General features: G+C 43.8%; 1 protein-coding gene across 1 annotated transcript; it reads right to left on the bottom strand.

The window, feature by feature from the left end:
- Window positions 1-14,794: 14,794 nt before the first annotated feature.
- On the bottom strand, window positions 14,795-66,343 carry LOC133425003 (TGF-beta receptor type-2-like). The gene is made up of 10 exons (XM_061715640.1): window positions 66,097-66,343; window positions 50,514-50,658; window positions 49,873-50,063; window positions 34,878-35,173; window positions 34,541-34,789; window positions 34,311-34,424; window positions 32,364-32,501; window positions 28,254-28,395; window positions 17,578-17,705; window positions 14,795-15,969 (listed from the first exon to the last, which is right to left on the bottom strand). The coding sequence occupies exons 1-10, from the start codon at window positions 66,194-66,196 to the stop codon at window positions 15,736-15,738; spliced, it is 1,737 nt and encodes a 578-aa protein (XP_061571624.1). The 5' UTR covers window positions 66,197-66,343; the 3' UTR covers window positions 14,795-15,735.
- Window positions 66,344-72,089: the final 5,746 nt, after the last annotated feature.

The raw sequence follows: 72,089 nt of genomic DNA, 5'->3' as shown, positions 1-72,089 counted from the left end.
CAATCGACCTAAATCTTGAGATCTGATTGCAGTCTGAGCTAAGCTATCGCTACCGCTACCTAAACCCAAAAACTAGAGAGCCAGCATGCAGGTGAACAAGCCAGTGTGTATGTCTATGTGTGTGTGTGTGTATGTATATGATCATGTGTGTGTGTGTGTGTGTGTGTATATGCGTGTGACTAAGTGACTATGTGTGTGTGTGTGTGTGTGTGTGTGTGTGTGTGTGTGTGTGTGTGTGTGTGTGTGTGTGTAATAAACCAAACAAAGTTCCACCTGAAGTGCATCTATAGTGGGGGAGGGGGGGAGCAACCCCGCCACCCGCGAGACAAGAGGCCGACACGGAAGAGCCCGGAACCCAGGCCACCGGCAACCCCACAGAGGGGAGAAGTAGGAGGGAGGCAACCCACCGCCTGCGAGGACCCCCCTCCCCCCCCCCCGGTGGCGGCCGAGGGGGCCCACGGGCGGGGCCCCCACGGCGCGGGAAGAAGCAGCCAGGGATCCCGCGGCGGCGGACCGCGACCCAGGCAATCCCCGGCCACCCGGTCCGGGCCGGACACGCGGCCAGGAGGCCCTCACCCTTCAGGCCAACGACCCCCACCCGGCAGGGGGCCAGCCTGCCCGGAGAGACAGAGCCGCCCCGGCCGCCGACGCGGGCAGGCGCACCCGGCCCCCATGAAGCGGCCCTCCAAGACCAGAGGGGCGCCCCGCCGCAGAGGCAGCGGGGGGGACCGGAGACGGGCCCGGAGAGAGGGAACCCCCCAACAAGGCGACACCCGTGCAGGCCCGACAACGGAGGGCCCCAGACCCAGGCATCCCATTCATTCATCCATTCACCTATCCGATATCTATACTAATAATAATATGATATACTATACATAATAATAATACTAATAATAATAATAATAATAATAATAATAACCATCTTTGTATAATATAATAATGATAAATTATTAAGTTTTGTCCTGCCAATGGAGGCCCGAATCCTCCATGGCAGGACCCTTCCATACCGCATTCTCACCGACACAGACACACAATCACGCACCGTTTCCCCCTCCCCGGAGGGGTCCAGCACCGCCAGAAGGCGCCCCAGGCTGCACGGCGAGCCCCGCCAGGCCCGGGTATCCCGACCCACCTATTCCAGGCCGGTGAGGGAACGCGGGTGATGTGGGACCCCCTCCCGCCCCTGGTGTTGAGTGCATGTGATTAATGCCATAAAAACAGGGAGGGGGGAGGGCCAAGTATCGATTTGACACCGACCCCCCCCTCCCGAACTACGTGTCCTTGTCACATGTATTTATTAAGTGTTGAATGTGCAGTGTCTATTTTGCTGTTAAAACCGTGAGGCGGGGAGTGCCGGGCCACGCGGGACAATGCCCCCCACGGCCCGGACCCCCCGCCCTTCGCCTATGTGCGTATGAATCGTGTAGGGGGGGAAGGAGGGGGAGCGGAGGCCGAAGCCAGGAAGCAAAGCCGGCCCTGATAAGACACCCGCGTCCCCCCACCGGCCATCCAGTAGACGGGGGCCGGTTATGATATACTTATAATTAATAACTGAAAGAGGAAAGAGACAATGGGGAGATTGGCACTGCTCAGTGGATCACGTTGGGGTACCCGGCAGTGTAGCTCTATAGCAGCATATCTACAACGAAGCTATGTTTGGGACAAACTATTTTAATCTTGTCCTGTAGCTGCAGCTATTATTACTGGCCATAACACACTACAGTTTACGCTAACTAGAGGTTTACTAACACTTACTAGAGGCTTTACTAAACAGAAACGTTTTAAATTTGGTTTTAAAGGTGGAGGTGGTGTCAGCCTCCTTAACCCAGATAACCCATCTAATCCCTTGCAAACAATTAGCGGACATCCAGTCCTTGATGTCCCTAAAACATGCCTGAAGTTTAACTAACGGTTCTGTTTCATCCGGCTTCATAGACAAATAGAGCTGCGTATCATCAGCATAGCAATGAAAGTGTATGCCGTGATTCTGGATCATACTTCCCAAGGGCTGCATGTATAAACTGAACAAGATTGGCCCTAGCACTGAACCCTGCGGAACACCATAACAGACCCTTGACTGTTCTGAAGAAACCTCATGTACATGAACAAACTGGAACCTGTCAGATAGATATGATTTAAACCAACATAGAGCTGTCCCTTTAATCCCAACAACATGCTCTAACCTGTGCAGTAAAATGCTGATCTACATTGTCAAAAGCAGCACTGAGGTCCAGTAGAACCAGTATGGACATTAATCCCTTATCTGAGGTCCAGTAGAACCAGTATGGACACTAATCCCTTATCTGAGGTCCAGTAGAACCAGTATGGACACTAATCCCTTATCTAAGGTCCAGTAGAACCAGTATGGACACTAATCCCTTATCTGAGGTCCAGTAGAACCAGTATGGACACTAATCCCTTATCTGAGGTCCAGTAGAACCAGTATGGACACTATTCCCTTATCTATCCATAAGAAGGTCATTCGTGACTCGAACCAGTGCTGTCTGTGTGCTATGCTGCATTCTGAACCCTGACTGAAAGACTTTGTAGATACAAATGGAAGGTTGGAAATTAGTCTATAATTAGCTAAAATGTCTGGGTCAACAGAAGGTTTTTTTAAGTAAAGGTTTAATTACTGCAACTTTAAAACCATGTGGTAAATATCATAAGTTTAGGGATAAGTTGATATAGTCCAGAATTGTCATACCAATATTATTTTTGAGTAGTGGAGTCGGGATGGGGTCTAACATACACATGGATGTTTTAGCTCTATTGACGAGTGAGGTCAGCTCAGGGAGGTCTACAGGATCGAAACAGTCTAGAGTCAAGTCAGAGCCTAGGGAAGTCGCTAAAGCTGAAGAAACGCCCACAACCGGCTGGTTGATTTCTTCTCTAATTCTCGTGATTTTACTGTTAAAGAAGCTCATAAAATCTTCACTACTGAGAGCTGCAGGAATGCACGGCTCAACAGAGTTGTGACTCTTTGTCAGCCTGGCTACAGTGCTGAACAGAAAACGTTGGTTACTTTTGTTATCCTCTATCAACGATGAATAATAAGCTGTTGTGGCTCTGCGAATGGCTTTTTTATATACTATTAGAATATCTTTCCATTCACGATAGAAGTCTACAGACTTACAAGAGTACCACTTCCTTTCCATTTTACGCATGTTTTGTTTCAACGTGCAAATATCTGAATTATACGAGGGAGTTAAGCTCCTATGGTTGGAAATCATCCTTCTCAAAGGAGCAACTGCATCTAAAGCTGAATGCAACAAATCAGCATTGTTACTAGCAAGGAAATCAACATCTGCAGAGGTAGAACCCAGGTCACTGGCCTCGACTACATCACTATTTTCCACTATCGTAAGGTGAGCGATAGCTTCATTGGACAAACATCTGCTAAAATAATACCTCCTATTTTGCGCTTGAACATCGACAATGTTAAATTCAAAGGTTAATAAATAGTGGTTGGATAAGAGGGAGTTTACAGGTGACACCAACGGATCATCAGTTTCAACACCGTAGCTGAGGACGAGGTCGAGGGTATGATTAAAACAGTGCGTCGGTTTGTCCACTTTTTGTGAGATGCCCAATGATTCTAGAAGAGAATTGAAAGCTAATTTAAGATTATTGCTTTCAACATCCATATGAATGATAAAGTCACCCACTATGATGAATTTATCTGTAGTGGTCAATAAACCAGATAGGAAATCTGAAAATTCAGATAGAAGCTCTAGATAAGCACCAGCAGGGGGCCGGTACACTACCACTAACAAAACTGGCTTCTATGATTTCCAGCTTGGGAATTTCAGACTAAGCGTGAGGCTTTTGAACGTATTATAATCGCATTTAGGTTTAGATTTTATTTGAAGACTGGAGTCTATAGCCGCTACTCTTCCACCTCGGCCTGTGCTTCGAGGAATATGATGATTTAGGTAGCCAGGAGATGATGGATTCAATGACCTTGAAAGATATTAAACAAGTGCTTAATCACGTGCATGTTGTCCAAGTTAATCACCACTCAGCGAAAGGTGCCGATGCAGAAATGTAAATCTTTCATTTATTGATTTATTTTGATGACGTACAGAATGGTTTTGATTGCTTCAGTGATGAAGCTTGCCAGCATGGAATAAGGCTCAATCCCTGCAAAGAGCTGATTGAAGAAAACAGAAGAAGAAATAGAACATCATCAAATGCAATTCGGGTTAAGTCAGACTTGCAGGGCTGGTAATAAAATATATGTATTAGTGTCCCACTTTGATTAAACAGACAAACTGAACTTTTAAAACTAACTTTTGCCCTGAGTTGCAGTAGCCTATAGTTCCCCTGGACTCTGTTAGGTTACGTGTATTCAAACGGACCAATCAGAGAAGGCCGCTTCAGTTACAGGCATTTAATACTACATAGTTCGGTCTAGTTAAAAACACATACGGACAGAGTTACAAAAACAGCATTTTACATTTTCCCCACGTGCAGATCACACTACTCAGCCTCCCTGCGAATATTCATGCCTGGGTGGGTGGTAGCGAAAAGAGCTCGATAGTTAGATGACCTTTGATTTAGTGTTAAAAACAAGCTCTCTACCTTCATGCGACTGAGGCTTGCTCAGAGGAAGAACATGAGTGGACTGGTTTACTCCAGTAATACGTATATGAGCAGCCAAGGTAAGTGAAGCATTGTGTAAAACATTAATAAAAACAACACACAGTGATAGTATTTGTCAGTTAAGGCAACACCCAGAAACGCCACCGGTTGCTCTGGGCCCGGGCTCATTTGAGATGGACTGATGTGTGTGCTGTGGTCTGATGAGTACAAATTTCAAACTGTTTTTGGAAATGGTGGTTGTCGTGTCCTCTGGGCTAAAGAGGAAATGGACCATTCAGACTGTTGGATGTTGAATGCCAGCATCTGGCAGCAGCAGCGGAAAGTAGATGCAGAGTGTAGAGACCCCGGACTGTTGAGTAACTGAAGCTGTACGAGTAAAAATGGGAAATAATGTGTTGCAACAAGTCTCTCAGTCTCTGTTCAGATTATGTGAGTTTCAGCTTGACTGTTTAGGTCCAATTATTACGGAATATATTTCACCAGCGGGCAGCGCGCACATTTAAAATCCTCGACAAGACGACGACTTCACACTACATTACCCACAATGCAGCACACACACTAGCATAGCAACGGGCACCAGCTCGCATGACAACGGTGGTCCGAGCCCGGTGCAGTCTTAAAAGGAACCCTGCATATTAAGACATGTAGGTCTTAAAAGATAAATGTTGGTATCAATTATAACAATGTGATATAAAAAACCTTGTTGATGTCTTCGTTTTTATAAAATTTGAAAATATAATTTAACATGTAGGTCGCCATTGTTTTTTACGTTCTGGGTAGTACGTCACACGGTGGCACCTGCTAACCCCCGTCCACTGTTCTGACACCCAGAAACAGATGAAAACACAGCTGAACATTAAGGTGACGGTGCACCTACAAAAAAGTAAAATAAAATTAAAAAAAAAGTGCAGCCCCATACAGCATGAACTATAAAAACACCATAAAACTCAGATAGACTAACAGACCACACGTTTCAACTAGCAGATAACCGATGCTACAATAAAAACCCCAGCCAGATCTGGCGTCATTAAATTAAATAAAGATGTTCTTGCCTATTTGAAGCAAAGTCTGCGCCTCCCGTTTCATCAAAGTCCCGGGCCAGTCCCCTCAGCGTCGGGTCTGTCATCACCCAGCACCGAGGCCGGTTTTAGTGGGGAGAGGGGGGGGCTATGCCCACTCAAACGTGCATATTGCCCACCGGCGTCTCCATCCCGGCGGCGGCAGCGAGAGCGGAGAGCGGAGAGCGGAGAGCGGGTGGCGGAGCGCTGCGGGCTGTAGAGCCCCGGCAACGCAGGCTACGGCGTAGCCTACGCAGGCTACGGCGTAGCCTACGCCGTCTACGCCGTAGGCTACGCCGTCTACGCCGTCTACGCCGTCTACGCAGGAGCCTAATGCACTGGTAAGATGCGCACAACATTGATCATTTTTGCAGATCTCCCGTGCATCACAGAACTTTGATCCAGTTTGCCTGAACCGAGACGTCTTATGGGCTCCCTCGTCAGCCTCCACGGCCGGGAGAGAGCTGCTCATCTATGTTTTAGATACCTGTCCCAGTTAAACTAATGGGGCTTATCTTCCCAGAGCCACCGTCGTACGTCATCGCCCCCAGAATACATTGCGCAGGTAAAACATGGCGCCTCCCGCAGGTCAAAATATGTAATAAACATTGTAGATTTTTAAAGCAATTAGATTATTTTATGTGTTTCTAACAACATATTTTAGTATAAGAGAACAATTGTGGCTAATTAGGGACTACATGTCTTAATATGCAGGGTTCCCTTTAACAATGAAAAGCGAAGAGACAGACGTTGTGGATGCAGCTTCAGCGAGCCCGTCAGATGATGCGCCCATTTATGATTATCTGCGAGAATTTTACAAATTTTCTCCAACAGAGTCTGACGGTAAAAATCTCAGCTTTCTATGCCAATTATGTCCACCTGCGCTGAAAAAACAAGTGTGAACTTCGACCTCGTCCAGTTCAAATTTGAGACGTCATGTGGAGTCAAAGCATCCGTGCAGTGTTAGGAAGTATCTCCAAGTCCTTGAACATCAAAAAAAGTCTTCAGGAAAGGCCAAGAAGACCCCCTGCCAACAGCCCCAAATGAACCAAGTCACACTGCTGCTCCTTCAGGGGGTTGATTTACCTGCAACAGGTAGATAAACTAATACTGGACTACATTATTGGAGATTTACAGCCTCTTAGTAAGGTTGAAAAGCCCTCGTTTATCAAACTAGTGACTGGTTTGCAACCAAGCAGACGTGTGCCGTCAAGAAGGAAGGTGCAGTGACTGTTAAAGAATATAATGAGGTTATCACTGACCTAAAAGCTGAACATGCTGATATTGACTGCGTATGCACAACAGCAGACTGTTGGTCAGCTGTCAACAAGGGATTTATGGGCATCACCATACATTGGCTTGATAAAAATGATGTATCACACAGGAGATCAGCTGCCCTTGCATGCCGTCGTGTCAGAGGAGCACACACACATGATGTGCTGGCAAAGGTGTTGGCAGATGTGTATAAGGAATTTAAATTTCAAAACAAGATTGTGTGCACAGTGACTGACAATGCCTCAAAATTTGTTAAGGCATTACAGGCAGTACATGCTCCTGCCCAAACTGAAACAGCTGTTCATCAAATACAACACAGCACTCCCTTCAAGCGCTCCAGTAGAGAGGCTCTTCAGTCCTGGAGGCCAGATATTTAGGCCCAGGCGAAACAGATTGGGAGATGCCATCTTTGAGAAGCAACTGCTTTTAAATGCAAACAAAAAAAAGTAGTCTAACTGGACTTTACTGGAAACAGTAGGCCTAGTCTGTGGACTTAAGAGTGGACTGCTTATCCAACATTGTGACTTTTGTCAGGACTTTTAATTGCATTCATTCATTTTAGAAAAATAAGAGGCTTTTTCTTCACATTTGTTTTTTTGGAAACTAATGTTAAGAGTGAGTGACACAGAGCACCACCTAGTTCTACAAGGGTGATTCATTTAATTAAGAGTTTTAAAAAGAAGCATCCTGGAGACCATAAATATATTTTCTGTTGTTCAAATGCAGTATGATACTAGTTTTTGTTAAAGTGTCTAAACAATATTTCAGGACTTTGGAGCATTTTCTTTTTCCTTGCTGGTGAACATAGAAAAATAAGAACACATGTATTTTATGTTTGTTTTGGGTTCACATACCCATTACAGATGAATACCTACTCTAGTTCTATAGGGGTTATTTTAGTTGCTAAAGAGTAAAAACAACATTCTGGTGACTCAAACTTTTTTTTTATGTCGTTGGAATGACACCAAAGCACATTTGTCAAGCTGTCTAAGCAATATATCAGCACTTTAGAGTATTTTTTCACCTTTTTTTAAACATTTAATGGAAGAGGTAATCCATCCATCCATCCATCCATCCATCCATCCATCCATCCATCCATCCATCCATCCATCCATCCATCCATCCATCCATTATCTATACCCACTTTATCCTCTGCAGGCAGGGTCACGGGGGTCTGCTGGAGCCTATCCCAGCTCATTTCAGGTGAGAGGCAGGTAAACCCTGGACAGGTCACCAGTGGTGAATCAGCCCTTCAGCTGCCACTGACATAATAAATAAAAAAATAATAGATTTTATTTATAGAGCATTCTTCATTCAGGGAATCTCTTACTGCGAGTGCTTACAAGATTAAAACGAGTTAAAACAAGTACAAGAAAAGGTCAGTATCAATAATAATTTAAAAACTCAGAGATGGAGAAGCGGCGAACAAACACGGCAGTGTCCTCTCCTCTCTACTCTCCTTAACAGTGAAATGCTTTCCTGAATAGGAAGGTTTTTTAGGCCTGTGTTGAAAGTGTCCAAGTTCTGTGGAGCCCTCAATTGGGCGGGGAGACTGTTCCACAGGTGCTGATGAGCAGAAGGTTCGGTCCCCCATGGTGCGGAGTCTTGTTTTTGGGACTCGGAAGAGCAGGCTGCCTGTAGATATGAGGGAACGGGTGGAGGTTTGTGGAGTGATGAGGTCTTGTAGGTATTATAGGTGGTGCGTGTCCATTGATGCATTTATGGGTGAGTAGCAGGATTTTGTAGTTGATCCGGAAAGAGACAGGGAGCCAGTGTAGTGTGTAAAGAATGGGGGTTATGTGTTTGTATTTACGGACACTCATCAGGACCCTGGCAGCGCTGTTCTGAATGTATTGCAACCTCTGGATGTTCTTGCCAGGGATCCCGAAAAAGAGTCCGTTGCAGTAGATAAAGGCATGTACCAGTTTCTCTGCATCTGGTAGGGTTAGAGTGGGGCGGAGTTTGGAGATGTTCCGGAGGTGGTAGAATGAAGTTATGCACAGTTGTTGTATGTGGTTGTTGAAAGTGAGGTGGGGGTCAAATCAAACCCCCAAATTTGTGACTGAGTTGCTGTCCAACTCAGTCCGGATGACCTGGCCGTCAAAGGTGAGTTGGGATATGGGGGAAGTCTGGATCTGATGTGGTGTGCCAAGAAGGAGAGCCTCAGTTTTGTTGCTGTTCAGCTGAAGGAGGTTGTTACTCATCCATGTCTTTATCTCCTTGAGACAGATGGTGAGAGATGACAGGGCTGCACAGGGCTGCACAGGGAGTGGCAGTTCTTATGTAGAGTTGCGTGTCATCGGCATAACAATGGAAGGATATCCCATGTCTGCTGATGACACGTCCGAGTGGGAGCATGTAGGTGATAAAAAGGATCGGGCCGAGGATCGACCCCTGTGGGACGCCACAGGTGACAGGGAGCAGCCTGGGCTTACAGCCTCCCAGTGACACATATTCAGTCCTGTCTGAGAGGTAGGAGTGCGAAATACGGGGGGGTTCGACCCCCCCCCGATTAACCCTTGAGCCCCCCTGAAGGACTCAAAAGCCAAATTTAGGGGGGGTCTCAATGTTGTCAAAAAAATAAATAAATTAGGCTATATAATATAATATAATATGATAATTTGATTGGCACTTATGGTCAATTAAATATGTTTAAGAGATCGCCATAGATTCAATATGTTTAAGAGATCGTGCAAGTCGCACGTTTCTTCACACTTCAGCTGAGTGCGAACGTGGCTTTTCCGCAGTTAATAACACGGACAGCCAGGTGTGCAACAGGTTGCGCAAAGAAAGCCTGGCTGAACTCTTGTTTGTGACCTCAACGGACCTCCTCTGGACAAATTCGACCCGGTTCCATTTGTCAGAAGCTGGATTAAATCAGGACATCGCCTCTCTTCTTCCTGGAAACCAGGACGGAAAGCACAAGAAGTCTATTTTAACTTAAGGTAAGAGGCCAGCCTGCTTAATATGGCCTGAACCCACCTGAGAGCTAATGTTTTTTTTTAATTATTATTATTATTATTATTTTGTGTTATGGCCTGTTATGAGTGTGATTTGTGAATGTGTAAGCTGCGTGAACCCACCTGTTGAGAGCCTATTTTATTTGTTTAATCGTTTCTTCAATGCACTGGTCGTGTGCCAGTATCTTATACCTGGCATTTATTCATTAAGTGCACCAGTGTGGTGCCAATTAATGTCTTTTATTTATTTTAATTATCAGATTTAATTTGTAAATAACATTCTGCATCGTAATGCACAATTTTGCCTCCTGTTAGTAAAACAACGTGCATCTAAAATGGTTAAAAGTGTGCGTGTATTTGTCAAAGGCTATTGTAGGCTGATTGTATTGGTTTATTGTATAGGGCCACACTGTTTATCCAACAAAAAACAAAAAAAAAAACACGAGTTAGGGACCCCCCCAAATATGGATGGGTATTTCGCACACTGACCGGAACCACTGCAGAGCACTGCCTGAAAGTCCAGTGGTGTTTTGAGGGCGCTCCAGGAGGATGGTGTGGTCCACAGTGTCGAATGCTGCTCTCAAGTCGAGGAGGATAAGTAATGATGGTGATCCTGTGTCAGCTGTCAAGAGTATGTCATTTGTCACTTTCAGCAAGGCTGTCTCTGTGCTGTGGGCTGAACGAAAGCCTGACTGAATTTTTTCAGATTATTGTGTTTGAGATGGTCCTGGAGCTGAGAGGCAACTACTTTTTCTAGTACCTTGGACAGAAAGGTGAGGTTTGAGATGGGCCCATGATTATGGGAATGTGCTTTATTAAACTTTCAAGGAAGGCATTATTCAGGGATAAGCAAACCACCAGCCGTGATGCCATTACCAAGAACCGCTATAGTTACGGGGGGGGGGGTTGCCCTGAAGACCGCAGTAAAAGAATGTCGTGATAGTTATAGTTATTTCAGTGATTACACCTTGAAGTGGAGACATAAAACATGAGTTTGGAGGTGCGTACATAAGTTTACAGAGTTCACACTGGGCGGAACATAAAGCTCCAACCTCATATCCACAGTCTCAGGCAGGTGTACAGCAGCTGGAAGTAATCGGTATAAATAATGATGGTGTGAGACCAGCTGATGCAGCCTGGTGTTTGCAGCGCGGCGAGCAGACGGAGGGAGGAGGGAGGCCTCTGGTATATACAAGAGTCCTGCCACAGCGTAAAAGAGTGGAAAAAAGGCCAGGAGTTAATTCTAGACGCAGGATGTTTGCTCCTGATGAGAGTCACTGATGCCAGGAATACATCAACAAAGACTGCCATGAGCTTTATGATGGAAAGACCAGGACCGGGCCAAGGAGGAGGGGAACGCGGGAGGAAGGAGAGAGTGGTAGCTACATCTGCAGCAGAAGTTAGACAAATTACATCTTTTGCTTATTTTTGAAGTGGAAAAACAAACACAACTCCTTTTTCCTTCCTTTTGAAACCGTGCTGCAGACAGACAAGGTCCACCTGGGGCTCTTTGGCCACGAGACAGAAAAGAAATCAGCGGGGTTTTGTAAACGGAAAAGCTTGCAAGTTGTTCAGCGCAGAGGAGGACGTATTCTGCTTGGTGAGAGGGGGGGCTGTCGGTGGCCAAGGAAAGATGGTTTGGACGGAGGGTGAAGGTGGCAGAGCAACGATGTCATCAAGGAGACATGTTACACCTTAATTTTTCTTGGGTATTAGGGACACGTCTGTCCAGTATACCACACAGACACTACGTAAATGATGTTTTCTCAACCATACATGTAAAGCCCAGTCCACAGCAGCCACCCTGTGGTCAGACCCTTCTGGGGGGGGGGGCTGAGGTGTGATCGGTCACTCCTGCCGGCCCAGGATGCAAGCTACAAACTAAAGGAGAGCGTGCTTTTGCACGTGCTGCTCCGAAGCTGTGGAACAACTTACCCGCCCACATCAGATGGCCTCAAGCCCGGGGCTCTCAACTCTGGAAACCCATCTCTTCTCACCAGCTTTTTAGTTAGTTACGTGTGTAAGTATGTGTTTCTTTACAGCACTTTTTTTAAATGTGCGTTATAAGTAAATTTGACAAAGAGATGGCACCACCAGGAGTCAGAACAGTGAAGCAGCATGTTAGGACGACAACCAACAAGGTAGCGCGTGTCTGGAGGGTCTGAAGAACAAGATAAATCCATTCAGGAGACTGCACGCTGATGATAACTATGGGTTAGGGTGAGGCGAGGCTTTTTAAGCAGGATGTATTTATTTTTAATAAATGTAGAAGCCTGGAAAATAAACAAACTGTTTCCCGCCAAACCATCCAACCTCAACTTCCAGTGTTTTAGGGTAACAAGATGAAAATAGTCTATGAGACTAAACAAAACTGGAGAAGCATATGGATGACAGATGCTACAGCAGCGGTGCGTCTTGGGAGAGGCTTTGAGAGCCGACCCGAGGCCTGGCTCCTCGGGCGACGACCAGCAACCGTCTCCATGGCACACATGGTGAAGGAGTCTCAAGGATGAGGGGGCGTACTGCACCGGGCCCTGATGTGGTTCACCGCATACAGGTGGGATTGTCGGTGTCATCTATGTGCATAGTTTCCCTCATCTAAAGTACTCCCGTTCAACCGCTCTGCCGTCGCTCTTTCAGTGGTGTACAGCAGAGGTTTTCAACTGGTTTTGTCCCAGGAACCACCAATATAACCAAGAAGCAACTCGGGGACCACTGCTTTTGGGGATGTTTGTTTTATTTTGCACCTTGCTTTTAAATAAGAGTATGGGCCTATATAGGCTATTTATTTGCATCAATGTATATTTTTATTTGCACCTTTTACTATAAAAAAAAACAAAACAAAAAACTGTCAATGAAAAATGACCAATAGGAAGCCAAGAGCGCTTATAATATTACAAAGTTCACTCTCACTCATTCGACATCATTTGGATGGATAAATAATTCACAAAAAATGAATAGTAAATGGAAAATAAATTGAGTCTAAAGAATAAATATATATTTTTTAAATTATTATTGTTTTCCATTTACAATTTCACGGACCACCTGCAATACCGCCACGGACCACCAGAGGGCCGCGAACCACAATCCCTGGTGTACAGTTTAATTTTCATCCGCTGTTTAAAAAGAGGCTCTCCTTTCACATACACATACACAGATGCAAGAGAAAATGGACAGACTCTCACAAACTGCAATAAAACTCGGTCTCAAACCCAATATAGCAAAAACACAGCCATGCCAAAACCACCAACCCTATCCTTATGAACGACACTGCTCTAGAGGAGGTACAATCTTTCACCTACCTAGGCAGCGTTGTGGACAACACCAGAGGGACAGATGCCGACATCAAAAGCAGAACCAACAAGGCTAGAGTGAAGATTTTGAGCTCAAATAACATCTCCTTAAACCCCAAAATGCGCATCTTCAACTCCAGTGTGAAACAGGTGTTGCTGTATGGAGCCGAGACCTGGAGGACAACAACACTGACAATGCACAAGTTGCAGACTTTTATAAACACCTGCCTCGGGAGAATCCTCCACATCTGGTGGAGGGACAAAGTAATCAATGTGGACCTGTGGAAAAGAACAAGCCTAGATCCCATTGCCTTACAAATATGGAAGAGAAAGTGGAATTGGATTGGCCACACTCTCAGAAAACCGGCGCCAAACACCACCAGACAAGCCTTGAAGTGGAACCCCCGAGGAAAGAGGAAACAAGGTCGCCCCAGGAACAGCTGGAGGAGAAGCACGAGGCAGAAATGGTAGAGAGTGCGCTCAACTGGGGAGATCTCCAAAGAACAGCTAAAAGCAGAGTGAAATGGAGGACATTTGTCATTTGTCTCTATGCCCCCTAGAGGAGCAAAGGGCTTAAGTCAAGTAAGTCAAGTTTAAAAAGAGAACTGAAGAGAGTCACAGATGTGTCAAGTGTGAGTGGAAATGGTTACAACACTGTTGACACCACAATCTAATCATGCAGCACTGACTGGCCAAGCACAGTACTGGCTGCAGCGTTGGCCCGGGTTCTCCAGGAGAACCTCTCCTGAGGTTTCGATCAGACAAGGATTCTGATCTACCTCCCTAACCAAAGCACCGATAGCCCTGATCTCCTCGGCCCCTTCTCTCTCAACTCCCGTCTCAATCGCCACCCCTAACCTGACCGAAGCCAGGTCTGGAGGTGGAAGAGGCGAGGACTGTTCCACCGGTGGATCGAGCGTGCTTGTCTCGTTCACTGCTATATCTGGGCTATTGTTTGCCATATCGATACACAGGAGCCTCCTCTTACAGTACTCCTCACCTGTTCGGCCGTCTTGCCGTTTCCCAACTTATCCGCTATAAGTCTGTTCGCGGCTTTTGACTCTCAATACTCCCTCATGAGTTAGGATTAGTGCCCGTACCTCGTGCACACTCCAGAGCTTGGTACGCTTGATTCCTCCTCTCGGAGGCCCCACCTTAGCCCGCCTCAGTTCGTTCCACTTCGCTACGTGGGCGTGTCGCTTGGGCTGGGAGACACCAACCTCCGATGTGTACCGGGCTTCACAGAGATCACAGGAGAACCCATGAGTGTCACTCATCTCATGCACCCCCCCCCCCCCCCGCACTTGGGGACACGGCACACGATGGAGTGGCTGTTAGTGTTGCTTCTCCCGCACTTACAACACACGTATACAACGGCAATTCCACCATGTCGGATTGCAAAATGCTTTCCGAGCATGCGGATACCAGCGACGTGCACCCACACAGCGGGCAGTCCTGGTCGAGGACGAGAACATTGGACGTTGGTGAGGGAGAGACGTTTTTGTGCCTCTCTGCTTCACTTCTCTGTATAACTCCTAATACGAGATGTTACGTGATTAAATCATTTAACACTCAGTGGGTGGAAGAACGACGTAGAACAGAATCAGTATACAGAAATATCTTTAATTTGTAAAACATTTACAATATCTTACATATGACACATAAAGTATTGTTAAGGCAGGGTAACATTTCTTTGGCACACTGCTTGTTGATACAGACCAAACAAACACTGTTAAGATATACATCTTTATGAAATCGTTTGCATTCAAAAACAAACAAAAAGCACTGTAGTAGGATTACGTTCCCTTTTTGGCTGATTTCACACATATATTTACACTTATTGTCTCTATATACATTGCTTGTTTATTCTGCAAACAAGATGAACATAAGTATAAACAGGATTAGCACCCATATTCCCATTCTGATACTCGCTCAGACACAGTGGCAGGCTGGTGCTCTGAGGAGCCGCTGGTGGGGATGGAGTCTGCAGCATCCGTAGTGTCCATGGGGCCTCTCTGCTGACACTTTGGCTCAAATATGAAAACATTAAGGCACTTCAGGCGAAAGCATGTTAGAATAAAAAAAAAGTGGAAATGATAAAAACATGTGTAATGTGTAAGTATGTCATGGTAAAGTGCACGTCAAACATCTTTGGTTTAGTAAGTATTGCCCTGGTTACGCCTCATACTGAGACCTGATGTCCAGAGAAAGGCTTGTGTGACTGTTATGCTCAACACATCTTTAGAAGCTTCCAGTTAACTTTGTTTGTTTGTCTGTTTTTTTTACCTCGATAGCTTTTCTGCTGATAATTTCTGCCGTTGCACTTTGGAAGCGTTGGAGACCAAAAAGCACCAATCCAGAGTTGATCTTTGCTGGGCTACGAGTAGACGGTGACTGACGCTCAGTCTGGCTCAAAGTCCTGCGAGAGCTCAGCTCCTCGACGTCCCGTCCTCAACCCCATCCGACCAGAACCAGCGGCGCAGCTGTGGAAGAGTATTCGTGGAGAGCTCGCACAGATAACGTGCTTCCTCTCCCAGAGCAGTCCTAAGCTATGATGTCCTGTATTTCACTGATTTTGACTTCCTCTTCCGGGATCTCCACTGATGTGGGGATCTTCATCTCCTCCAGTATTTTCTCTGCCGAGGAGCTGCGGCTGGACAGTTTGTCCAACTCGTCCTCCATTTCCGCGATGCGTTCTGCGACGCAGTGGGCGGTGAGGCGGGCCTCGGGGTCGTGGTCCCAGCACTCCTTGATCGTGGCGCAGATCACCGCGATGCCCTGCAGGAAGAGGAAGAGATACGAGATGACCACACGCTTGAATGCTGCTGCAGGCTAGGGAGGCCACGGCCGATACTGCTCTCATAAACTCGTACTTGTACTCGCAAAAACTCTCTGATACCACGCACCGATACCACTTCATTGTTTTTGTAGTTACTGATTAGTGACTCTAGGGGGAGATGTTGAGCTGCACTCAGCGTGGTGATGAGAAGAGAGTGATACATGAGTGAGACTGGCAGCGCCGTTTCAGGCAAAATAGCGACTTTTTAATTAATGCAGCGGGACGTCAGCAGTGTGGACATATTTCAAAATAAGGGACGGCGACAGAAGCCAGACAGACTGAAGCTACTGCTGCTAAGGTGTCAAGAGGAGGAAAGGAGAATACGTTGTTTAATACCAGCCCCGTCTCAGTGTTTGCAATGTTTTATAACTGGTACACCAACACTGTTGTCTTGTGAATTCAGTTTACAGATCATTGATATTACTGTGCAAGATAAGGTCATATTAACACATCAATGACTTGCAAAAAGCTGTTATTTCATAGCTGATAACCTATATTCAAAGTGAACTGATATTTTACTCAGGCTTTTTGAAATAGCCACATTATTAGATTGAGTTATTTTCATTCATACTGGATTTTCAGATTTTTTCCATTTTCTAAAGGTGGTTTTACAGATGAATCAATAAGTATACTCATACTCTATGTCAGTGTTATATAGTTTGAATATATTTAATATTTTGCCCATATCCAACTGTTTTGCACTGGTTTTATTGCCTCTTGCACGCTGCACATGCTGATAAATGTTGAACATGCTGAATCTACAGTTAGTGTCTCCAGTACTCGAGTTGTAAAACAAAATCAGGGGGGATGGTGGATTTTATCATATGGGGACAGATAATTTGTGCTGATTACAAATGATATAATACATTACAAATAATAGCAGTGACCAAAACAGCTGCAGAAATACTGCAGGAATGACATAGCAGCAGTTAAATGCAGCCTTGTGTAAGCTTTAAATATCCACTGGGCTTACATCAAATACATCAAAACACAACAATAAAAAAACACTTTTCTGAACTTATCAATATGACTCTGTCCTTCACAGGATAAGTAACATGGATCACTGCAAAAACTCACAATCTTAACAAGAATATTTGTCTTATTTCTAGTTAAAATGTCTCATTTTAGTAAAAAAATCTCATTACACTTAAAACAAGACTCATCACTGGAAAAATCAACAATCTTCACCTGTTTCAAGTAGATTTTCACTTGAAATAAGTAGAAAAATCTGCCAGTGGAACAAGATTTTTTTGCTTGTAATAAGAAGATAAATCTTGTCCCACTGGCAGATTTTCCTACTTATTTCAAGTGAAAATTTACTTGAAACAGGTGAAAATTGTCAAATAAGTTATTTTTCTGGTGATGGCTCTAAATGTTGAAATAGCATTAAAACCACATTCAGTGATGAAATGACAATGACATAAGGGATGGAAAGGGGGGGGGGGGGGGGGGGGTGGTGGCAGTTTTACAGGGGGGATGATTTGGACGGTTTTTATTTCAGGGGGGGATGCCATCCCCCCTCAACTCCAGTACTGAGTGTATCTGACCTGATGCTTGATCCAGCTGTCGGGGATCTCGGGTCGGCCTCGGTCTCTCAGCACATTGTCCTTCATGCTCTCCACACAGGGGTGCTCTCGCACCTTAGAACCGAACGCAGGCTCGTACTCTTTCACTTCTGAAACATACAAAACAAGACCCGCAAGATCAGACACAGGCCGTTCATCCTCTTCTGAGCTGCGAGTGAGGAAACATCAAACCAAATGCATTTGAAACAATTTCAAGCAAACAGTTTTTGATAAAAAAAATAATGAAAACAGAGGAGTGCAACAGGTGGCCTGTTGAGTTAACGTGATTAGAAAGTGTAAAAGGATACTGGTATGAGGTTATTTCCCTGCAAAAGCCACTGAGCTGTTATTTCCACTCAAGCTTTATACACACAAACAATGCTGACAGCAGGAAATGAAATCTTTATTCTAGCATAGAAAGGAAAATGTCAGATCTGGCACTTGAGTCATATTTGCTTCTAAAAACAACACATCTGCTTCTGCTGCCAAGTAATTAATTGCGACCTAAGACCAAACAACACCAAAATCAGTATTTGTCCCCTTTTTTTCAGTTTCATAATTATTGTTTCTATGGGTAAAAATGCTTGGAGTTGAAACCATAAAAAAAAAAAAAAATGAAAAAGTTCCGGGATTGTGTCCAAACCTCATAAAAATGATCTCACAACAGCTGCAGCCCGTCTTCAGCCCTGGAGAGAGGGCTCTCCGGCCTGCACAGTTGCTGTGAAATGGGACACTAGCTGCTGCAAAGTTATCCTTGTTTACACACCAGAGTCGAATAATAATGTGTCAACATCAAAAGTATCAAGAACTACGGCTCCAAATCAAACCGACCAGGGACGCAAGGCTTTCAGTTTAACACTTTAATGCCGTATGGAATAATACAAAAAAAAATGGAAGTGTTTGTTATATAATCAAATTTCAAAACTTTTTCAATTTTGTCTTTAACTATTTCATCCATGGAGCTTTGTCTTCAACTATGGAAGAGTATTAGGGCCAGGCAGGAGAAAAATAAAAATAATATTTTAGAGGAGGAAGATTTTTTTTTCATTATGCACTTCGAGAAAAAAGTCGAAATGTGGAGAAAAAAGTCGAAATGTGGAGAAAAAAGTCAAAATGTCGAGATTAACGTTGAAGTACAATTTCGAGAAAAAAGTCGAAATGTTGAGAAAAATGTCAAAATTCCGTGAATAAAGTTGAAATGTTGAGAAAAAAGGCAAAATTTCGACTTTATTCTTGAAATTGTATTTCAACATTAATCTCGACCTTTCAACTACTTTCTCGACTTTTTTCTCGAAGTGCACAATAAAAAAAAATTCCCCTCTCAAATATTTTTGAGAGGGGAATTTTGCATTTTTGCATTGCCCTAAAACTCTTCCATATTTCAACAGATCATTGTATCTTTCAGGGGTGAAATGTTAACATAACATTTTTCACCTTTTTAACTGAAAGGTTCTACTGGGGAACTTGAGAAAATTGTCTCGGGCAGTACGGGGTCAGACCCAGCCTACATCATTCTATTTTTAATCAAATATGGATATATTCGGTTAGCTGGTCAGCTCTTCCAAGGACAACTTCTGTCCTAAACTGGACCCTCTCTTTAACTCAAAACTGCATTTGAACGTTGTCTTTGCTGCACTTATCTGAACGCTGACTTTGTGATCCACCATGTTGCCTTCTCTGATAAATGTAATGTCATGTAATTCAGCACTATTGTTGATAATATAACATTTTTCTTTTACTGTGTTCTTATTAATTATGGAGGACTAAATGAGGTGTCAATGGAGATGCAATAACGATCCGGAACTGTGATCTCTGTGACTGAACGTTTGCTGATACGTAAGTCCCGTGGCTATCAACAGCCTAATGTGTAACATTGAATGGAGGTGGGTTTATGAGTCACGATTGCTTTGATTATCTATATGTACAGTATATTGAAGTTCCCTAAAATGATTAAGTAATTAAAGTGTGGAGAGTTTAGATAAGGATTCAGAGGAAGGGGGACTTGTCAGTGGATGGAGGATGACGATTTAGAGAACAGAAGCTGAGGGAAATAATCTTATAAGGACCCGTTTCAAAAATTGAGACTTGGTCTTATCTGAAATGTCCCTTTTTGTCTGTCTAACAAATTCAAATGACACAAAATTAGATTATTTCCTATCAGACCTGGGTCACCTTAAAATGTGGTCCTAAATTTCATCCGTCATTGACGTCACTTTTATGTGATCAATGTCAGTTATGTGTTGGTGGGATGTTTCTTTTTGGGAAAAAATCTGCTTCATTGAAGCTGGTCATGTCTGGGTCCAGCACGCTTGGCTCCGATCCCTCACCCATACAGTCATCCATCAACACATGTTAAAAAAATTTGCTCAGTCTTTTTCTTATTATGCTTATGAAGTCGTGAACTTCCGCTGCACAAAAACTTCAAAAAGAAACCATACAGGCTCCCTGCTGCATGCATCTTAACATCCGCACACCGGACATTCCGCGTTTGACGTCATTTTGTTTTACTTCACATCCAGGTCACTTCAAAACAGAATCCTGGTGATACTGAAGTCTAATACACGACGCATAACAACCACCGGAACTACATCTAGGCAAAACATCAGAATGGATCTTTAAGGCTTGCAGTGTGAGCATAGCCTGAGAAACAGTCGGGAGAGAGGTTGTTGTGGTGGGGCTTTACATGGTAAATGTCATGCGGGGTGGAATGGATGCATGATGAACAGCATATTGGACAAATATCTTAGTTTCATGGATTAAAAGTTGGCATTTTGCATTGGAGATGGTGAAGGCTCCAGAAGATTTCCTCGCCTTAATTAGTAAAATGCAAAACCCAAACCCTCGTCTTCAACCAACTCATGAAGATAACGTTGGTTTAATGATCTTACTAGCTAATTTCCCATTCTGATCAAAACTGGATGGAATTTTACTGAATTTTAATTGGACTTAAAATGTGACGGTTGAAATTTCCCAAGCTGGGGGTGATGGTGACACAACTGTTTGAAATGGCCTCCAATTCTCTTCAAACACGGACGGGATTTTATGATGAAATGCATGAAAACGTGTTTTTTCAACGTGAATCTCTCTCTTATGCGTCTGTGTCTCAGCTGCCAGGTACTCAAATAGAGGAGAGAGAACGTTTGGGAGAACCCCTGGTCAGGAAGTCAGAGGCCTGGGATCGGGGCTATGAGCAAAAAAGCTGACTGTACAGGCCCACACTTCCTGTTTTGACATGTGGAACTTCCCTCGTTTCCAGTATTTTAAAAGAGGCCTGGCCCGGTCCGGCCCCATTCCCCAGGAGGTTATTTATGCCAGAGCTGGTATTGTCCTCAGGTCTCTGCTGTTTAGATCTCCTACTGCGGAGCTGGTAAAAATACCACACATTTTCCTGGACTGCATACAGGCTAAGCACAGACCAGAAGAGAGCAAACTGGCTGAAAACAGAAATAAAAAGAGGTGGAGTGCACTTTGAACATTAAGACGTTGTACAGTAGAAAAAAAAAAGGTCTGATTTCATGCTACATTACTGATTTGGCTCGTATACACTTGTCCACATATTTCTATGAGAGAGACTTGAAGGCTATCAGTGCAGTCTGTAGTACGAGGTGCGGTCTGCTTTCCTTCTCAGGACATTTCAGAGCTATGAGAAGAATTTCATCCGTGGTTTGAGACCAGATTTCACAAGAGACTGCAACCAGACCCTCGGTCTCACTTTCCCCTTGCTGTCTGGGACCTGCAGTTAAAAAACTAGTAGAGTCTGTCTGAGGGGCGGAAAGCGGTTTACGACAGTTTCCTTTTCAGATTATCTGTCTGAAACCTTTGTGGCCTGGAGGTTAGCAGAAACCCAAGCAACTGGCTACACTGTCTGGGATTTGCTATCTTCAGACAAACACGGATTCATGTTTCCCATTTAGAAGAAGGCAGATCCCGCACTTGTGCAAAGCAAACTACATCCCAACAAATGGACCAGCGTAAACGCTAATGAACCACACTTTCACTTAAACTAAATTTCCTTCCAAAGAAAGCATCCACCCATATCTAAAGGAAGCTGTGGTTTAGATTCCTGTGGTGGTTTTGTGGTTGAGACATTAAGGCTGCGAGAAGCTCAAATGTCAGTACAGCTAATCGCGTTCTGAAAGATGGTTGAGGCCTCTGAATAGGCAGGTGAATTTAGTACCATCTGTATGCAGATGAGGTGTGTTTGCTTTTCCAATAAAAGAAATGAATTAATTGATTAAAATAAAAAAGAAAGTTTTGTGAAAAGCAATCAACTATAGTATCTGGACTGTTGAATGTTGCCAGTATTGCGGGGTGCATACTTTACAATTATTTAATGGGTAATTTAACATCTGACACATGAGCCACTTGGTTATCAGAGAATAACATAATGGTACATTTGTAAAAGTTGAGGGTATCAAAGGAATACACTATAATTCTTAGCATAATATAAGCCATTTGATCCATGCATACTGGTTGATATAAAGAAATATGAAAAAAGAGAACTATGTTGGGAAGTTCGACTATTCAAAAATCTTATTGGCACGACATTACTGGACCAGATCAACTTTCCCCTAAACTTAGGATGTGTACCACAGGTTTTCGAAGTTGCAGTAATTAAACCTTTAATTAAAAAACCTTCTCTTGACCCAGACATCTTAGTTAATTATAGACCAATTTCTAACATTCCATTTGTATCTAAAATTCTGGAAAAGGTAGTTGCAAGCCAGTTATGTGACTATTTGTATAAAAATGATCTGTTTGAAGTTTTCCAGTCAGGGTTCAGAATGCATCATAGCACAGAGACAGCACTGGTTCGAGTCACGAACGACCTTCTTATGGCCTCAGATAAGGGATTAGTGTCCATACTGGTTCTACTGGACCTCAGATAAGGGATTAGTGTCCATACTGGTTCTACTGGACCTCAGTGCTGCTTTTGACACTATAGATCATGGCATTTTACTGCACAGGTTAGAGCATGTTGTTGGGATTAAAGGGACAGCTCTACGTTGGTTTAAATCATATCTATCTGACAGGTTCCAGTTTGTTCATGTACATGAGTTTTCTTCAGAACAGTCAAGGGTCTGTTATGGTGTTCCGCAGGGTTCAGTGCTAGGGCCAATCTTGTTCAGTTTATACATGCAGCCGTTGGGAAGTATAATCCAGAATCACGGCATACACTTTCATTGTTATGCTGATGATACGCAGCTCTATTTGTCTATGAAGCCAGGACCGTTAGCTATCTGTGTAAAATGGATTGACATGGCTTGAGATAGCTTTGAAGGGCTTGAAATTGCTTGGGAGGGCTTAGGAGGGCTTGATATGGCTTGAGATGGCTTGGGCTGGCCCGAGAGGGCTTGAGATGGCTTGGGCTGGCCCGAGAGGGCTTGATATGGCTTGGGCTGGCCTGAGAGGGCTTGATATGGCTTGGGAGGGCTTGGGCTGGCCCGAGAGGGCTTGATATGGCTTGGGCTGGCCTGAGAGGGCTTGAAATGGCTTGGGAGGGCTTAAGATGTCTTGAAATGGCTCATGATGGCTTGAGAGGGCTTGAGATATCTTGAAATGGCTTGAGGTGTCTTGAAATGGCTCATGATGGCTTGAGATGGCTTGGGAACACTTGGGATGGCTTGAGATTGCTTGGGTGGGCTTGAGATGGCTTGAAATGGCTTGGGAGGGCTTGACAGGGTTTGAGATGGCTTGGGAGGGCTTGAAGTGGCTTGAGAGGGCTTGAGATACCTTAAAATGTCACTGTACAACTGAACTGAACTGAACGCCTTTCAAGCTTTTTATCAGTGAAGCGAAGGAGGAGGCTTATGAAAGTAAAACACGTAGATATGCAGAATTAGGGGCAGAACCTGAGCAGCGAGGAGGGAAAGTTAGGGTTCATCTAGTAGAAGTGGGCCGTGGGGGTTTCATAGCTAGATCAGCAGTCACATTACTGTGGGCGGACAGGGAGAACGGTGAGGAAGACAGTGAAAGAAATGTCAGATGAGTCAGTAGATGTAGTCAGGGAATTTGCATTAGGTGATATGATGTCAGCTGGGGGCCAAAATAGAAATGGGAGTTGGTAATATTTCTTTTGTTCATTAAGATTAGGGAGTGAAGAGATCAACCAGTCAGACCTCCTGGAGGTAATCCTCAGAAGGGAGGACTAGGGCGTATGGCCCTGCCTCCTCTTCCCTGCTTCCCTGCACTCTCTGGTGCCAATGCTATTTTGGTTTTGGTGGCCATTTTGCAGGTTAGGTAATGGAGGTTGTTGTGTTGGTGAGGAGCATGGGGCTAACTAAACAAAACACTGGCAAAATGAGGTTCCCACCTGAAGACCCCAAAGAAATGTCACAGGTTTATAGTACAGTTGTGGAAAGGCTTTTACCCTGTGCTAAAATCATACTCTGTGATCAAAAGTAGCATTACACGCCCTGCTATGTAAAGATGTACAGTAACAGTTATTCTACTGCCAACATTTTGCTCGTCCCCATCTTGATCGTTTAATGGAGAAGGTTAGTAAGTGACGACTCCGCATGTCCTGCTCTACGACGATCAGCCTCTTTAGCAACCACTGCATGGTCCCCTGCTGGCCAAATGATGGCATGTAAGTTGAAGGAAGCAGGTTATTATCGTCAAGCCCTCACTAGCTGTTACCAAGAGCGGTCATCCTCCCTGGACCACAAGTCTTTTGCTTGGCCTAGTGAGCGCTCTTTGCCACACTCCATTTACCCTGCATACCCTTCGCTCAGACAGAACATGCAGGCCCTGCCGCACCCTGCAGGCTAAATCAGGATATGTAAATAAAATGCTTGGAGACACATGGAGAACGCACTATAACTGACGACAACAACAATGCCAGTTCAGGGTAGTATTTCGGCTCACTATTTTGTCTCCTGTTGTTGCGGTGCAGACAGAGGAAACCCACACACACATAAACACAATTCCAGATTAAGATATAGAGGCAGGGTTAGATGAGGGCATTTGTCTAGTACCTCCAATCTCTCTTCCTCTGTCTCCCTCTGCATAAAATACACACACAAACGCACACGCTGGAATGTGACCGTCTCATTCTAAATGTGTCAGACTGTCTCGAAAAAGCTGTTACGGAAAGGAAGGTGGACAGCAAAGAGTCGCTCTCCGCTTTCTGCAGAGTAGAGTAAAAACAGACGAAACAAATGCATGAGTGCATGAAATTCTGTCTGTCAAATGCAGTTTCAGATTCAGGCAGCAAGACTTGTTAAAAAGTATCCAGACAAGACTGAATTCAATACAGTCCTGGTACAATTTCAAGTGAACATCCCAGAACGTCATACGTTTCTGTCACATGATTGCACTTGCAGCTCAACACTGCAAAATAAAGACAGAATACAGTCTTGTATGGAAAAAAGTCATCATGTTTACGGTTCTCAAATGCACCTCTAACTCCATCCATGGGAGGAAAGTACCTTGGAATGGGGATGAGTGCTGCTCTGCTTGTTGCAGATTATGTAGTTTCCGTCATCATGAGAATCAGCCCCTCCAAACCTCCAAGAGGCTATATTCTCTCTGGCAAGTGCGTATCACAGGCTTCAGCTGTAGGACTCCAACAATCTAGGAGGTTTTGGTCAGCCTTTGAGTGAGCAGCTCTCACACATGAAAGTACCCACGAGTATTCTTGGTGCTTGCTCCTTCTTGCCAAGATTATCCAGTTAACGGTGTTTGTCCAACTAAAGCCAACAGGGTGGATCTTAAACAAACCCACAGAGATTATGGGCCAGTTTCCCCACTGGATAGTTGATATGAAGCTTTTGCATGCCAATGACGATTAAGGGCCAGTCCCAATCCCCCCCTAGTCCTACTTTTCAGTCCTACCCCTAAATTCTGCGCGTTCCCGTGAGGGTAGTGGTGTCCCAATTCCTCTTTGCATGTAGGGGTAGTGGACATATCGAGGGCTAGGGGATATGAATCTAGCCCTTCACAGCGAGGGATTTCAGATGCTGACTTCACGACCGAGGGCCAGAAAAATGCTTTACGTCATCATTTGCAGACTGAATCAAACAAAAAAACATGGCAGACATTTCACATTTTTTGTCAATAAAATCAATATTTTGAGTTTGTTTCTGCATAAAAATGCGTTTTGATTACATTTCTAGCGAGAAATATATATTTTACTTTCATAATATTCACTCAGTGAATTTACGTAATCACTGGCTTGCTCGTTGTTGCGTTCTATCTTCAGATCTCGCCAGAATAAAGCTTGATTTACGGTTCTGCGTTACACCAACGCAGCGCCTACGGCGTAGGTTAAGCAGCGATTTAACGCGGAACCATAAATCGCCGGCGGCTCTTCTCATCCCCGAAAACATTGGAGCAAATTTCTTAACAGGCGTTATTTGGATAAACTGAGCCCAGGTTGGGGATCTTAACGGTTACTTTTACGCCTGAAAAAATATTAAAACTTAAAAAGTGGCATATTAACATCGCTAGAGCGGAAATTAAAACAGCTTTTATCTCTGGGCTTCCTGATATGGTGTGACGTTTGTGCAAACGTAACTACGCAGTCACTTACGTACCCGAACGTAAACCACGCAGTGACGTAGCAAGTGGTGTCCCAATCCCTAGGGAAGATTACAAGGGACCTATGCCTGTGGCCTCATTTTTAGGGTGAAGTGGTAGTGAGTGAGGGCTAGTGGTAGTGAGTGAGGGCTAGTGGTAGAAAGTAGGGTGAACATTTGGATTGGCCCAAAGTTTAAACCACAGGCGCTAATGACAATCCTTTGGGTGGCAGTGGCTCAGGCGATAGAGCGAGTCGTCCAATGATCGAAGGATTGGCGGTTTGAACCCGGCTGCTCCAAGTCATCTGTCGTTGTGTCCTTGGGCACGACACATCCCCCTCCTTGCCCCCAATGAGAGTATCTCTGGTGTGTGAATGTTTTGGTGGTGGGCGCAGAGGCCATTGGTATGGATTGGCCACCATGTTTCTGCAGCTGTGGCTACATATTATGAAGTGAATGAATAATATGACCGTTGTGAAGGGTCTTTGGGTACCTAGAAAAGCGCTCTTTAAAACCTGTGTATTATTATGACTCTCTTATCTGACATAATGATGTAACACTTTAACAGTTTAACACCAAGTAACATAGCAACAGTGGGTCTAATCGGCCGCCGGGAAAGGCTAAGTATCCCCATAATCTATCCGTAAATAACCATGATGAGCAGTGTAAAAGGATAGCTAGGTCTTCCTCATGGCTCTCACATGCTGACAATGTACATGGAAGAGGACACATCCTTTAATATGAGAACAAAAAGTCCTCTTGGTATCCTTGTGTTTGAGTTTCATCATGTACAAACACTCTTCGCACACACGTATACATAGTCCAGCTGAAAAAGGGTACAGTTAGCACTACAGCGCTCTCTTGCTGATTTTCTGCCCAAAGAAGGGCAAGACCACAGTTCAGATTGTCTCCCTCACACATCAGACATTCCTCAGATTCCTGCAGCAGACCTGAAGCTGAGGTTGAGGTGCAGTCTGACAGACATGACCATCAGCCTGCTGACACTCAAAGGCTTCCTCGCTCAACACCGGCAAACAGTGTTCGACTAGGCTGCAAAGACGCACCGTTGCTGTGTCTCTGAGACCATAAAACTGCTTGTATCTGTTTTTTTTATAGTAGCAGTTTTATGATCAAGTGTTTGTTGTTGCTGGTAGACAATAGAGACTATAGAGATGGCTAATTTCTCCTCTCAAACCTTTTCTACTGTATATCCTGATTTTCTTTATCAAACAGAAGCTCAACATTTTTGAGATCAAATGTCTGCATATCCTTTGTTGTCCCTTGTGGATATTAGTACAGCATTCAGTCCACAGGTACACAGGCATGTTTTAATTTATAAAACACAACACCACAACTTCTTTCAGCACAAAAAAACTTGAAACTATACAGGACTGTCTCAGAAAATTAGAATATTGTGATTTTCTGTAATGCAATTACAAAAACAAAAATGTCATACATTCTGGATTCATTACAAATCAACTGAAATATTGCAAGCCTTTTATTATTTTAATATTGCTGATCATGGCTTACAGCTTAAGAAAACTCAAATATCCTATCTCAAAAAATTCAAATATTCTGGGAATCTTAATCTTAAACTGTAAACCATGATCAGCAATATTAAAATAATAAAAGGCTTGCAATATTTCAGTTAATTTGTAATGAATCCAGAATGTATGACATGTTGTAATGTTTTTTTAATTGCATTACAGAAAATAAAGAACTTTATCACAATATTCTAATTTTCTGAGACAGTCCTGTATCTGCGTTTGATAAAAGAGCCCTCCATGTGAAAGAATATTTTGTTTTGCCCCTCTGTGACCGCGAGGGCTCCAGGTTGACAGTTACACTTACTTTTTCTTTGCAGCGGGGGTCATGCAAACCATGTCCCGGCAGTGTATTTTCTTTAATACAAGAACGAACAAACGCCATCATTGTGTAATAAAAACACGATGACATCATTAGCAGCCAACTTGCTCTCCCGCTGACCATGTTATGATAACCTGAACCTCGCAGCGCGTGCTGCTGCTGCGATATCTCAGTGGTCCACACTTATCTGCTCATGGGTTTCATGACATCATACTTGACTGAAATAAGTTATGCGCTTGTTTGCGGTGTGGGTGTACGTGTGCGCGCTCAGACCTCCGATGGCTTCACATCTCGATGTCATCTCCCACAGGACCAGGGCCAGGGAGTAAATGTCGGTCTGCTTGAAGGACTCCACGTTCTCCAGATTCAGTCGTGCCTCCAGCACCTCGGGGGCCATGTAGCGTGCAGTACCCACCTGCAGAACGGAGGCACAGCCCAGCGTTAACACAGATAATATAAACTAATAAGAGCAGAACTCGTACACGTCTCGCGTGTTACACAATAAGGGGTAGATTTATTGCGGCTCTGCACCTGGCGCAAAGTTTTTGCGTTGAAAAAAGGGAAATGACTGTTTGCATTCGTTATCCAAGCACAATAAATCAGCTCTTAGACGCAGGGGAGACGAGGTGATCTTTGTGTCTGGCTGTGATATGCGTACTTACAGATGAGGATCATTAAAACAAACGTGTGTCGGCTGATTTAGCACGCTTTGCACCGACAACTCGCGGCTGACGGTGTCATCATTTACATCTCAGACTGTGTAAAGCATGTGTACATTTAATTACATTAGAGTTTACTTTTATGTTTCTTTAAAGGGACACCCCACAAATGTGAAACACTTTTTATAAACACTGCTCCCGAGTGCAGAAGACCACACAGTGAGGATATTACGGAAGAGTATTAGGGCCAGACAGGAGAAAAATAAAAATATTTTAGAGGAGCAAGATTTTTTATGCACTTCGAGAAAAAAGTTGAAATGTCGAGAAAAAAATCGAAATGTCGAGATTAATGTTGAAGTACAATTTTGAGAAAAAAGTCGAAATGTTGAGAAAAAAGTCAAAATTTCGTGAATAAAGTTGAAATGTTGAGAAAAAAGGCGAAATTTCGACTTTATTCACCTAATTTCAACTTGTTTCTTGAAACTGTATTTCAACAATAATCTCGACATTTCAACTTTTTTCTCGACATTTTGACTTTTTTCTCAAAGTGCACATTAAAAAAAAATCGTCTCCTCTCAAATATTTTTTCTCCTGCATGGCCCTGATACTCTTCCGTAGGATATAGCCATGCACAGGCAGGTTTATGACATTACAGGTGTTGAAAGATTTCCCAGGGTTCCCAGGGATGGAAAGCAGACTTCAGTTATTATTCAACACAGCAGCTTTAATAAAACTAATCATCCTTACTCTCCAATCCTGAAACAAAAAATAACATATCTGACTAGCTTTGACTTTAACACACAAAAATATATTTTCTTATTATTATTATTTTAAATCTTTGCCAAAGCGCACAACTGAAGTATTTCAAGTAAACAGGTTTATGCTTTTATGGCCTCTTGAAACAAAACAAAACAGCTTTGCTTGTGTCATCGGGGAGTTATGAGCGCCTGATCATCGAGAGATAAACTTGTTTGTGACTTTTCTCTAATTTGCTCCACTCTGGGAGCACGACTTTGATCGGTATCGAGCTGATTGCACCCTTGTTTGTAGGACTGTTACATTTTGCAACTGGACACTCTCATGGACGTCATTTCTGATTTGTGACTGACCGTAAACTAACGCGTAAATCATCGTTTCCACTTGACCTTCCTGCACCGTCTGGAGCCTGACTGACAATCAGCTGCTGGACTCTGCAAACGTGACTCATCTCCCTCCACCGACCGGCAGACGGAGTACTGGACAAGATGTTGGAGGAAGAGACACTTGCATGATCGTTTAAGGCTTTCTATAATCGTAACTATTTGTCTGTAACCAAATGAAGGCAGATGCAGGTTTCCGTGCTGTTGTCACGTTACGGATTTAGACAAGCACAAGTCAATGTTGTTCTTTTACAGCTCTGCCTCTGAAGTCACGCAGGAGGTCGCAGGTATCAGGCGGGTCCAGGGTCGAACACTGGCGTCCATCCTGGCAGCTGCTTATCATCGGCACCGTGCAGGAAACTTGTGATCAAACGATCCCCAAACAACTGACTTTAGTTTTTCTAAATTTAGATTTTTTCTTTGTTCAAATTGTATCAAATCTGGGTTGTGTAAATCCTGTATTGACATTTCTTTAACACACCAATTTGAACTGATCTGTTGTTTCATGCTCCACGCGCTCATTTATTTATTTATTTAGAGCTAAGAGAAAATTAACCCCACGCACAAGTTATAATTATAGCTGGAAATTTCCCATTTCTAATTATGTGTGGAACATTTTAGTGACAAAAATCCATATTTGGACATGTGAATGAGTGCGTTTACATGCGAAGTTTAATTCCTCTTTAATTCAGAATTAAAATTAAATCCGATTAAAAATGAGTAAAAATTACCATGTAAACACCTAATTCCGAATGAAAATGGCCATTCCGAATTAAACTTAATTCCGAAGTAAGTGGTTGGTTTATTCCGATTGGTTTATTCCGATTTTAAATCCTAATAGAATAATTCCGCGATCATTCCTCTTTAAATTAATTCTGGTCTTTCTTTCTGCTCGTTCCCTCGCCCGTCTGTCTCCATGACAATTATATTCCACGCTGGGCTGGTTTTCCAAACAAAGTTTCAAGATGCAGCACGCAGTAAACGCTGGTCAAGAGCAGAGACCATTTATTTAATAAATAGCTTGGAGGACCTGGAAATAATTAAATTAACAGATGGCAGGAAACATAAAAATCGTGAGTTTTCAAAGCTGTAGTGGCTAAGTTAGTTTTTCTTCCGGTAGACGTAACTTCTGGTCCGCCCCCCTATCCAATCAGAACCTTCTCAACCCCCCAGACCTTAAGAGGAATTGGGTAAAGCCGATCAAACGTGTTTTCCATGTAAACCTCAATTCAGAATTACTATTTCCATGTAAACTCGAAGCAAAATAGTTTAATTCGGAATTATTTAATTCGGAATAATTAATTCCGAATTAAAAAACATCATGTAACCATGGTCAATGGATCGAACGGCGACAGCTACAGCAGACAAATCCTCATTCTGGTGGAAGAGACAGAAGAACAGCAGGTGAACGTGCCGCGAGCTTGACAGTTACAACAAAGCTGTTACCGCTCCCTTTATTCCCAGACTGTCTCTGTCAGATTCCTCCTGTCAACAAAGACTTATCCCATCAAAACAAGCCCCAAGAGAAGGACTTAGTGAAAAGAAAACTACACAAGCACACCTCCACAAAACCAAGCCCAAGCTGCTGCGCTGCAGAGCTTCGACAGCAGTTGCAATACCTGCGGAGGATGAGTAGCATCTGACTACTTCTAGTTGTTCTGAAGGATATTTGCTCAGACACAAAGTTCTGAACATAACCATGCTCAAAGCATATTTACAGACTGCACTGGACTAGATACGGTATATGAAACCGGACTGCTATCAATGTTTCAGTTTTAACATCAGTTACAGAGACTATCCTTGTTATGTTCAGCTCTTTAAGTGTTGTGCATGAAAAAAGGAAATGTTCAGTGCTTGCAAGCATGTATTTGGGTGAAATATCAAACCGAGCTCCGTATTTTTCTTCACCCGTGTCGCATTTGCTGTAGTACAGAATTGGCTGGTGCAAAACCGTAACGTAAGTTTCAAGAGACTTCGTAGAAGAGGGGGTTGGAGTGGAGTAGCTGACTACACCCACTCAAAAAGGCTTCAAAGGACACAGCTCCAGAGACTGTTTCTCTGTGTTATGCCACAAACATTTCACTAGATAGTACAATCCCTAAGATAATCGGAACTTGGCATCGAGTGGGTAGGGGTAAAAGCTTCACTGAGGTCATCAGGTGGGCAACCTCCTTCTTACAGTAGGTGTTTCGTTGATAGGCCCACGACAGGTGTGCCCCTCTCGGCTTTCACCCCTAAATGTTCATCTAGGAGCCCAGTTGGGGTCCTTCCTCCTGATCCATATCCATCTGCTGCTTCGTTCGGCAGCCTCTGGCAGCGCCTTGACGGCTTTGCTTGGAATGCATGTCCTCGCACTCCCATCCCCTTCAGAAGCTTGGTTATGGACGTAGCAACAAAACCGGTCAATAATGCATCAGGACATTGTTTGAACTTGTACTAAAAGGGTATACTGCATCTCCTTTAAGTAGAGCACTTCGTGTAGCACATGTGAATCTAGAAATCACATGACCTCAGACAGTAACAAGGAATTGTGGACTTTCCCGCAGTAAAACAACAATCCATGAGACAGGAGGACGACATCGTACCTGTCCACTGTTGGCCAGGTCGTCCACTGACAGGCTGCTGTCCAGGCAGAGGGCCAGTCCGAAGTCACACACGCAGCAGGTCAGGTCGTTCTTCACCAGGATGTTGGAACTCTTCAGGTCTCGGTGAACTATGGGCAGCTGTGGACATGACAAAAGGTTTAAGGAAAAATGCATCAAAAACCATTGAAACAGACAAACGTGGTCAGACACAAATGTTCATAAAGATCATTTCCTGTATTTACTCTGGAGCCTGAAAGGTCAAGTTCATCCTGGTGGTCACCAGTCCATCACAGCACGCCACAAAGACAACCCATCATGCACACTAAGGGATGGTTTGTCAGGCCGTTCAACCAGAGCCGTTAGGAGACTGTCGTCTGTCTGATGCAGGCAATTGATGATGAGAAACAGCTGCATATCCACATGTCCTCCGCTTGTTTTTACGACTTGTTACATGGGATTGTCCCGCTGATTCAGCACAAAACCACACACGGGAGTCCGAGACCGCAGCAGAGCGGCTGGCTGTCACCCTGCGTTACTTGACGTCAGGGACAAGCTATCGAGCTCAGTTACGAGCTTGGAGCATGCAACATCCATGTCGTCAGGAGAGTAACTTACGAAATATCTGAAGCAAAGGAATGATGACTGTGTATCCAGCTCAGACGTTCAATTCTCGGTGGACAAAACAGCCCACCAGTGTTTGCCCTGCATCTTCCGACGAGCACGGACATAACGAGCAGGACTCTGTATCTGCACCCAGGACTGTACCAAATTCATACGCATGTTTGTCACTGTGCAGTGTCACATCATAAATGTGTGGATAACAGCTGTTCAGCCGACTCTCTTCAAAACAGTCTGCAAGTTTCCGACCTCCGCGTCCAGTCACTCGTGGTCAGCTGGTGCTCTGACCTGCACCAGCGTCACTGACCTGGACCAGCGGTCGCATCATGGCCGACACGAACAGCAAGTATATTCTTCCCTTCAGGCCTTTTATGGTCACCTGTCAACCCAACTGACCTTATTTGAATGCAAATGTTTCATCTGTAAAAGATGTCTACGAATATCAGCTCTCTCTGGATTAACGTCGACGTTCAAACTACATAAACTCTGTGGATATGATTCCTGGTACCACGAGTTATCCCAGCATGGCCTTAAATGCTCCACAGGGCCTTGTGTGATACCACAATCTCTTTTTAAATATTCAAGTGCCCCGTAAACATCTTTTGGACTAGAAATCAATGCTTTCATACACTGCACAAGATGGTTAGGTCTCATACTCATTTACATCTGTCTGTCAAGATTGGTATATGCTGCGTATTTAATGATGAGACTCCCTGAACCCCAGGCTGCGATGGATGGAGAACAGCATCATCAACATACAGTGATAATTCTACTCTAGTAGCTGAAATATGTGCTTGAAATACTTTTAAAAAAGTGAAGAAGGAGAATGTGGTCCGGCTCATGGTTTGGGTGACCAAATGCCAATGAGATTCATTTATGACCCTAATCCTTCACCTGCGACGGATCAAAATCAAGCCGTGAATAACAGGGAGGTCAAGATGTGGAGGAGCGTCTTCGACAGTCTGAAAAGCCTGACCTTCTTTGGTCTGCTAGTAGTTCTTGCAAATCTTTGAAATTGAGCACTGGGCTCAATTTCAAAGTTAGATCTCAGTGAAGCCTTGTATGGGGGTTTTCTTGTTCCACCATCCTTGTGAAATGCTGGCGTGTCTTCACCCTCCACAGGTGTTTGATCTTGATTTCCCTCAAGAGGAGTAGTCTACAGAGGCAAGTCCTCTTTAGACCTTTACACCACAACAATCATTTGACCGGACCTTTGCTGATTGTAGTCTTCGGTTCTTGTATTGAAGCATTTATTTTTTCCGTGTCTTGATGATGTTAAGCTTTGGCAAGGTGATGAGGTGTAACATGCATGTGTTCGCGTAGCCTCACCTTAGGGCGCCCGCAGGCTAGGCGATCACTGTGGAGGTGGGCGACACCGCGGGCCAGGGAGCTGCTCAACACGTGCAGCTCCTCCCAGCTAATCACATGATGCGTCAGGTGCTCCTGTGGGACAGGAGGTTGTTGAGCTTGATTAACATTTCTACAAGTACTTAACATACATCATTCAAAGAACACCCATCATGGTTGCAGACTGGGGAACCAGACACCGGGGGTCTCACCTGCAGGTTTCCTCTGGGGTGGAAGGCAGTTATGAGCCAATACTGTCTCTCCACCTTTCGCTCCTCGGCTGTCAGGAAGTGGAGGACGTGCTCGTGCCTGAGGTCTGTGTTGGAGAAGACGTCCTTCTCGTTCTTCCAGGACGCGTACTCTTCGTAGGGGAAGATCTTCACAGCCACTGTTTCAAACTGGTCAGAGGTGGTCTGCTTGAGTTTAGCTTTGTATACCTGAGCAAAGCGACCCTTCCCCACCTGGGATGTGATGGAAAGGCTTCGTTAGGACTGGACTTGAGAGCAGAGAATCTCAAAGGAACTGTGGAGTACTACCATTCATGCTTACCAGCTGATCCAGCTCAATGGGCAGAGGCTCAGTGTTGTGGTTCAGGTTGTTAGCGTGAGTCGAGCTGCTGTCTGAGCCGTCATCATCCACCATTATGGTGCAGACATCGCTGCAGTCCAGCCCGCTTGCTCTTGGCTTGCGTTTCTTCATGCTGCTCTCCCACTGATGGAGCTGGCGTTGTCGATGAACTCGGTACCAGTAGAACATGCCAACAACCACAACCACCATTACCAGCAGTGGCAGCAGGCTCACCAGGATTACAGACATTAAAGGATCATCAGGAGCTGGATCCACGACTGGAAAGAAAGAGATGAAACACATCACAAGTGGAAGATGGAGCATGTGTTAGACTAACTGCCACAGTCTGGCAAGGTCTAAAGAAACTGGATCAGCACATAGAGTATAGAGGTCTGCAACCCGGCCTGGGCCCGACAGAACCCACAGCCCCACCTTGGGTTTATTTATTCAGTCAGACAACTCTCGCAGTAAGTTTGAAACACTTTATTGTAAAAGATATTTGGCTTTGGCATTAAACTCAGTTCATGCAAAGTTTATCAGGCGTACACATAAATACAGGGGTGTAGGACTAACCCCCCCCCCCCTTCTGAATTGGAGCCCACAGGTGAAAGCTGGGATTGACAGCAAGCTTGGTAGGTGAGACATCCAAAGGCATCTAAGAATGCATACTTCAAGTTCCTTAAATAGGTCAAGGAACAAATTGAGTAATTGGAACAAACCATTCAGAGGGGTGGGTGAGCAGGTGCATGCGCTGCAGAGATTTCTTGCCTGAAATAACTCCCAGGGTCGTATCATTTTAGTTATGTGATCTTATTTTCTTTTTACACTGGTGTTGAAGCATTGATCAAGCATGCTGGCAAAGAACTTGCACGCTCAGTTTTCTGCATTCCTGCGACCCTGAACCCACCGACCCTGAACCCACAAACCCTGGACTCCACTGATCCTGGACTCCACCAACCCTGGACTCCACTGACCCTGAATCCCCCAACCCTGGACTCCACTGAAAAGATGCTCTCCATCCATAGCTACTTGCTTCACCATAACTATTCATTTATTAGGATTCTGATTGGCTTTGCTAAGTTTTAGAACTTGTCAGCAAGGGGGTTTGAATCAGTCTCGAGTTCAAATTGGGATGCAAAACATGCCCAAATCATCATGCTCCCACCACCATGCTTGACTGTTTGTGCCTACATACTTCCAAGCAGCCCAACTTTTGCAATCTTTTTCTAGATGCCTTAAACTTTACCGTACTGACTGAGGCCTAAGGTGTCTGAGAGCAGCTACTGGGTTTTGTGCAGTTTATCTGGCATTGCACACACTGATATGGGGGAAGTCTGAAAACTACCAAAAAAAAATTGGTAGTTATCTTAATGTTTTGTAAATGGTCTCTCGGTGTAGAGTTCAAGTTGTTTGGTAAATACCGGTCCGATCTATCTCTGATTAATGCATGGCAACAATAGCTTGTCTAAATGTCTTTCTTCCTTGTCAATGTGTTAGCACACATCTGAATGGTCCAAATCAGTAAATTGTGCTCCTGCCTTTACCTTGGATTTTTTTAATGAAATAAATTATCTTGATATAATCTAATAACTGTGACCTTATGGAGCAGGTTTTTCTTTTGATATGGGCAGATAAAACCTGGGAGGGTATACTTTGTTGTGCTTCCGTCACACACCTGAGTCAGAATGGTATCTCGAGTATCCTGGATCGACCTGCTGGTGGGGGGCTGATGAGACGGGGACTAGCTGAACCGGGCCGTCAGCTGTTTGCAGTGAATACTTCTCAAAATGAGTCACGATTGCTTGCGGTCGTGACTTTAACTTCTTCTCTATCTGTTTTTTTGTCTTCTTTTTTGTCATCAGCAGCGTTCAACACCTACGAGATACTTCCTTCCTACACCTACAACACCTATATGGAGCGTTTCTACATCTTATCTGAAAAAGCAGTGGGTGGATATATGTGTTATCTCACATTTTAGTAGCGCATGAAGATTATTAAAAAAAGGATAGCTTCATTGGTTTCTGTCTTACGTTAAACAACTGACGGCAGATGGGCAGCATCTGCAGTTTGACAGAGAAAATAACACGGTCCAAGCTGATGATGTTTAACCAGTAAAGTTTGGTCTAAATCTTTCATTTAAACATCTTTTGTTGCTCATTTTGTTGCAAAAACCTTTTAGCAGCAGCCTTTAGTACACCTTCACACCATTTCTGAAAAGTCATTAAAAAAAGAGGGTTTTCATGTGCAGGAAGGTTTTTGGAGGATACACAGCCTTCTTTGTGTGTTAACAGAAGCACACTACAGTTTCCTCCCCTCGTGGCGTAGTAGTCCAACACACGCAAGGCCACGGGGAAGTCAGTCTTTAAAACTGTGCAATGAAAACATTGTGCTACTTTGTAATCAAGTAAATGATGTAAACAAAATGATAAATGCCTGAAAAGATTCCTGCCCCCTGGATCTGCATCTCAGCAAGGAGCTGCCTCTCAAACTCTGTCCATATGCCTGCAGTGGACATTACCACGAAAGAGTGTGTTTGCAGACTTCTGAACTACATCATTAACTTCATCCTCCGGCTCTGAGCACCGGGCCGGACAGAACGCCGGCCAACCCTCAGAGCTGCCGCGGCCAGGAGAAAACAGTCGAACCACTGTCTGCCTCGGCCCGGCCCGGTCCAGCTCGGTCTGCGCTGGCCGGGTGCCGCTTCAGACGCCGTCCAACTCACTCGCTCAGAGGACCGTCACCTTCTTGAATGAAAGGGCTACATTGGCAAGCTGAAGGTAAAATGAGAATTTATCTGAGGCCCCGTTTCCACGTAGCAAAAACGGTGGTGTTATCATGCGTTTTGGCCGTTCGTTTACACGAAAACGAAGCTCAAAATCACCAAAAATGACCATTTCTGAAAACTCCGGCCAAGGTGGAGATTTGCAAAAACTCCATCTTCACGTTTGCTTGTAAACAGAGAGAAACGGACATTTAAGCTTCAGAACGTCACATTATGAGACAGAAACGTCACCAGCGTCATGTGTGCACCCTGTGTTTACAATTTGTTTGGCCACCGTCAATATTTTCTTGTATTTTACCTGTTTTATATTCTAAAGTCACACTTAAAAGTAACTCCACTTCTCTATCACTCCAAACCAAAGTCTCTCGTTCATCTTGGAAGTAACTGGAAGTTACTCGTGTCATTTGTTGATGTTTTTTTCCAGGATTCTGATTCGCTAGCATGACTTTATCTTCTCGTTACACTGCCCCCTGCAGGTTTGGCTGCTCACAGCACCTTAACAGCTATTTATGCAGGTTCCTGGAAATGATGGTATTTTTCAAAACGTAGAGGGGGAAATATCCGTTTTTGTAAATACCCGGCTACGTGGAAACGTGGATTTGAGGACTGCACATTTGAAATATTTCAATCCAGTTTTTACTTGTATATCCCCAATTCACGACATCGTCGTCTCGAGATGCTTGATACAGAAAACAAACAAAGCTACAAAACTATCCTGTAGTTTCACCATCCTCACTGGCCAATTGGAAATAGGGTGTTATGTTGGCAAAGGAGTAATGATCTGTCATTTTTATATATTAATATATTAGACATCGTTGAAACCACGAAGGCTTCAGCAGTAATCAATACCAGGCCAATTGTCCCAGACTGAATGAAGTGTCACACAGGGTTGGAGTTTCTCCTGAATCTGGAATCCATTTCCCCTATCAGACCTAGGACTGGACGTGACTGGGGCCAAAGCAGCTGGAGCTACTGCTGCATGGCTTCATCACGTCGCTTCATACGAGTCAGTGTCAGGAGGAGGCCGCTGAAGAGTCTGGCAGTCCCACAGGCGTCTGTTTAAACACCAGTATTTTTAGTCATGCCAGCTAAACGCAGAGTAAACCTGAACCATTTGATATATTTTTGTTGCATCTCACCACTCTCAAAGCTCTGCAGAAAGGCAGAGCACCTGCAGGCCGCTAAGCAATTACGTTCAATTTTACAACGGTGCCTTGAAAGAGCCAAGACTAAACTACTATGTGAAATAAACAGAGAGTACTAAGTGTATTTGTCATGCTACCACTTGTTTTAACCTGGGTTTTAGTGTGCGGGAAGACAGCGGCAGGCAGCGTGTTTGAAGTACTGTGCCAATAAAGCTGTCATGCAGGCTCATTAGTTGTATGATTCATGCATTAAACTGTCTGATCAGCACACCTCACACTCACTTTCACTTCAGATAAATGTGGGATACGTTCATTTTGCGGTTGAGGGGTTGTCTGTGTGTAAGAAAATCGGAGATTTCCTTCTGCAAAGCCGCAGATACAGCGGATCAAAAGTACTGAGCTGATTTAAAACAACTTGAGAGGTCCAACAGTAAGTGCAAAATGACACTGCCAGACATGCAGACACTTCCAGTCAAGCTCCGTATGTTTGTACATGCGTTTTATGTTTTAAATTGCTTGGAGTTTTGGTTGGTTTAACCCTTGCAGGGCACTGAGGCTCGGGTCAAAGCGGCCCAAGCCGGAGCGAAGGCCCCTCGGTTGCTCAGAGGGGTTGCGAGGGTTAAACTTTATTTCCCCGCTGTCCTGCTTGCCATGATGAGAATGCAAGTGTGTAAGTGTGAGTCGGGTTTAAGCGTGTGTAGGGCGCAGCGCGGAAATGTGTGTATTTGAGGTATAAACACAGCCAAGGCCGAGTAGTAGTGGGACTCGCGCTGCCTTTTCCAACCAGGATGCCAGAGTGCTCTCATGCTCTTTCTGAGAGGTTTGACGCAAAACTCAGCAAATGGAAGGGTCCTCTCTCCCTCCGCCCTGCAGGAACTTTCATCTGTGTGCTGCCAGACTGTGAAATGTGGGATTTTGAACCCAGCCTTCTCTGACTCACTCCCGATCCTCCAACCAGTTGTTAATTACTTGGATTCTCAAAGCATTTTGTAGAGTTACAAGTTGGATGTTTTAAAGGAACTATTTTGCTCAGAAAATGACAGAGCCAGACATGATTTCATGTTAGAAACAAGTGATGGCAGCCATTACAAACACACTTCCAACAGGCCTCCGCTGTGCAAGAATGTCTCGTGTGCAGACTTCGTGTTTACCCTGTCAATCCTTTCCAAACAATTTAATTGCGTTTGAAAAACTGAAAGTTTTCAGTCATAGTCACGTCTTAGCCTTTTCTAAAAATGAATGTAATCGATTACTGTTCCTTAATGTCTCCTTTCAAGTTTAAATGACAACTGAACCACCTGTCCCTTTTACTGGTATCAGCAAACCGATAAGGAGAGTTTAACAAGTGAGGGATGGTGTAATGTTTAGCAAACGATAGCTTTATGAGGCTGTCCAGAAATAGCAGCTGTGTGCCGATAAGACCTGTGACTGGATATCAAGTACTTTAAATTCCTGTAAAGTCAATAACGAAGTGCATGAATACAATAGTCAAAATCTTTGTACACCCAAACAGGTCCAGACCTCCTATGTGGAGTTCATGTTTTTCCAGTGTGGGTTTTCTCCAGGTTCTCCACCACCCTCCTCCGCCGTCCCCCAAAAGCAGACATGGTTGGTGATTGTGCATTGACCACAGGTGCAAATGTGAGCAAAAACAACGTTGTTTTCTTCTCATTTGTGTCCGTTTGGTTCTCTGATCACCTCCTGCACAATCCAGGGTTTCCCCAGCGTTCACAAAAACAACCACAAGTGTGTCTAACTGACTATGTTTCCATGCAGTCAATAACCCTTTTCTAACCCGAATATTAGCAATAACCCGGTTGCCATGTAAACACTAATAACCCCTTTGAATAACCGGAATTTGCTCATATTCCGGTTTTTAAAAACCCTAAAATGACCCCTGGTTTACTCCTTGATGGTCCCCATCAAAAGGAACAGGAATTTGTTTTCTGACCATGTTCTTTTCACAAGGAATCTTGGTCTTTTGAGTCCAGGAAGTTCTTATAAACATGGCGAAACGCAAGACCAGGAGGAGACTAATCATTTCATAAATGTAATGTGAGATATGAACATTTTGGCATTTGTAGATGGTAGAAAGTACCGGGATAGAAGATTTACAAAAAGGTGAGCGAAAAGTTGCGCGAAGCAGGATTTGTACGAACGCCAGACCAGATCAAGCTCCGCTGGAAGACGCTGAAAAATGCGTATTACTGGGCCAAATAACAAAACGGTACCAGCGGGTCCGACCCATCTACCTTCCCCCAATTCGACATAATGGATGAGATTTTGGTGCAAAGACCCATTAATACTGCCGGTCATTATCCGCCGTGCTGCTGTTATTTTTGTTGTTGTGGATTTGGATACAGGAAGAAGAAACGGAAATGACGGGAATTGTGTCATGACGTTCTCCGTGTGTCGCTGGTTTGATCCAGATATCCCAAATGATTAATTACCATGTAAACAGGGAGAACCCTGTTTGCTCACGCATGGAAACAGATTATTCAGAATGTTTCAGTAACCGGAATATTGACCTTAAACGTAGTCAATGTTGTCAAATGTGCTGTAATACTGACGTAGATTTCCACAAGTAAAACTCTCAAAGCTATTGTCTCAAAGCTAACTGTTTGAAGGTGCCAGTGAATGAGTTAATGAGAAGTAGTGAGGGGATCGCTGGTGTATGAATGTTCCGGTGGTGGTCGGAGCGTTGGGTTGGCCGCTACATAAGGTAAAGGGAAAACAATATGTAAGGGGTGATATGTTTGGTTTATTTGGATCCTTGTTTGAATTTTGTTCACCCTCGCAAGGCGCTATGGGATAGCAAGCCCTCTGAGGGGCCCGAGGGCCTTTGCTCTGGCTTGGGTCCGGCTTGACCCGAGCCGTAGTGCCTTGCAAGGGTTAATCATGGTTCGGTATTGTGTTTTTTCTTGTTTGTCATCCGTCTGTTTCAGTAGTAATGCTTTTGCACCCGTGTTCTGCTAGCTCCTGTGAAGAAAATGTAGCCTACATGTTGGAAAATAACAAAAGTAACCCATGTTTTCTATTCGGCACTGTAGCCAGGCTGACAATGAGTCACAACTCTGTTGAGCCGTGCATTCCTGCAGCTCTCAGTATTGAAAACTTTAGGAGCTTCTTTCACAGTAAAATCATGAGAATTAGAGAAGAAATCAACCAGGCCCACCTGTAAGCGGCTGTGGGCGTTATTACTTGCACAGCTTAGCTCCACGATATTTGCTAGACCTGATAGTGCCTTATGTTCCTGGCAGAGCTCTCTTTTCCTGCTCTGTCCAGCTGGTCTCCAGCAGGAGGTCCCCCCTTAGAGTTTTTCTTGCCACTGTTCAGCTTAAGGTTTTTCTCCCACTAGGGGAGTTTTTACCTGCCATTGTTTATGTTATGTTTATGTAATAATTGCTCGTGGTTTATGTTCTGGGTCTGGCTATATAAATAAAATTGAATTGAAAGGCCATGTCCACCACTGAAGCCCAATAAAACAGATTTTCATGTTCACGTAATTTCAACATTTAAATGTATATTTTTGTACAGACTGCTAAGTGTGGTGTTGTATTGATACCATAGTTGTTGCTTCATGAAACATTTAAAATGTGTTGCTATCGTTTAAATATATGGAGCTAAATAAAGTTGTTTACAAACTTTGTCAGTGGACTTTGTACCCCACTAAAAGTATATAAATAACCCGGCGAGTGTCAGATGTTGGTGTAGTGTGGAGGAATCAAACCGCAGACAGGCCGGTAACACCTACCAAAAGTGCATATCATCCTCACTATTTACATGTTATGGTAACAACATACGGCTCATGTATCTCCAGCTCCCCGTGTCCTTCGTGCATCATCTCTCCCTGACTGTTTCTGTCTCTCCGTGTCATCCCTCTTGTCATTTATATCTTCTCTGGCCTGTCCACCGGTCCGTCTTCTTCCTCAGCAACGCTTCTCCTTTCTGTGCGTCTAAAAGAAGGTCTGCTTGAGTCATTTCTCTATAAAGCAGTCTGCTGCGTGACCGAATGACTGATGTGCTCAACGTGCAGCCAAGATTCCACAGTTGACTATAAAAATATGAATAAAAAAAAAAAAAAGAGAATCCAATCTTGGAACGTCCACAAAGCCACTTTTATATGTGCTCTTCTTCTCTTCCACTTTGTGGGCCAAATAAAGAAGTCATTGTTATTTTTTCCCAGTCCTTATTTTTTTTTCTTCCCTATCTTAAAAAAAGGAACACCCCCACCGGCATCAGAAATTCCAATTCGATGCCACGAACAAGATTGCATTCATCCCGAGCGCTGCCAAGCTGACCCCTGAACCGACCTGGAAGAGATCAGGTGACATGGGAGCAAAAAAACACGGAACGTACAAGAGAAAAAAGAAATCACAAATAAATCTATTCTACCTTCATCTCTCTGCTCGGATCGTGTACTTCCAGCGCGTAAAACTGACATTCACAAGCGCACAGCTGTAAGCATGAGACTAAAATAAATAGCATGTTAATATGACAAGGCTGTATTTACTATCAGTGCCTCCCGTCCCACTCAAGCTGGTTCACAAGCTCCAAAACACATGTGTAACTGATGCTGTCTGAAAGGCGGCATTAGAGCGCCCTGAATCATTTTTACAGCGTCTTAATCAGAAGCATCTGCTGTGTCAGAGATGTCCGGGTCTTTCGGGACAGTCGGGAATCATCTCTGACCAGTTTTTACGCTCTTGGCCCCCGGAACTGGGAGCGCAGAGGAAGTCAAACTGGGGATTTGAAAGAGTGGTTATGATGGCTTTTAGAGGGTTTTGGGTGGAAACAAGACTTCCAATAAGGTCGGAGAATCTATATAGTATTGGTCTAACAGTAAATATGCTTGTTCATCTGTCACGACCCTGAAAAGAAAACACGTGTGTGTTGAGCCACAGATCAACACTGGTCTCCACTATCTCCAAATATTGAGGCTGTAACACACAAGACTCGAAGACTAAAGGCCGTCTTGAGAAGAGACGGGACTTCAAACCAAATGTTTTCGTCTATAATAAGGGAGAGTATTCTATTCACATTAAAAGTCAAAGGCAAAGTTCCGTTTTCTTTTGGTAAAATATATGGATTTCTTTTGATAAGGTAGAGAAAAACCCTCTTCCTCTCATGAGTTAGAACCAGGTCTTCCAAAATGTTAAGTGAAAATTAATTAGTACCATGAATCTTATTGCGACTAAAAGAGAGCTTTTCCTCTGTAGTTATGTTTATATAACTTATAGACAAGTATATCTCCCAATGTAACAGCCATAAAACAAAGGAAACCTAATTAAAGCCAACATGTTTGCTCCCGTTCAGTCTGCAGAGAAAACTAAAGCCTTTAATAGTCATAAAATATGTTGTAAATTCAGAAAAAGAGAGCATGAAGCATGTTTTAAGGAAATAAAATATGTTTTCAGAAAAATGACGTCAATTCAGAAAAACATAGTAAAAACAAATAAAATTAAAACTTATTTTCTTACAACTGAATTTAATGAGCTTCCAGACTAGGAGTCATTGTTATTTTATAAGGCTGGAGGTTTCAGACACTCAATTCGAAGTCAAAGTACATTTTGCATAAATTAAATGATTCCAGAACAAGACGTCATATGAATCTGGATCAGCAGCGTCATCCAAGGAAATGGACCTCCGTCTGAAGTAATGAAACGTCAAAGTCACGAAGCAGCAGAGACACGACGAAGCACCGCCATTCTCTTTCCTTTGTTCTCTCCTGTCAGCGGACGCGTTGCTAAATAGCACGTACAGTCGCTGCTCCGGGCTTTGGAAAGGTGTGATGCCATTCGCAGCTCCAAGGTTTGTATCCAGCGCTGAGGGTTTTACCAGTGTCGTGCATGAACGAGTTCAAATGAACACGTTCATTTCTGTGAGAACGTTGAACTGAACGCTCGCAACATATTTGCAAATAAAGAACTTGAACGTGAACTTGTTAATTCTGCAGATCAAGAACTGGAATCTGAACTGTTCAGATTATGTGAGTTTCAGCTTCACTGTTTAGGTCCAATTATTACGAATACATTTCAGCACATTTAAAATACTCGACTAGACCAGTGGTTCCCAACCTTTTCCAACTCAGGGCCCACTTTTACGTCTCAAAAATGTTCGCGGCCGACTTCCGAACTTTTTAATTCCCCCTGTTGCTAGCCAGCCATCCATCTTTGTACTCCAGTTTCAGGTATCAGCATCAAATGTCAATAAGTCAAGTGTAATGCAGTCCCGCTGCAAAGTGGTCCGACCGATAACAACAAAAGTTCCTATCGCTCATTTGCTTGTCACATGTCTAATACTTGAAGGAAAACAAAACAAAATAATGAAAATAATATTTAAACATTTTCAATATCATTTTAAACATAACTGAGTTTTAACATTTAAAGCATTATTCTGTATATTTTTATATAATTATACCCCCCCCCCCCAAAAAAAATATCATACTTTTTTGGAAATGATTTGGCGGCCCACTTGCAATACCTCCGCGGCCCACCAGGGGGCCGCGGCCCACAGGCTGGGAATCCCTGGACTAGACCACGACTTCACACTACATTACCCACAATGCAGTGCACACTAGCGTAGCAACGGGCACCAGCTCCATGGCAACGGTGGTCTGAGTCCGGTGCATCTTTACATGACCAGAGAAGAGAGAGACGTTGCAGACGCAGCGTCAGTGAGACATAGATGATGATCCTTATCATTATCTGCAGGAATTTTACACATCGTCATTCGTACTTCTCACCTAAAAATGTTGAAATAAACTGAGTTCAAATGAAAATGGTGAACTATGAACGTGAACTGTTCATTTTTAAACTATGTGAACTGAACTTTGAACTAGTTCATGAGAAGTATGAACTTGCGCAACACTGGGATTTACAATATCCATCCTTTACACATCCCAGTACTTCAGCACACACTTGACAATCCACGAGCGACTCTCAAGCAAAGAAGCACATGTGCATTAAAACCCTTCTGCAATCACGTCACAAGAATGTAACTCTGGGGAAAAACAATGTGAGGCATTTGTGGAGGCATGGCCCGTGGCAGTGGTCCAACAACCAAACAAGCACTTCCTGCCACATTTGTCCTCAATTGGAGGAAGGAACCACAACCCTTGGCCTGAGGCGTCTCAGCGAGAGCATGTGTCTTACAGCGAGAGATCAAGCTGGGAGACACAAAGATAGAAATTGAATTACAAAAACTACTGTACTCTTCTCCGACAGAACTACTGAACCTAATGAATCCAGTATGAGCGGGCTTACTTCCCACAGTCTCGTCATCCCAAACAGCCAACGATGTTACAGACTAAAGTGCACACTCACTCGCTGGACAGAAGCCCGACTTGTTTACTGAAGGCGTGTAGTAAATGAGAAAACAAAAGCAGATCAAACTCATGGCCATGTCGCCGTGGCTACATGGAGCGTGCAGCATCAACAGATTCTGTGTTGGGCTCATCACAGAAAGAAGCATCACAGACTACGTTTACTTCCAGTCAAAATTGGGGTTAAGGTCAATATTCCGGTTACTGAAACATTGGGAATAATCTGTTTCCATGCGTGAGCAAACAGGGTTATCCCTGTTTACATGGTAATTAATCATTCAGGATATCTGGATTAAACCAGCGACACACGGAGAACATCATGACGCAATTCCCATCATTTCTGCTTCTTCTTCTTGTATCCAAATCCAAAACAACAACAACAGCAGCACGGCGGATAATCAACAGCCCAGTAGAAGTCATTTTGTTTCTTGGCCCTGTAGTTCTCCTTTTTCAGCGTCTTCCAGCGGAGCTTGATCTGGTCTGGTTCGTACAAATCCTGCTTCGCGCAACTTTTTGCTCACCTTTAGTAAATCTCTCTATCCTGGTACTTTCTACCATCTACAAATGCAGAAATGTTCATATCTTTCATTAAATTTATGAAGTGATTAGTCTCCTCCTGGTCTTGTGTTTCTCCGTGTTTATAAGAACTTCCTGGACTCAAAAGACCAAGATTCCTTGTGAAAAGAACATGGTCAGAAAACAAATTCCTGTTCCTTTTGATGGGGAAATCCCGTTAGGCGTTTACATGACCCAATATTCAGGTTAGAAAAGGAGTAACCCAGAACCGGAATATGAGCAAATTCCGGTTATTCAAAGGGGTTATTGGTGTTTACATGGCAGTGTAACGGGGTTATTGCTAATATTCCGGTTAGAAAAGGGTTATTGACTGCATGTAAACGTAGTCACAGTTAAAGGTGGTGTGGGCATAATAACAGCTGAGGGGAGAGTAAACCCGAAGAACAGTTTTATACGTCTTCTCATTTCAGCATCATTCAGGTCCAACTACTCAACACTGATGAGTGTCTATGAACATTTTGCCTCCATGACATTAAAATAGAGACGACTTAAGTCTTGACGGGAGACTTTACAGCGCTGCAATAATGAGAGTAGTGAGAGTATTTCTGTATCGGAGCACCGTTGCTCTCAAAGCTGCCCCCTGCAGCCAGACCTACCGGCACATGTGATGAACCTTTAACTCCATCCATCTATGTCCATCCTCAAAAACTGCGTGACCTTTAGAGGTTATTAGTGAGTGATGCTGATTCTTGTAAGTTGCTGGTCATCAAGGAGATTGAATAACTCAAAGAGAACATATCTGAGTCAGTATGGCACCCAGCTCCTTTGGGTTATTTGTGTTGTGGAAATTGAAAGGACCAATGAACTAAACTAAACTAAACAATGTTTACGTCCTGCATTGGTGAAGGAATATATGGAAAAGGTGATGGAGGTGTGTGTAGCTGTGTCCAGTAATGTGGACTGCACTGCTCAGAAAGGTTGGTAAACTAAACCTTGGTATAGTTCAAACAAGGCTAAATGTAGGGAACCGTGTTTACTGCAGCCCTGGTGAAACAGCCACTGTTTCAATAACAGCATCATAGGAGGAACATAAAAGGGTACCTCGGCGTTACCGCAGAGCAGTTTTCTTTGAGGCCTGTTCACCATGTGCTGAAGATGTTTCTGATTTGAGTTAAACACAGACAGGAAACCACATGTTTGAGCTCGGCAGGGCGGCCAGCCTGCACACCTAGTTACTCTTCTCAGCGCTGCTAGAGGCTACGCATTTCAATGGAGGATTCCCCGATCGTTGTTTACATGTGAAGCAAAGGCTGCCTTTTCCACTTCCTGTTTACGATGACGTGCGTTAATTGTTGTTCAACAACACAGCAGTAACCACAATGAGACTCAGACAAAAATCCCAATATATTTCTGAGAACCTTTAGATGTTGTGATAAAAAAAAGTTTCCATGTCAGTGGCTGTAGCAAAGGCCCAGAGGAGGAGGAAGAGGTGGAGGAAGGGAGGGAGGGGTGGAGGAAAAGGGTGGGGGTGGGGGTGGAATGATGGGGGAATGATGACTTACCAATACAGATTACACACGTCACTGAACACAACTTAGAAAGAGAAACAAATAAGTACCAGTACAGTCATTTGGTTACTCATTGACAAGTGAAATATGACGAGCAGATGTGTCTGATAACATCTTGATTCCACAGTTCAGTTGTTTACAGCTGTGTAAACACTGTCAAACAAATCTCACTTTCTAACGTGCTTCCATGAACGTCTTGAGCTAATGTATGGTACTGTATGGTACTGTATGGTATGGTATAGTGTGGTATGGTATGGTATGGTATGTTACTGTATGGTACTGTATGGTACTGTATGGTATGGTAGTGTGGTACTGTATGGTACTGTATGGTATGGTACTGTACTGTATGGTATGGTATGGTACTGTATGGTATGGTATGGTATGGTACTGTACTGTATGGTATGGTATGGTATGGTACTGTATGGTATGGTATGGTACTGTATGGTATGGTATGGTATGGTACTGTATGGTATGGTATGGTAGTGTGGTACTGTATGGTATGGTATGGTACTGTATGGTATGGTATGGTACTGTATGGTATGGTATGGTAGTGTGGTACTGTATGGTATGGTATGGTATGGTACTGTATGGTATGGTATGGTATGGTATGGTACTGTATGGTATGGTATGGTAGTGTGGTACTGTATGGTATGGTATGGTACTGTATGGTATGGTATGGTATGGTACTGTATGGTATGGTATGGTAGTGTGGTACTGTATGGTATGGTATGGTATGGTATGGTACTGTATGGTATGGTATGGTATGGTATGGTACTGTATGGTATGGTATGGTATGGTATGGTACTGTATGGTATGGTATGGTATGGTACTGTATGGTATGGTATGATATGGTAGTGTGGTACTGTATGGTATGGTATGGTACTGTATGGTATGGTATGGTACTGTATGGTATGGTAGTGTGGTACTGTATGGTATGGTATGGTACTGTATGGTACTGTATGGTATGGTATGGTACTGTATGGTATGGTATGGTACTGTATGGTACTGTATGGTATGGTATGGTACTGTATGGTACTGTATGGTATGGTACTGTATGGTACTGTATGGTATGGTATGGTATGGTATGGTACTGTATGGTACTATATGGTATGGTACTATATGGTACTGTATGGTATGGTATGGTACTGTATGGTATGGTATGGTACTGTACTGTATGGTAGTGTGGTACTCCAGGTCTGGAATGGAAGCAAGCCGAGACCACCTCTCCTAGGAGATCTTGGCTCGCTTGTTTTGTGCCACATCCGAGCGCGATTGCTGTGTTCACTTATACCAAACCAACCGATCTTTAGGGGGAAACGCTCCCTGTTTCGGAACAACAGCTCCAAACGGGGCAGGTGTGAAAGCACCCTTAGAGTCGAGGGGTGAAAGGTGACCGGGCCGCTTTTCTTTAATAAGTTGTGGGTTTATACTCGGAAGTGTAATGATTCATCAAAATGTTTTCAGAGTAAATGTTCTCCTTGTTTTCCAGAAGTCAGCTTTCTGCGAGTGGAAACCAAAAACCAGCAAAGCTGCCATGTGAAAACAAAAAAGCCTAAATACGGAAACTTGAGGACGCAGGAATCGTTTTCACAGGGTTCATCAGACCACATGCAACTGGATCATGCTGGTGTTGTGTACTCACTGGGGGAGAATACCAGCTCGTCGTTGCACTCTTCCTTTGAACAGGAGCAGAAATGTGCAAAGCCCCTCGTCGAGTTCTTCTCCTTCATCACGCAGGTGGAGCTGTTGGAGTCATCCAGCATAACCCCATAGAGAGGCATGGACGGGTCGTGACAGAGAGTTTCGATAGAGAAGCCTGTCCCATTCGTCCTCCTGAAAGACAGGGTCAGAATAGAGGTGCCCTTCTCTCAAAACTGACACAATTCCCAATAGTCTTATTGTAATGTCTGGAGCAGGTTTTGGTCAAAATACCACAGCAACAGTACAAAAGCAGGGGTGGGTGGAGTTAGCATCTTCACTCCTGAGATGCACTAGTGTTATACCACGGTCTGTGTGAATACTCGATTCTGATTGGCTGGCAGGTGTAGGTTAAGTGGTAATGGACACCTAGAAAACAAGTTTGGTCAAATTGCCTGATATCTTTAATATCATTGCGCTGGATCAACTGCCAGGTGGTAACCACGGCAACGGAGATTATTATTATTATGTTTTCGAATGGTTGACATTATATGTAGCTTCATAAAACAATTTGAACAGCTGTGAGGGTAACAGATAAATCAGTGACACAAGGGTTGGGGCAGTCCTCTGCTCTTCGATACCTACCAGATAGCAACACAGACCTCATTGACGTCAGCACAGATGGAGGTGATGGAGCAGTTGGATGTGCAGGTCCCTGTGCCATCGCAGGGGGAAAACTCCAGGTCACAGAACTTACAGAGCTGGCTGACGGGGTACATGAACGACATACCTGCAGATCACACACAAATACATACATTCATGGTTCCATCAAGCAACAACTGAAACGTAATGTTCACCACAACATGTTTACTAAGCTCAGTAGTACAAAACATGACAACATGCTTTTGTAAAAAACATCAGTGCACAGCTGATTCCTTGCTTGGACACAACATGGTTTGGTAAACCCGGCACTTTTTTTTTCTCAGTAACAATTAGTACAAAATTTTCACTGGAAATTCACAAAGTTTAATGAAAAGCGGTCCTTATTCCTCATTGGAGGAAAGTTTGGGACCAAATCTGATTGTTGTCAAGGTCAGAGGTCAGAGCATGTGCACTATTAAGGGATGGATGGATGGATGGATGGATGGATGGATGGATGGATGGATGGATGGATGATGGATGGATGGATGGAGGGATGATGGATGGATGGTTGGATGGATGGGTGGATGGATGGATGGATGTGTGGATGATGAATGGATGGTTGGATGGATGGATGGATGGATGATGGATGGATGGATGGATGGTTGGATGGATGGGTGGATGGATGGATGGATGATGGATGGATGGATGGTTGGATGGATGGATGATGGATGGATGGATGGTTGGATGGATGGGTGGATGGATGGATGTGTGGGCGGAAGGATGGATGGATGTGTGGGCGGATGGATGGATGGATGGATGGATGGATGGATGGATTGATGGACGGATGGATGGATGGATGGATGGATGATGGATGGATGGATGGATTGATGGACGGATGGATGGATGGATTGATGGATGATGGATGGATGGAAGGTTGGATGGATGGGTGGATGGATGGATGTGTGGATGGATGGATGGATGGATGGATGTGTGGGCGGATGGATGGATGGATGGATGTGTGGGCGGATGGATGGATGGATGGATGGATGTGTGGGCGGATGGATGGATGGATGGATTGATGGACGGATGGATGGATGGATGGATGATGGATGGATGGATGATGGATGGATTGATGGATGATGGATGGATGGATGGATGATGGATGATGGATGGATGGATGGATGATGGATGGATGGATGGATGGATGATGGATGGATGGATGATGGATGGATGGATGGATGGATGGATTGATGGATGATGGATGGATGGATGGATGGATGATGGATGGATGGATGGATGATGGATGGATGGATTGATGGATGATGGATGGATGGATGGATGGATGATGGATGGATGGATGATGGATGGATGGATGGATGGATGATGGATGGATGGATGGATGATGGATGGATGGATTGATGGATGATGGATGGATGGATGGATGATGGATGATGGATGGATGGATGGATGATGGATGGATGGATGGATGGATGATGGATGGAGGGATGATGGATGGATGGATGGATGGACAGATGGATTGATGGACAGATGGGTGGATGAGTGGGTGGATGGATGGATGGATGGATGGATGATGGAGGGATGGATGGATGGATGGATGGATGGATGGATGGATGGATGGATGGATGGATGGATGGATGGCCAGCTTGGGGTGACAGCTTGGACCTGGCAGGCCAGTGTCTTCACCCCAACCTCACAGCTTGGACTGACAACACTGCGTCTCTATTGCTTTCTTCCATAAAAAGTGTCACCACGAAACATGAGGCAGCCCCTGCTGGTGTTGGGGAGACCCCAGAGCAGCTCCCTCTCCCCTGACCAGCACCGGTGGTGGGGGAGACCCCAGAGCAGCTCCCTCTCCCCTGACCGTCAATGGAAGGTGATCCAGGGAGAGAAACGATGCTCTGCCTGCAGTGTGGAGGGTTCCAGCTGGCTACGGTACAGTAGGGAATGCACAGTAACTGTTTTGGTATTTTTGGGTGGGACATGAACTAAAGAGGGATACCAGAATTCTCCACCACATCCTGTTCACATATGTCCATTTAGTGTCTTTCTCTTTTTTTATACTGTTAGCTTCTGAAAAGCATAAAGTAATGAAATGCTTTACATTTTAAAATATAATGACGTTTTTTGTCATACTTTAACGACAACTTTTGTTCCCAAGAAGAGTAAGAAAATCCATAAGTATCAGTATCGATAAGTGGCATTAATATTAATAAATTCCTAACGATACCATCCCTATTTGTGATCAGCTAAGGTTTTTCTCCAAAAACAGTTGAACAGGTATCATAAATCTGCATGAAAAGATGAACAAGAATCAGTGTTGAGGTTCCAGATTCAGGAACCAGCCGTCTGTGCTCTGGTTTCAGGCTCACAAGAAACGAACAATCAGCTTTCAGATATGGTTATGGTTGATAGCAGATCTCTGACTGACTGAGTGGAAGGTAGCTCACGCTGTACAGTCATACGCTGGTAGGACTGGTGGTGTTATCAGTAAAATCCCATCCCTGCCATTCTGCTTTCCACTGTTCTCCTTTAACCTGTTGAGACCTGCCTCTCCAAATGCATGACAGGTAAATGTTTTTGACCTATGATGTTTACTGTGATTAAAGATGCCCTTTTAAGCTTTATTTTGGAATATAAAAAAAGGGGGGGGGGACTGTCTGTGTGGCTCTTTTGTTGAAATAGACTCAACGTGGGTGGGACAGAAGCTCTGTGTGCGCTGTTCACGTCTTGTGGTGGACAAAAGCGGTTTTGGAATCATGACGGCTCAGCTACAAATTTGTACAAACACATGCAACCACCAGCAAAAAATGCTGCAACACATACAGTACAACCACTGGTAAGGAATATGGCAAGACATACAACAACTAGAAAAAAGTACAGCAACACATAATCACTGGCAAGAAATACAGCAACACAGGATGGCAACATAGACTGCGTTTACATGCTAAATAACCCTTTTTTAACCGGAATATTAGCAATAACCCAGTTTTGCACGGCCATGTAAACACCAATAACCCCTTTGAATAACCCGAATTTGCTCATATTCCGGTTTTTAAAAACCCCAATATGACCCCTGGGTTACTCCTTTTTAAACCCGAATATTGGGTCATGTAAACGCTAAACGGAATATCCCCATCAAACGGAACATGAATTTGTTTTCTGCACATGCTCTGTTCACAAGGAATCCTGGTCTTTTGAGTCCAGGAAGTTCTTATAAACACGGAGAAACGCAAGACCAGGGGTCCGTTTCACAAAGCAGGTTCAACAAACTCTGAGTCTAATCCTGAACTCTTAGTTGATCTACTCTGAGATCGGAAACTCTGAGTTTTCGGTTCCAGAACAGCGGATTTGAGGTAATTTACTCAACTCTAAGTAGTTTCACCTGGAGTTAAACTCGTGGTGAGGGAAATCAAAAGCCATCATCAGTAGAGCGCTGATACAAGGATTCACCATGGCAACCGGCGACACAAAAGAGTGACATACATTTTCTTTTTTTTCTTTTTAACTTTATTTAACATTTCAATTTACAAAATCCCTTTGAGGAAACATCAGTTTGCATCTCAAGATCCACATACTCCACGCCACTGGAGTTAGAAGTGTTAATACGTGCGTATGGCGAGTATGAGAGCATATTTTGGAAAAAAAAAAAAAGAAATTTTATTGTCATTTAGATCAGGGTCGTCAATTGGGTACGGCAGCTGCCACACCTCGGCTTCAGGGGAAAATGTAAATGTTTTTTTTTTTAAATACATTTATGGAATTACTCTGCATCTATTTGTATTGATTTATTCTATTACTTAATACATATAAAATAACTACAAATGCATATCAGAATAACATGATGGATTTCAGTAGGTATTATCTATCCCAACACTTGTACCCCCTCATATGTTGAAATGTCCCAGCGTCCCTGACGACAGTGGTCGCTATCAATCTGGTTTTTAGTGCGCTCTGCAGTGTTACTAACTTACAAAAATGAAAAGGAAGCAGACAACCACGCAATTTAAAAAAAAAAGAAAGAAGGCAAGTGATGGGTCCAGAAGATATTAACGAGGCTGTTAGCCACTGATGGATTAATTATGCAAGTTCATTTCAAAGTAAGATATAAATCCTCTTATACATCTGTTTAAGGGAAATATTTGACTTTTTTTTAACTCTCCCTCTCCTTTTTGCATTTGGACTTTACCTGTTTGAAGTTAAACTGGGATGTCCCTGTGATATTGTTGCACTGAAATAGTGAATAAAGTGAACGAGTTAAATTGCGTTTGTCAGATAAGCCTTTTCTGCTCTCATATCTGCCGCTTGCTGTCCGTGGTGCAGAAAACGGATACATTGCGTAAAGACCCATTGGCTCAATTGACGCCACTGAGGGAGGAGACAGAGAGAAACTCCAGGTTCGCTGAAATAAACCTGGTCCCGACCAGGTTAGGTTCAGAGAGTCTGTTACTACGGTAACTGACCGAGAGCTTAAGTTACCTCTCTTTGTGAAACAGGCTAGAGTTACTCCTCTTTCTCTGGTTTGAGTTACCTCCCTTTGTGAAACGGAAAACTCAGAGTTTCCCTCATTTCAGGGTTAACAGACTCAGAGTTTTCACTAAACCTGCTTTGTGAAACGGACCCCAGGAGGAGACTTCAAAAAATCACTTCATAAGTGAATCAATTCATAAATGTAATGAAAGATATGAACATTTCTGCATTTGTAGACGGTAGAAAGTACCGGGATAGCCAGATTTACAAAAAGGTGAGCCAAAAGTTGCGTGAAGCAGCATTTGTACAAACACCAGACCAGATCAAGCTCCGCTGGAAGACGCTGAAAAAGGAGAACTACAGGGACAAGAAACAAAACTTCTACTGGGCTGTTGCTTATCCTCCGTGCTGCTGTTATTGTTGTTCTCCGTGCGTCGCTGGTTTGATCCAGATATCCCAAATGATTAATCACCATGTATACAGGGATAACCCAGATTATTCCGAATGTTTCAGTAACCGGAATATTGACCTTAACCCCAATTTTGACTGCATGGAAACGTAGTCACTGGCAAAAATATGGAAAAACATACAACCACTTTGCGCTATGGCAAGGTGTGCATTAGCATCCTGAAAACTGACCTAATAATGGCCAAACTCACTTTGAAATGAGAAAAATGTAAAGATGTCAACATACACCTGCACATTTTCCATAGAGTTAACGATCATCTCTCCAAAGGGCCGGATCTCTTTGGTGGTCCTGCACCAAATAACTGTTCAGACATCATCTGTTCACCTAGTGTAGATGTGTATTCATCACTGTATCAGCAGTAAATGAGTGCTTCTCTTCAGCCCTCTATAATCTTGTTTTCTTTGTTCTTCTATGTAAATCATTTTCCTTCATCGTTCTCACAGCTTGATGAGAAACACCGACTCCTGTTCTTGTCCGTTTGTTTTGCTCTGCGTTTTCTTTTTTCATTTCCTTGAGTTTTCCATCTTGACACGCCGACAGTTTCGCAAGCCCACCTGTACGCTTCCCTTTTCTATAACTCTGCCGGTTTGTTTGTAGCCGTTCCAGATGTTCCAGATGCATATCGTCTGTTGGCTGCCAACATACGATATGTTTTAACACAGTCAGTGCTGGATTATCTTCTTAAAGAAGTTGGAAAAACCTTTACATTCTTTCACCCCGGCTTGTCCGTAAACACTCTTTCGTAAGTGCTCACTCGTGCAGGTCTTTCTTTTAGAAATGCACATTAAAGGGTGATTCCATGTGTTTTTTTTCTTAAAATCAACTCAAACATACATACATACATACATACATATACATACACTTTAAGTTTTAGCTTTCGCTGGTTCAACAGCTGTGGCTCAAATGCAAAAATGCCTCTCCTGCCAGTTCTGACGCTGTGAATTCGTTCTGCCGTAGATCCCACTTGTGATATGCAGTTATCAACAGCGGCATCAACCTCTGCGGTGGAAAGAGCTTTTGACGAGTGCGTCTTTGGACTTATGAGAATACTTTATGGCGTGAGACGATATCTGATGCAACAGAAAAGCCACTTCACTGTGGTGAAAAGGGTTCCCCTCCTGCAAACAACAACAGAAGAAAAACCCCCTCACGCATCTGAAAGGCAAGACAAAACAACTGGAGTCCTGCTATCATGAGATCAGCTGACCCAGCAGCGTGTCTGTGGAATCCAGCCAGAACAACGACGACTGCAGTTTTTAAACTTCAATGATCTTAATTATCATTCTGTGCATGTCATCACATCCTGCAAGTCATCCGTGGGGACTTTTTTTTAACTGCGCTGACCGTAACGTGGGGGGGGGGGGGTTTGATTTGATTTTGATTTGAAGATTTTATTTTGAACATGCATGTTAAAAAAGAGTACAAAAAAGTAAAAAAAATAGAATATATATAAATATACAACAACAAACGGCCAGCATTTAGTTGTGCTACTATGTATGTGTGTACTAATAGAAGTAATTATAATGTATAGTATTACATTATCATTACTTTACTATAATATGACAATATAATAGAGGACAATAGACAGCAATGGTATAACAATATACTTGAATAACTATATCAGAATCCGAATCCGAACCGTCTTTATTGGCCAGGTTCGAACATTGTCCAACAAGGAATTTGACTCCGGTTATTTCGCTCTTTAGATTTAGAATATCAAACAGTAAATAAACAAATGTGGCACTTATTGACATATATACAATTAAAGAACCGAAGGTGCAGCAGTTTGAGATAGAAAAAAAATGGCGGCTCTGAATAAAATAACATATATACAATTATACAAAAAAGTGAGAGGCGCAGCAGAGTGAGGCAGACATGATTATTGCCGGAAGGTGCATTGTTATAGCATGTAACTGCTATTATTGTTATTGCACGTGATTGGCACTCTATTAATTGTGAGAGTTCATCAGAGCAACAGCTCGGGGGAAGAAACTGTCCTTTTCCTTGTATATAAGAGTAGATATGCTACTGTATATATACACTGGTTCATATATTTACCTCCGATTATATACATAAAAAATTATTATAAATCTATATATCAACATATCTACATATAACTATAAATTAATATATATTAATAGAGATATAGATACACAAATACTGTACGGGTGGGCACACGTCTGTGATAAGCAACCATAGCCTGTAACTACTGGGTTATCCATTTAACAGAAAACCCAGTTAATATACTTTCAAGGCACATTCCATTACCCAGACTTTGGTCTGAGCAGCGAGAGTGGAGCGGCAGTCCAACACCCACACGCACTCTGAGAGACAAATAAAAGCTGCTGATTTAGTGCGGCGGAGTGCCACAGCGGCGACGCACAAGTGAGTAAGAGTGTTACGACATCAGCGCCGCTTCTACGCTGCTGATTAACCACCGGGACGCTGATTATTCATCAAGAGCTTTTACACTTCAGTGATGCGTTACGAGTCACTGTTTATTTACCCATTCTAACCCTTTAGCCTTTTAGCAAACACGCACCAGGGTGCTTTGAGAGGGCAGGGAAACACTCAAATAGAAAATAACTCGTGGTTAAAGAGAAATACCCCCCTAAATATGACTGCTTTTCCTGATTTCCGATTAAATGATAGCCCTTCTTGGGTTACATGTTGAAACTGGAGTGAGACAGTTTTAGACCCTGAGCTTCCAGCAGCTCGTGTGAGGGTGAAAAGTTAAAGTATAACTGATGGTGAAGGTCGGTGCTGTTTTGTGGTTCACTACTCCAGCTGTCAAAGGCTTTAAATGTATATTTTCTTTTCCTGAACTCTGCACTTTTTCCTGCTCTAAGATTATTGTGTAGGAACGGTGGTCTGGAGACGCCGGGGACCTCGGTGCGTCACAGGGAAGTGGAGGAGGAGAGCGCGGACCGTCATTAACTCTGCTCCTGATGGCTCCTGAAGGGGCCGTAACTGAAATGTGAGATCTCTTTGTGCTCCTGTTACTGAAGAGGGAAAGTCACGCTCCTGTGACCCGCTTCCATCTGGCGCTCCGGCCAGCGGATAACCTCCATAAATACCAGCTTCTTGGAGCTGGAGGCAGATGACCACATGAAGAAGATTCAGGCTCCACCGATGAAAATAATGGAAACAGTTTGTGTAGCACAAAGTAGAAACTCTGCAAAATGATTTCATTCATTACGTCTGTTAAGCAGAAATAGTTCTGATTTCTACGGATAAGTCTAAATAACCGATTCGGCCAATCTCTACGTCTAATATTGACGTTTTAGTAAGTTTATCCATGTACATGATACGATTTGGTTTTAAATAATGATGGATGGAAGTACTTTGAGTTACAACTGAGTGAGAGGTGTTCACTCTTTCAAACTGATGTAGGGAAAACAAGTGATGGAGTGACTCTTCCTGCATGTCTCTGTTTCTTCCAGAAAATATACAATTTCTACTGCTGCAAAACGACAGACCACTCAGATCCCCCTTCTCTGGCTAAACGAACCGATCGCTGACGTGATGGAAGCTGATACCTCCAGAGAAGGGCCATGACCAGGTGGGTCCGTGTTTCAGCAACATAAAACAGAGCCGTATTATATACATCCATCCATCCATCCATCCATCCATCCATCCATTATCTGTACCCACTTTCTCCTTTGCGGGGTCACAGGGGTCTACTGGAGTCTATCCCAGCTATTTTCAGGTGAGAGGCAGGTACAACCTGGACAGGTCGCCAGTCCATCGCAGGGCCACATACATACACATAGTGGTGTGGAAAAAAATTGATATTGCAATATATTGTTGCGCTCTCTGTCGCAATAAATAATCGACAAACGGCAAATATCGATATTTTAGTACAATACACATAATGGATTTACGCGGTTGTCACCGCACTATTGTTCATGCACTTCAATTTGTCCAGCTGTTCAGTGTTTACATTTACAAGCCTAGGAGGCAGTGAGGTACTATACAAAACTAAGTTGCTAATACTTTTCAGTATTAGAAACAAAGCAGTGCACTGTCCTGGTTTATATAAAACATGTTATTAATGTTCATACACTTTAATTTGTCCAGCTGTACAGAGTTTACATTTACAAGACTAGGAGGCAGAGAGGAAATATACAAATGCACTTTCTTTGTACATTGTATGAAGTTTTGGCATTGAATAAATGCATAACTACAGACGTTTTCCTTTTTATGGGTATTTTTTCTTTTTCAGTCACATATATTGTGATATATCATTGATGAAATTTCTTACAATATATCGAATATCGTAGATATCGTGTATCGTGATATTATCGTTATCGTGGGCCACATATCGCCACAGTATTGAATTGTGAGTTACCCGTATCATCCCACCCCTACATACACACAACCAGACATACTCACACTCACACCTATGGGCAATTTAGAATCACCAATTACCCTCTATGCATATTTTTGGACTGTGGGAGGAAGCCGGAGTAACCGGAGGGAACCCACGCAAGCACGGGGAGAACATGCAAACCTTCTCGCTGTGAGGCCACAGTGCTAATCACCAAGCCACCATGCTGCCCTGTATTATATCCTGACTGGATATTTCTATTTACTTTTACTCAGAGAGGATGTATTGATCACTCCTCTGCTCATGTGTGTCTGAAGTGATGATCACCTCTAATAAGTCTGGCTTCATGCAGGTCTCCACATATGTCACTGAGGGCCATATTCAGCCTCAGGGTTCATGACAGTAAACACATGGATGCTAACACTAGCCCATTTAAGGATGCTTTCAGACCTCTGACCCGTTTGTTTTGTTCCGATTCAGGGGCTAAATCGATACAGTTGCTTCTTTTTTCGTTTGTGGCGTTTGTGTTCACAAGGCAGCCGTCTGTAGCGGTTCAAAGCTGATAACAAATGCCATGCGAAACTGTTCTTCATTGGTCAGAATTGAATGTGGAAGGAGTTTCCTCTTCTGTACCCTGGGAAAAACAACAACTATGGAGTATCGAACCACAGTTATGAGTGAGTTGTGTCGGTTGCCGTGTGGATTCTGTTCTCACTACAAACGAACCGCTCCAGGTCTGGAATAAAAGCGAGCCAAGATCGCCTAGGAGAGGTGGTTTGTTTTGTGCCGCATCCGAGCGCGATTGATGTGTTCACATATACCAAACGAACCGATCTTTAGGGGGAAACGCTCCCTCGTTTCGGAACAACTCCAAACGGGACAGGTGTGAAAGCACCCTAAGACATCTTCCTCTCTGCTCCTCTTCCACTTCCTTGTTTTCCCAGCTCACTGAGGATGTGAGTATCAAGGAGGACAGATGGATCCCTGATCCTCCTCCCTAGTAGCAGTTCATATACAGGAAAGATGCTCAAATGTGTACACCAGGCAAACATTAGCACGGCCGACACCACATTAAAGCCATCGAATCTTAGGTTTACATGAACAGAGACGTTAGCTCTGGGGATTATTCACAAGTTTGCGTTTGTGTCTCGTGCACTTATTTGTCCTTGTGGTTTGCCATCACAGAAAGTTGACTGTTCTGTGCACCCACAAGGATTTAGCTTCATTATATCGAAGGCTTTTTGAAGCTCTGAAGTTTATCGTGTTAGCAGTTCTCTGTCAATCAAACCCAATGAAACCACACCTTGTGAGTTTCTTTTTTTTCCTAATTTACTGTATGTCCTTTCGCTTTATGTATGAAAACGAAACAAAAAACTACTGGAAAGCAGGTTTTTCAAGTCCATAAAACACGTTCAGGTTGAGGTGTGTGCATGCAAACTTGTTCACTGGGAGTCTGGGAAACTAATGCAATACATTTTATTATTGAGTCTTTTGTGGAGCGGTGGAAATGGCAGCACATCTACTCTTCTGTCCAGTCCTGTCACTGAAATGAGCGGAGACAACTGGCAAGAGGCCGCTCAGGGCTACATAACTGCCTCAGCAGGCGGCTGGGCTCTCCCACTCTGCTCCTGAAAGTTATCCTCCCAGATCTTTCAGGCAACCTCTCTCTTTTACTTGGCCCTAATCCTCTCATTCCTCCCTGTCTTAAGTGTCCTCCCCTTTAACTCTGTCCAGTTTCCTCGACCATTATCCCTCCTTCTGTTTGACCCGGAGGATCCGGCGGAGCAAGTTAAGGCTCCGAAGACGACTTATATGGTAAAGATAAAAGTGAAATGTCGGAGAGGTTAAAGAAGTGGGTAACCCTTTCCCTTCTTTCTTCTCTTCTGTCTGAGATACGTGCTCGCCGAGCTATGGAGACACAAGCTGATTCCAACTGGATCCAACGTAATGACAAACGTTCACAGAGGTCAGGAAGGATGATTTGTCTGTGTCTCCTCGCCGGCACCTTCAATACAACCTCCTTGGCTGAACACAAGTATCAAGAAATGCTCAGGCACTGAGCGGCTCCTGCCCCGACATGACAAAGATTCTCTCGGAAGGAAGGAAGCGGGATCCTTCCTGTGCAAGCGTACCGAGGGGATGGCTATCAGCATCATCTGAAAGCAAACCAAGAAAAAAACAACAACAGCCCCATGCTGTTGTTGGAATGTCAAGCTGTTCTGGCGCTGAGCAAGGGATGAGGAGCTCCCTGCAGCCCGAGGTGCTCTGGTGAGGTCAGAGGGCCAGGAGAAAGAGCGCATGGGCGGACGCTTCGATGCCTTGTGTACCGGTATGTGTGTTTGTGACACATAATGCCATAGGACCCCACAGTCCTTCTGGTATGTGGGATTTCCAGGTTCAAAATAGGCCCGTTGTGGGAGGAGGGCAGAAGGGAACAGCAGCAACGGGGGGAGAAGGGACAGAGGGTTATTCACGGCTACGTTGTTCTTATTTCTCACATAAACGTGGGCTTTTCCTCATCTGCATTGTGTGGTCAGTCTTAGCAAGGATGACATAGGCTGAGCTGGTTGAGGTGCTACTAAGAATGTGAGGGGAAAGCAGCGCTGGTGTCAAGAAGTTACCACAGGTTACAAGCACAACTACAACCAGTTACAAGCACAACTAAACAAGTTACAAGCACAACTACCACAAGTTACAAGTTAATCTAAACAAGTTACAAGCACAACTAAACAAGTTACAAGCACAACTACCACAAGTTACAAGCACAACTACCACAAGTTACAAGCACAACTACCACAAGTTACAAGCACAACTACAACAAGTTACAAGCACAACTACCACAAGTTACAAGCACAACTACCACAAGTTACAAGCACAACTACCACAAGTTACAAGCACAACTACAACAAGTTACAAGCACAACTACAACAAGTTACAAGCACAACTACCACAAGTTACAAGCACAACTACCACAAGTTACAAGCACAACTACCACAAGTTACAAGCACAACTACCACAAGTTACAAGCACAACTACACAAGTTACAAGCACAACTACCACAAGTTACAAGCACAACTACCACAAGTTACAAGCACAACTACAACAAGTTACAAGCACAACTACCACAAGTTACAAGCACAACTACCACAAGTTACAAGCACAACTACCACAAGTTACAAGCACAACTACACAAGTTACAAGCACAACTACCACAAGTTACAAGCACAACTACCACAAGTTACAAGCACAACTACAACAAGTTACAAGCACAACTACACAAGTTACAAGCACAACTACAACAAGTTACAAGCACAACTACAACAAGTTACAAGCACATCTACACAAGTTACAAGCACAACTACAACAAGTTACAAGCACAACTACCACAAGTTACAAGCACAACTACAACAAGTTACAAGCACAACTACACAAGTTATGAGCACAATTACAACAAGTTACGAGCACAACTAAACAAGTTACGATTACAACTACAACAAGTTACAATCACAACTACAAGTTACGAGCACAACTACAACAAGTTACGAGCCCAACTACACAAGTTACAAGCACAACTACACAAGTTACGATTACAACTACGACAAGTTACGAGCACAACTACAACAAGTTACCAGCACAACTAAACAAGTTACGAGCCCAACTACACAAGTTACAAGCACAACTACACAAGTTACGAGCACAACTAAACAAGTTACAAGCACAACTAAACAAGTTACGAGCCCAACTACACAAGTTACAAACACAACTAAACAAGTTACAAGCACAACTACAACAAGTTACCAGCACAACTAAACAAGTTACGAGCCCAACTACACAAGTTACAAACACAACTACACAAGTTACAGGCACAACTACAACAAGTTACGAGCCCAACTACAACAAGTTACAAGCACAACTACACGAGTTACGATTACAACTACGACAAGTTACGAGCACAACTACAACAAGTTACGAGCACAACTAAACAAGTTACGAGCCCAACTACACAAGTTACAAGCACAAGTACACAAGTTACGAGCACAACTAAACAAGTTACAAGCCCAACTACAACAATTTACGAGCACAACTACACAAGTTGCAGGCAAAATTACACAAGTTACACAAAGACTTAAAACAAGTTACAACAAGGTAAAAGGAAAGTGAAGTTGTGCGTAAGTGTTTGTGTAATTGTGTGTGTAAGTGTGTGTGTAAGTGCATGTGTAAGTGTGTGTGTAAGTGCGTGTGTAAGTGCATGTGTAAGTGCATGTGTAAGTGCGTGTGTAAGTGCATGTGTAAGTGTGTGTGTAAGTGTGTGTGTAAGTGTGTGTGTAAGTGCGTGTGTAAGTGCATGTGTAAGTGCGTGTGTAAGTGTGTGTGTAAGTGTGTGTGTAAGTGCGTGTGTAAGTGCGTGTGTAAGTGTGTGTGTAAGTGTGTGTGTAAGTGTGTGTGTAAGTGTGTGCGGGTCAGTTGGTGAGCGACAGAAAACGAGAGGGAGAGAAATCCAACTCTGCATCAGCTGCAATGCTGCATTGTAAATAACATAAATATGCATAATGAGTGTAAATCTGGTGTAGCTTCCACACACAACTGTAAGGAGGTATTATACATCCCTCCACCTTCAGGAGGCAGTCATGTGACTTCACTTGGAGACGACTTAGACGCTGGCTGAGATCAGTGTGAGTGCAGGCTCTCCAGCCTTTTCCTCTCCATTCAGCCATCGAGCTCCTCCGCCTCTGAAAACATCTTAATCCTTCCTGCTGCAGCCTGCACCTCTCTGACTCCCCGTCTGAAGAACATCTGCTAAGAACATCTTCTGGTCCCGCTTTTACCTGGGATGACCTGCTCTCGAGCAGGAAAGGGCCCTTTAGAGCACCTTTATATTAAGACTAAGACATTCCCGATGGTGGAACGACCTACCAAACTCTGTCTGATCTGTAGGGTCTGCACCACTTTTAAGAGCAAGCAAAAGACATCGGCATCTCGTAAGATCCATGCACTTACGACAATTTAAATGTAGAAACGACACTAGATGGGAGACGGGATTGGTTGGAACAAAGACATTTGTAGTTGTCAACTTGACTGAAGAACCTCTGTATCCTGTGCCATAATGTAGAGATCTGTTGTGAGATGGTTTTTACCCACTGTTCACTAAGAAATAATTTTATCTGCACTTTTCTTTCTTTTAGCTTCAGCTCCACTGTTAGGGCCTGTGGGATATGTGTACTCATTACAAAAAAAGGAAAAAAAAACTTTCCTGTTTGCAGATTTTCTTTTTTCTTTTTCCCTCATCTTTTTTTCATACATCTGGGATACAGTCTTTAATGCATCTGATTTCATAAGCATAAACCAATAAATGCCATACATTGTTTATCACCTTGTTTATAGATCAAATAAATGTATCCCAGCAACAAAAAGGATGGTGTCTTCTTAGACGTAGCTTTCTTATTTAAAAAACAAACAAAAAAAAACCTGTCCAACTGGACTCGTCTGTCCGTCTGACCAGTCTGACTAGCACTCATACAGCCCTACCCTCCTATGTGATTTTGATTCTGCCATATGCCATATGTTGTCTTCCTGTTTGTGTCCTTTTAGAGATGACTTATTTTTTATAGTTGTTGTTGTTTTAATATATCTATTTTTTTCAAATGCACCTTAAAGAAGATTGCATCCAATTTCGTTGTACATGTACAAATGACAATAAAGACATTCTATTCTATTCTATTCTATTCTATTCTATTCTATTCTATTCTATTCTATTGTGCTTGTGTTGTTCTCTCAGATGTAAGTCGCTTTAGATAAAAGCGTCTGCTAAATGACAGTAGTATAGTATAGTATAGTATAGTATATTATAGTATAGTATAGTATAGTATGGTAAGACTAATTGTAGGTGTAGGGACTGCAATGTTTCATCCTCTCCTCCTTTACTTTGCATCACTTTCACTTACTTTTAGAAATATGACGTCATATAATCTTGTTTGACTTTGTTTCGATGATAGTGATTGATTTCATGTGTCCTTCAGCAACACTAGTTTTCTCAGCTCTGGAAGAGAAGGCTCCGTGCGCAGCGCGCACCGCGCACCATAGCGCCGCATAGTTGGAGCGGATCAGTGCAGTGACTCACCTGTTGCGCCTGACAGTCCCCGGCTCTCCGGAGGGAGAAAACAAAAAACATCCCCTCCAGTCCTCACTAAACCGTCCCGGTGTGGCTTTGAAAAGGAGTCCGTCGCGCAGAGCGACCGCTGCGGATGAGCTCACGGCGCAAAACGGTTTGTGGAAAAAGTTTGTGTTGGAAAGTCACTCACCGGCGGTCCCGGACAGCAGCGCCGGCACCAGCAGCACCAGGACGGGGACGAGGAGCGGTCCCCGCGGCGGCGGGGGCGAGGAGCGGGCATGAGCCGGCATGTTTCCGCGGCCTCCGGCCCGAGATGGTCATCAAGAGAGGAAAAGAGAGGAAAAGAGAGGAGGAGAGAGGAGAGGAAGGAGAGAGGAGGAGAGGAGCTGGGAACGAGTCTGGTGCGTCTCTGCTGCGCTGCGCTGCGCAGCTGTGGAGTCACTGACACACACACACACACTGCTCAGACACACACACACACACACACTGCTCAGACACACACACACACACACACACACACACACACACACACACACACACACACACACACACTGCTCAGACACACACACACACACACACACACACACACACACACACACACACACACACACACACACACACACACACACACACACACACACACACACAGGAAAGGAGGTGGGACTCTCTCTCTCTCTCTCTCTCTCTCTCTCTCTCTCTCTCTCTCTCTCTCTCTCTCTCTCTCTCTCTCTCTCTCTCTCTCTCTCTCTCTCTCTCTTTATATATATATATTCAATTCTATTCAAATTGGCTTTATTGGCATGAATGGTAACCATTGTTGCCGAAAGCATACAATATACATACAATTAAAATTAATACATGAAATTATAAGACAATTACAATACATATTTAACATTAAATAACTAACACATGCATACAATATATACAGAACTACTTTACATTACAGTAATAGGCAGGGCTATAGGGAGACTGTGTTGTGTTTCTCTCCATCTATGACATGCGCTGATGTATTTAGCTGCTTCTAAAGCACTTTCCTTTTTTTCTCCAATTAAATGTTGGATTTTGTCCTGATGTGAGAGGGATTCAAAATCCTGGACTTGTTTAATTTTAGGAAAGAACTTAGATCTAATGTCTCTCTCTCTCTCTCTCCCAGTGTATTAGTGTGCGTGATGTTGTGCCTGCGCCCTGCCGACAACATAAATACTGGAAGTGGGACAGTAAACAGCTCTTTACACACACACACACACACATGCGCGCGCACACACACACGCACGCACGGACACACACACACGCACGCAGGCCTCCAGTGAAGGCAGCACGTTTCCTGCGCGCTTCCAGGAATACCGCGGTGTTCCTGCAGAGCTCCAGAGGACCTGGAGAGACTCCCTGCCCGAGGAAGTGAGATATTCACACTGAGGAAAAGTGAGACTTAAGTGTAGCAGTGTAAAAAAATAAAAAAATAAAGTGTGGCAGTGTTCATCAGTCTCTGACACAAGATTCAGAAAGGAATTAAGTGACTTCATGTTATAAAAGTACAGTTGAAGCCTGAAGTGAAACCTCGCTAGCGTTTTGCTGTGTAAGGACTCCTCATAATAATAATAATAATAATAATGATGATAATAATAATAATAATGAAAGCTGCAAGCAGCGATGAACGGGCCCTCGCGCGTGCAATTTTCACAGATAAAAGTCAAGGACTCAAAACTAATTCCGATGACACCACCCACGAGTATTTATATCAAACCATTAAAAAGTTATTGCAGAAAAAAGGAAGTATCAAATATCGACCAATCAGAAAAAGGGGCGGGGCTAATTCATGCAATTGAAGGTCAAGTACTCAAAACTAAGTCCGATGACACCACCAACGAGTCTCTATGTAAAACCATTCAAAAGTTATAGCAGAAAATAGGGACTATCAAATATTAACCAATCTTTCTGCCGGAAGAAGGGGCGGGGCTAATTCAGGCCAATGAAGGTCAAAGACTCAATACCGAGTCCGATGACACCGTCCACTTGTCTTTATCACAACCCGTTCAAAAGGTATGCCAGAGAATAGGGACTATCAAATATTGACCAATCAGAAGAAGGGACGGGGCTAATTTGCACCAATTATGTTCAAGTACTCAAAACCGAGTCCGATGACACCACCCACAACTCTTTATATCAAACCATTCAAAAGTTATGGCAGAAAGTAGGAACTATCAAGTATGGACCAATCAGATGACGGGTGGGCGCGCTTCTTGGCGTCTATCGTCGCCACGGTAACGCTTTTGACTGAGAAAAGTAATGGACGTTGTCGCAGGATCGAGACGCACATTTTGAGGTATAACACACCTGGGTGCACGTTACGGTTAGGGTTGCATTAACTGCCGAAGGAATGGCATAAATTTTGCCAAAATTACACGATTAATTCAAAATGGCCGACTTCCTGTTCAGTTTCGGCCATGACTTCAAGAGACTTTTCTTTAAGTTGCGACATGATACAGGTGTGTACCGATTGTGGGGCTTGAGGCACGAAGTTTTCTAGGGGGCGCCGTTGAGCCGTTAGGCCACGCCCATTAATGCAAACCATGAAATATCACATTTTTCGCCAGGCCTGGCTTGCGTGCAAAATTTGGTGAATTTTGGGGCACGTTTAGGAGGAAAAAAGGCCCTCATTTTCGAGAAAAAAAATTCCTACAGATACAATAGGGCCTTTGCACTGTCAGTGCTCGGGCCCTAATAATGATAATAATTGTTATTTCTCCTGTTCGTGTAAATCATGTTGAGATCTGGACCTTTCGTCTCTAGTGAAACCAAAGGACTTCCTCTGTTTTGGGTGATGTAGTTTGCTACAAATATGGGTAATAAATGAGTTAATAAACTTAACTCATGTTGAAGGTTGGCCCCCCCTTCTCCTCCCTTTTCTCTCTTTTGTCCTGCAGGTGGTCGTGGGTGGCTGTAGCTTGCATTACGGAGCACAAGTCTTTTCCTGACCCTGCACCCCAACCTGGGACTTGCTGATTGGGCCGGAGCTTCGGGAGCTGCGTGCTGGCCTGCGGCCCCCACCCCCGGTCATCCCGTTGCTGCTTCCACCTGCCTGCTGTGCTGTTGCCGTCCCTGACCCACCAGTCTGGCCCTCGGCAGGAGGGTCCCCCCTGATGAGCCTGGTCCTGCTCAAGGTTTCTTCCCTCTTAAAGGGGAGTTTTTCCTTGCCACTGTTTGGCTTAAGGTTTTTCTCCCACCAGGGGAGTTTTTACCTGCCATTGTTTATGTAATAACTGCTCGGGGGTCATGTTCTGGGTATGGGTCTCTGTAAAGCGTCTAGAGACAACTCTGTTGTATTAGACGCTATATAAATAAAATTGAATTGAATTGAAAATTGAAAGGTTCTGCAGCAAGCTGTAAAAACTAAAGCTTCACTGAGTGGATCGTCCTCATCATCCTATATGGATTTTGCTGGCACATTTCTTCAGGCCGTAGCCACCTTTCATCCGGCTGAAGCAGACAACCTGACAACCCAGAGATGCTCAGCACGCACACACAGCCAGTTAGCTTCCCATCCATCCATCATCTCTACCCATTCATTCCCATAACCGGGTCATGGGGATCTGCTGGAGCCTATTCCAGCTCTCTTTGGGCAAATGGCAGGGACAAGTCACCAGGCACTAATCCCCTTTTGAACTGACCTGACACACATTGCTCTAGAGGAGGTACAATCTTTCAACTACCTAGTTAGTGTTGTGGACAACACTGGAGGGACAGATGCTGACATCAAAAGCAGAACCAACAAGGCTAGAGTGGTGTTCAACATGCTCAGGAAGATCGGGAGCTCAAATAACATCTCCATAAACACCAAAATGTGAATCTTCAACTCCAGTGTGAAACAAGTGCTGCTGTATGGAGGACAACAACACTCACAACGCACAAGTTGCAGACCTTTATTCAATTCAGACAGGGATTGTACATATTAATGGACACAAGTGTAATATGTATGGTTGTAGCCAGAGGCTAATTTCCACCATTTGTCACCATTTGCAAATTAACGCCAGACACAGAATCGGACATCAGCAGACAAAGTAGACAAGATATGACATTCATACCAACAAAAACACAACATTAAAAGATACGACAGAAATAGATAAAAATCATTAAGCAATAAACAAGTTGCAATTGATAAACCAGTAGGTGACCGTAAAGTTAAAGTGCTAAGTGCTTAAGTGCAAGAATTTGTAAAGTGCCGATGCAGATTACACATCGCCCCATTGCTTCTTAAAGTGCTTTAATTGTCAGATCTATGAAGTGCTAATGCCTATTGCACATCGCCATTATTGCACTTATAAACACCTGCCTTAGGAGAATCCTCCATCTGCTGGAGGGACAAAGTAAGCAATGTGGACCTGTGGAAAAGAACCAGCCAGGATCCCATTGATTTACTAATCTACTAATCTGGAAGAGAAAGTGGAATTGGATTGGCCACACCCTCAGAAAACCGGCGACAAACACCACCAGACAAGCCTTGAAGTGGAACCCCCAAGGAAAGAGGAAGCGAGGCCCCAGGAACAGCTGGAGAAGAAGCACTGAGGCAGAAATGGTAGAGAGCGCGCTAAACTGGGGAGATCTCCAAAGAACAGCTAAAAGCCGAGTGAAATGGAGGACATTTATCAACCACCTATGTACCCTAGAGCAGTTTCTCCCAACCTGGGGGAGCGCCAGAGATCTCTGGGGGGGCGCGAAACTTTGTCTGCTTTGAGGATATGCAGTTGTAAAAATTATATTTGCGCATGTTAAATAAATAAAAAATCATAATAACACACCTAATGGAATACTGTAATCCAAGTCTGTATACACGCACTTACCGTATTTTTGCGACCATTAGGCACATATAAGCGTCTTGTTTTTTTTTAAAAATGTGTCGCGCGCCCAATAACGCAATGCGCCCATTGTATTATTGTAAAGGCTGATTTATGGTTCTGCGTTACACCAACACAGAGCCTACAGCGTAGGGTACGTGGCGACGCACACCGTACGCCATAGGCTCTGCGCCGATTTAACGCGGAACCATAATTCAGGTTTAAGGCGGACGTAGTTGAGGCCACCATGAGAAGTTAAAGGGGGAAGGGGGGCGTGTGAATTGCCCGTGATTGCCCGGCGGCGGCTCCGTGGCGGGACACCTGGAGCGGACGGGGCGACTCGGCCTTGCTATCGAGAAGGAGACGGGGCTCCCGGGGGAGCTGCACCGCAGAGGCGGGCCAGGTTGGTTCCTCCCTGCGGTCCAGCAGATCGGACTCCCGCTCCCGGTTAGCAGCCCTGGTTTTCCACTCCACTCATTGTTCACTGTATTTGTTGGGAACAGGATCTCTGGGCATCTTTCTGGTGTTGCTGTAAATGCTTCATCACTTACTGCTGCCAGGCTCCAGCTCCACATCAACGCTCCACACCCTCCAGGTTTCCACAGGCCTCTCAATAAACTCATTCACACGCTACAGTACAGTGGGCCGGGTTCAGCTCTGGAGTCCAGTATTGAATTGAAACACGAGTTGCATAGCATCAGAGATTTGGTGGGACCCGTAGGCACATGAACACCGACAACAACAACATCTGGCACTCTGACAGACTGGATGAAAGCAGGAAGTGCAATCCCAAGCAGCAACCGAAGCAAGAACAAGAGAAGACACGAGGAGACAGAAAAATACCAAGGAGTGGAGGAAGAGATGGAGAAGATTTGGAAGGTGGAAGCAGCGCTGCTAACTGGAGAACTGGAGCTGTGATCTCCAAGCCGCAGGAACAACATCAGTGATATGGGGCCAGAAGTGGGCAGTAACAGGAAAGTTTAATTTAATCTAAATATGAGTGTTTGTCTGCAGCGGATCAGTCTTAGGAGGAAAGTTTCAGGTCAGACCTTTAAAAATAACGGTGATTGAAAACATTTCAAATCAAATCAAATCACAGTTTATTTAGACGGGACATATTAATGAACACTACATTAAACAGTGTAAATACACCGGATTTTAGCACAAATGCTAGTTTCCACCTGCAGTCCTGACAGAAAACATAAAAACAATTCAGTCAAACAATACTATCAAACATGAGAACAAACATAAAACATACATAGTAGCAAAATAGATTTAGCAGCATTTAAAAGCAGTATGGATTGTATCTAAAGTGGCTTGAGTTTAAAGTGACTTGAGCAAAAAATGCATA

The sequence above is a fragment of the Cololabis saira genome, chromosome 3 (genome assembly GCF_033807715.1).
Source record: "Cololabis saira isolate AMF1-May2022 chromosome 3, fColSai1.1, whole genome shotgun sequence".
NCBI classification, from domain to species: Eukaryota; Metazoa; Chordata; class Actinopteri; order Beloniformes; family Belonidae; genus Cololabis; species Cololabis saira.
Note: the sequence above shows the minus strand (reverse complement) of the source record. Positions and strands in the feature narration are given on the sequence as shown.

What these genes read in the sequence shown, in the direction of transcription:
- LOC133425003 (XM_061715640.1), bottom strand. Translation starts at nt 66,196, where the DNA reads ATGCCGGCTCATGCCCGCTCCTCGCCCCCGCCGCCGCGGGGACCGCTC. An exon ending in GAGGTCTGTGTTGCTATCTG is followed by an intron (nt 50,064 to 50,513) that starts GTAGGTATCGAA and finishes CCTGTCTTTCAG; the next exon opens with GAGGACGAATGGGACAGGCT. An exon ending in ACCCCAGAGGAAACCTGCAG is followed by an intron (nt 34,425 to 34,540) that starts GTGAGACCCCCG and finishes CCTGTCCCACAG; the next exon opens with GAGCACCTGACGCATCATGT.